The sequence below is a fragment of the Rhinoderma darwinii genome, chromosome 2 (genome assembly GCF_050947455.1).
Source record: "Rhinoderma darwinii isolate aRhiDar2 chromosome 2, aRhiDar2.hap1, whole genome shotgun sequence".
In the NCBI taxonomy this organism is placed as follows: domain Eukaryota; kingdom Metazoa; phylum Chordata; class Amphibia; order Anura; family Rhinodermatidae; genus Rhinoderma; species Rhinoderma darwinii.
Genome location: NC_134688.1, coordinates 103,711,720 through 103,783,808, shown reverse-complemented (window position 1 = coordinate 103,783,808; position 72,089 = coordinate 103,711,720). Strand labels below are relative to the sequence as shown.

Sequence of the window (72,089 nt, the reverse complement as noted above, 5' to 3'; positions counted from 1 at the left end):
TTTTTGCAGGACGAGTTGTAGATTTTCACAGCACCATTGTTTGTACCATATAACGTAGTGGGAAACGAGAAAAAATATATATGGGGTTGAATAGGAAAAAAATGGCCTTCAAAGAAGTACAGAACGAGACTGCAGAAGCACAGGATATAAGGAACGGGTCCCGTTCATTGTGTCCTATGCACTGTAGCTGCCGTATTCCATCTGTGTATGTGTCGTGAATTGACACATACACAGATGAAAGAAAACATGGCAGCCCCCAGTAAAGTAAGAAAGTGATGATAATAAAAAAACATTGTGTGTGAAAAAATAAATAAAGTCAATATAATATTTTATTAAATAAAAACACAGAAAATAATTTTAAAAAAATCATGACACCTTTCCTTTAAGAAAGGTCAGAGCTGCTGCAGAACTTTTGCCTGTTTCATAACTATATATAGTACATCACTCAGAATAATGACCGTTACTAAATAGCGCCATTATTGATAAATCTGCCAGCATTAATATATGAAACTGTCTAATCCAGGGCTACTCAACCTTTATCTATTGAAGCCTCATCAGCCAAAACATGGTGATCCCTGGGCCTAACCATCAGGGGTCAACATCCAAAAAGAAAAGATTGGGGGCGTGGCCAGCAGTCGATGGCGCCGGTCGCATAAACTGAGAGCTCCGCGCCCTGCCACGCAGATCCAGCAGCCTACAGCGGGGAAAGGTGCCTCATATGGGGAAAAAAAGACCCCAAGGGTCTAGACTCACCCCTGCAGCACAGCACCAGGTCGCCGCCGCTCCACCAACGATCGACGGCTACTTTCTTCGGCGGCAAGCCACGCCGCTCCCTCAGCCGCAGCCATCTTGGACAGCCTCGTGTCAGAAGGAAGGGGAGATGTCCGAGCAGGGAGAGGAGACAGTGCCCCACGTACAGGGTAAGCTGAATAGCCGGATGGCTAAAGTTCACCCTCCCAGCTCCCCTAAGCTGTCCTCCACCTCGTCCTGTGAACAGCAGGGAAGGGGGTCCCCTATCCCAGGAGCAATGGAGGCCAGGCCACGAGGAGCATCAGCTCAGTCAGAGGCCCCAGTACACCTGCTTGAACCACCAATGTCACAGCCCTCAGCACAAATGGCCCTACAGATTTGGCCTGCACCTAAACCCCAACGGCCCACGATCCAGCAGCCGGGGAGGAGAGACGATCTGGGGGATACACCATCTTTGACCCCCTATGCCCAGGCCCCTGCATATGCCTCAGATTCTGACCTGGAGGATTCAGCCTCACTTCCTTCAGATGTGCCCCCTATGTGGAGGGAATGTTTCTCACAGTTGCCCACTAAAGAGGACTTTAAGAGTATGATACAAGAAGTGAAGGCAGCTTTTCGTTCAGAATTGGCGGGGGTGTCGCAGCATATACAGCAGATTGCTACGAGGGTGGAGGCTTTAGAAGATGACCACGATGCCACTAGGCGCCATGTTTCTGTGATACAGTCTTCAGTGTCCTCCCAGCTGGCGTCCATTAGAGATATGCAACTGCATCTAGAGGATTTGGATAACAGAGGTCGCCGTCATAATATAAGGATAAGGGGCATACCGGAGCCCTCGGGGTCTGAAGATCTTCCCATCGTGTTAGAGACTATCTTTAACGACCTTTTGGGTGCACCCCCGTCTAATCGGATACCGCTTGACAGAGCGCATAGAGCACTGAAACCAAAATCCATTACATCTCAGCCCAGAGATATCATCTGCTGTGTCCAGGATTTCCGCACTAAGGAGGACATTATGCTTAAAGCCCGTCAGCGTAAAGACCTGGAGTATGCCGGTGTGCCGATTCAGTTATTCCCGGATCTCTCCTGGATTACGTTACAGAAAAGACGTCTGCTTCGTCCACTTCTCGCAGCCCTACGGGACCACAATATTATTTATCGATGGGGGTTTCCGTTCTCCCTTACAGCCCGAAGAGATGGTGTTTCTGCAACCCTGAGGTACCCAGGGGATTTGCCTCATTTCTGTGACTCCCTTGGTATACCAACGCCCAAGATGCAGAATTGGGAGACTCCTTTGCCGCCTTCGTCTCCACCTCCAGTCTGGCAGTCGGTCCGAAATAAGCGGAGGACCTCTCCAAGACGACAGTCTACCCGAAGTTCACCAAGACCTGATTTGAATTGATTGACGCTGCGCAGATACACGGCACCTCCGTAATATATGTGAAGGAGCCTGGTCACCCATACCAGCTGCTCCCTTCGCCAGTTGCACTATCCTAGGCTAAAAATGCATTTAGGATTATATTTCTGATTTTATGTTGTTTCGCTTTAATTCGTTAACGTAAATTGTGGCAGGGCGCGATTGCCCGGGATACACTTGGCTCTTTCACCCCCTTTTTGTTTTTTCTCGGCCTGTACGTATTTATACGTATTTTTGTACTAGGTTCCTCGACTGTTGAGACCCGACCTCCTTTTTTGATAGGGGTAATTTGTTTTGCAGTTCTCCCTCTGTTTTTAGAGAGAGTTGCGAAGGGTAATATTGTATTACCAGTTTTCTTTTGCTTTAATATCACCCGCCCCAGGGTATAGTATTCTCCCTGGTAGTATTTTCTGAGTGTGTTTGAAATTCATTGATCTCATGCATTTCTCTTTGTTCTCACTGCAGATATGTGTATTGTCTCCCTGGTACGTCTTTACCCCAGTGTCTTTCCCTCCCCTCCTACTTTCATCCGAAATAACACTTGAGACGACAGTGAATCCTCCAAGAACCTCCAAGGTAGAAGGACGCCGTAGAACACTGCTTGCTTTGAAACCGACATGGGACTGGCCCCGACATAACTGTGAGCTGTATACATCCGCACTTTCCACATCATTCTTTGCTCTTTCATACATCTTTGACCATGGTTAAATTTGTCACACTTAATGTCAAGGGTCTCAACTCCAATGTGAAGAGACGCTTGCTTCTCAGGGAGTTGAAATCGCTTGGAGCGGAAGTTGCTTTTCTGCAGGAAACACACTTAGATTCATCCGGAACTTTCCAATTTGCCCGAGGGGCGTATCCTGCTGTGTACTCTGCCTCGTCAGGTCGCAAAAGGGAGGGGGTGGCCATTTTGATAGCAGCTTCCTGCCCCATACAAGTTCACACCTCACATCTAGATCCGAAAGGCAGATATGTTATAATAGAGGGGACTTTGCTTGGACAGCCCATTGTTTTATGTAACGTTTACTCTCCTAATACCGCACAGATTCCATTCCTACGTAGACTCCTTTCTAAACTCCAGAAGCTTCCTAGGGGGGCATGGCTGGTGGGAGGAGATTTTAATGTCCCGTTCTCCACGTCCATGGATAGGGTCTCTCTTACACACGCTACTCCGACGCCCACCCTTACAGGACTTTCTACACGTTTTAGGCAACTAATTAGAGAGCACCAGCTCTATGATTTGTGGCGAGTGGATCACCCAGGTGATAGGTCCTATACCTTCTTCTCCCATACGCACAGCACTCATACACGCTTAGATTACTTTTTTGGTAATGTCCCTGCCCTCCGTGCGCTCCAGGGGGCGAATATAGACCCCATCTCTTGGTCAGATCACGCACCAGTTTCTGTGTCCCTACAGATAGGGAAACCAAATACGAGAGTAAGTCATTGGCGCTTAAACGAAACTTTGATTAAGTCCCCTTCTCTTAGGGACAGCCTGGCCGGGCATATGCGGGAATTTTATGCACTTAATGAGGGATCGGTTCCTTCAGTATCCACTCTTTGGGAGGCGCATAAGGCGGTGATGAGAGGGCAATGCATAGTAATGGGATCTAGATTGAAAAGAGACTCTCGGGCCAAGCGGGTGGCTCTCCATCGGACAATTACTAAGTTGGAGAGAGAAATGGGGATTAAACCGGCGGTCCCGACACTACGGAAATTGATAGAGGCTAGAGCACAACTCAAGGACTTAGCTATGAAGGGGGTAGAAAAGTCATTACTATACACAAAAAGGAAATATTACGACAAAGGTAATAAGGCGCACTCGCTTCTGGCCAGACTATTGCGGGATCAGGCGACTGTTCGTACTCCACAGGCGGTTCGGGATAAGGCGGGCATACTCCAGCATCACCCAGACACGATAGCCACACTTTTTCATGACTATTATAAATCCTTATACCACCTGCCAAATACCTTACCACCTGATCCGGCTCGTCGGAGGGAAACGCTGCAAGCATATCTCTCTTCCTGTGCTCTCCCTAAACTGAAAGATGAGGAGCTTTCATCCCTGAATGCCCCGATCTCTGCGGAGGAATTGTTTGATATATTGAAGGACCTCCCTAGTGGTAAGGCCCCTGGACCAGATGGCTTTACATATGGGTATTATAAGACCTTTGCAGAGATCTTGGTTCCACGGATGGCTTCGTTATTTAATGAATTCCTACAGGGTTCTCCCATCCCTCAAACATTCCTGCATTCTCATATCACGCTGATCCCTAAACCGGGTAAAGACCACGCAGAGTGCTCCAATTACAGACCCATAGCCCTTCTGAATTCGGATCTAAAAATTTTCACCCGTCTTCTAGCTAATAGACTCAATGTTTGGCTCCCTTCTTTGATTCACAAAGACCAAGTGGGCTTTGTGCCTCTTAGGCAAGGAGGAGACAACACACGAAGGGCCCTTGACCTCATTGATGCCCTCCAAAAGCAAAAGGAATCGGCGATCCTTCTTAGTCTAGATGCAGAGAAGGCGTTTGACCGCTTGGGATGGCCATTTATGTTCGAAACTCTAAATTCATTTGGGATTTCGGGCCCTTATTTGACAGCACTGCGTGGTCTCTACTCCAAACCAACAGCGGCAATTAAACTCCCACACTCCACCTCCCCTCCGTTTCAAATCTGGAATGGTACACGTCAGGGGTGTCCCCTATCCCCACTTTTATTTGTGCTATGCATAGAACCTTTAGCAGCTCAAATACGGAAATCCAGGGATATAGCGGGGGTCCAGATACAAGATAAAGAGTTTAAGGTTTCCCTGTTTGCAGATGACGTCCTCTTGACTATCACTAAACCTCATACCTCCCTCCCTAACCTTACTACAGTTCTCCGTAGGTATGGGAGGCTGTCAGGATATAAAACTAATACATCTAAAACGGAAGCGCTCCCTCTTAATGTCCCACACCAGGAGCTCCAGCTACTCAAACACAACTACACCTACAACTGGAAGGAAACCTCCCTGACTTATTTAGGAGTTCAACTCACTCCGTCCTATACGTCGGTTTACAAGGCTAATTTCCCCTCTCTGTTTGTAGAGCTACGTCAGCTAATGGCCAGGTGGGATCCTCTTCCCATGTCATTTTTTGGGCGCATAGCAGCGGTCAAAATGACCTTGCTCCCTAAATTACTGTACTACTTTGAGACTTTGCCGGTAGCAGTACCTATGAAGGAATTGCGGGCTATGCAGTCTTCTATCCTCAGGTTCATATGGCACTCCGGCAGACATCGAATTCCGAAATCAGTTTTATTATCGGGTCGATCTGCGGGTGGGCTATCGGTCCCTGATGTGGTGAAGTACTACTGGGCGGCACACCTCCGTCGCATACCCAGCTGGGTGTCTTTAAGGGCGTACAATAAATGGACCGAAATAGAGAAGCTATGGATGGCCCCGGTCCACCCAAACTCCCTGTTATGGGGTGACCCACTAGTAATGCCGACTGCATCTTTATTGGGTCCCATGAGATTTCAAAGGGAGGTGTGGGAAACCTGTAAAAACCGCTTCCATTTGGCATCGGGTTGCCCGCCCTTGACTTCGGTACTCTACACTCCCACTATCCCGGGGGGCACTACCTCCCGAATAGTCCGATTGTGGACGGGAATTGAGGTATTTCACCTGGCTGATATGGTTGATCCCCACACGCAAGAGCTTCACCCGTTTTCATACTTTCAAAAACATCATAATATTCCCTCCGCTGCGTTCTTTCACTATCTTCAGGTTAGACATTACATGCAGCAAACTTTTAGATCCACGCGGGTTACTGCACCTACAAGCTTCGAAAGGTTATGTCGGTATGCTACCACCACTAGGGGGCTTATCTCAGCCATTTATGCATTATTGCTATCCCCGGAGGGTTCCCCTCCGCCTGGGCATAGATACATGTTGAAGTGGGAGGCCTTACTGAATAAATCCATCCCGCTCTCATTGTGGCAGATTATTTGGTCGCAAGCAGCTAAAACCTCCATCTGCACTGCATATAAGGAAAACCAATATAAAATCCTTATGTTTTGGTACCATACCCCTGCCTTTCTGCATAGCTTCAATCCGGGTATTCCGTCGGATTGCTGGCGATGTAGAGGTCAGAGAGGTGATCTGTTCCATATTTTCTGGAGCTGTTCACTGGTACAACAGTATTGGTTGGAAGTTAAGAACTTGGCATTGGCGGTGTTGCAGCAGGATATTCCCTTAGACCCTCTTCATTACCTCCTAAATGTTCCCCCTAGGTCTTTGGGGAAATCACCAGCTCGACTCTTTCGACACTTTCTTACAGCCGCTAAGACGTTGATAGCATGGAAATGGAGACAGACAACCCCTCCCTCCCACATCGACTTAGTAACTAGAATTAGGGAAATACGTACAATGGAGCATATGACGGCCTCTATTGACAATGAACTGGACAGGTTCAAAGAGGTGTGGGACCCGTGGGACAAGTATTGGATACAGGGAACTCAAGATTAGGTGGTAGGTGGAGCTCCGACTATCCCCCCCCTCCTCACCCCCTTAAACCCCTGTGTTTTTTCCCAGATGTTTTGTCTGTCTATTGAAAGTTACTGTCTTACTATGTGAATTGCATGGCCCTTCATGCTGCTCTAAGTTATATGTATATTGTTGAAAAATTTTCAATAAAAACACAGTTGAAACCAAAAAGAAAAGATTTGTCCAAAAAATATTTTATCTTTCCTTTTTCTTCTTAATTTCATTATAACAATAAAACAAGCAAGAGTCAATTATGTTGCTGGGGATTTTAAAGGGGTTGTCTGGTTTTATCAAATTAATGTTATTTTCTGTATGATTAAAAGTTTTACAATTTTCCAATATACTTTCTGTATTCATTCCTCACAGTTTTCAAGATCTCTGCCTGTTTTTATTCAGTAGGAGCATTCATTGTTTACTTCCCGTGGATAAAATTCTGTCCATGGTCATGTGATGGACACACAGGTGCTGGGCTCGTTACAGTATATGTATCAGAGCTGTTGTTTTTAATGAGCCGTGCACCTGTGTGTCCATCACATGACCATGGACAGAATGTTATAACAATTTAACCCTATATATCTGCATAATTCCATTATTTTTATATTTCTGCCATGTATAAAATATAATAAATAGGAACGTTGGCCCTCTGTACAGACCATACTCCATATGAATGGCCTAATGTGCTGAGCAGTGTCTTGTGTATAGGGTTAAGTGTCTGACCAGGTTGTAGGATCTATGGCAGTTTGATTAAAAAGCTGACAAGAAAAGCAGCTGCTGCTGGTATTAATGTGTTCTGAGAGAGCAGATGGTCTGCCTATTTATCAATAACAGCCGCACTTTCATTTGGAGACAAAACGCAAGATAAAGTTTTCCCTATCGCACTCACGTAGGTTAGTATATTACCACATTTGTATGCTGCAGCACCGCCATCTAGTGGCAACCCTGCTAATTGTCCTGTGTATTTTTAGTTAATGTCATTCGAATTTGATGAAATTTTTTTTTTTTTTGTAATGTTGATTCACAACCACGGCAACTAGGAAGTATTAGGTAGCAGGTATAAAATATTATGACAGCGTTATATCACAGTGACTGCACTACAGGTTTTTAACAGATTATTCATGCAAACAGGATTGGATTGTTTCTTAGGCCCACAAAGCAAATTCAGGAAACAGCTGGAATGCTAGAGCAGGTTGCTCAAGAATTGGCTTCAGACTATAATTGTTATGCAGGAAAGTCAGTAGCGACAAGTTGTTAAGCATTAGCTCCCAGCCCTACAGTATCTATAGCCACTCTCTTATGATAGCCCTAGTCTAACAGATGGGTAAGTTAAAGGGGTTTTCCCGTCAGAGACATTTATGACATATCCACAGGATATGTCATAAATGTCAGATAGATGCGGGACCACCACTTGGACCCGCACCTATCTCGAGAACGGGGCCCCCTAAACCCCATTCTACAGCTCTGTGCCCTGGCTGACTCATGTGATTCCCGACCATGAAGAAGAAAATAGCGTAGCTCGCATGCTACACTGTTTCCGTAACTGCCATTCACTACTATGGGAGCTACGGAAACAGTGTAGCTCAGCGAGTTACGCTGTTTTCTTCTTCATGGTCGGAAATCACAAGCTTCAGCCACAACATTGATTGGTAGAACGGGGTTTAGAAGGCCCCATTCTAGAGATAGGTGCTGGTCCAAGAGGTGGTCCCGCATCTATCTGACATTTATGAGATATCCTGTGGATATGCCTTGGATGTCCCCAGGAGAAAATCCCTTTAACACGTAGCGTAAATGTTGCTGATTTCCCACAATGGAATTAATTGCGGAAAATCCGCAGCATAATAGAGTAACAGCAAATTGGATGAGATTTGAAAACCTCATCCACACGCTGCGTAAACGCTAAGTGGAAAAAAAAACTTTTAGAAATGTACCTGTGGTAAGGTTTTTTAATCCGCAGCCTGTCCCTTTGTATTTGCATAAATACTGCATATTTGTTGCAAGTTTGTTGCAAGTTTTCCCCATTTAATTCAATGGGGAGGTAAAACCCGCAACAAATAGCAGAAGTTGCGTTTCCTCTACAAAAAAAACCAACTCAGAAAAAAAAAATCTTATACTTACCCAGAATTCTTTCTTCTTTGTCCAGGCTGGCCTCCTGGGATGATATTTCATCCCATGTGACCGCAGAAGCCAATCATAGGCTACAGCAGTCACATTGGATGAAACATCACCCCAGAAGGCTGCCTGCAGGATGGCGGAGGGACGTGTCACCATGGCTACGTAAGCATTTTTTGGTGCGGTTCTTCGGCCGGAATTCTCTGCGGCGCACAGGGCGAATATGCTGTGTGCTTTTTCCACAGCGTATACGCCCTGTGTGAACATACCCTATGTGTGCGCCATGCAAAACTATCCGTTCCCCAGAGGCGTAACTTGAAACTCCTGGGCCGCAATTCAAAAGTTGTACCAGGGCTCCACCTACCATGTGCCATATATATTATCTTCATTATAGAACATAATTGTAATGAAACAAGCAAAACTGGGGATATTGCACTGCATTTTCAGTCACATGCACTTTGAGAAATTATAATTTACTCATGGTCTATAAAGGGTTGTTCCCATCTCAAACATTTAAAGCATATCCACAGGACAGGGGCGTAGCTAGTGGGGGCAGGCGGGGCATGTGCCCCGGGCACAACAAGGTGGTAGGGAAGGGGGGGCGCCGCAGAGCAGCTGATCGCTGCTGATTGGCATCCTGTATGTCGGACACCTACAGCAGCGATCAGCTTTAGGAAGAGCAAGGAGATCATGCAGCGGTGTTCTGATTCGGGTCTGTGACGGCCAGGGAGTGGACCAGTCCAGTCACCTGACCTGTCATCTGACCTCACGTCAGTAACAGGAGGTCAGATGACTGAACTGGTCCACTCCCGTGCTGCACCCTCCCAGCATGTAGGGGGCGCAACTGGACTCTGCGTCTACTCTGTGCTATGCACACATATGGAGTAAATAACATCCAAGAAGCAGAGGGGAAGCTCCGCCCACAGCCCATCCTCCAAGAAGCCTCTGATCCTGTCAGCAAGGAGACATGGTGAGTGTCCATGTGTATCTGTGTGTATATGTGTGTGTGTAGTGTGTATACAGTATGGCGGGATTCACACGAACGGGTCGTTCCCGAGCCCGAGTGCCGGCCGGTAAAATCGGCCATTCTGCCCGGCCGGTTTGCATAAAGTTTTGCATCCGTGCCGGGCCGGGCAGATCCGGACAGTGACATCAGCGGCAACTCCTGAAGGGGAATCCCCATGTGTTCGGGGATTCCGCTTCAGGAGTTTCCCCTGATGTCACTGCCCAGATATGGACAGAGACATCAAGCGCTCTGTCCAGGAGCGGAATCCCCGAAAACACGGGGATTCCGCTCCTTCAAGGAGCTAAAGTGCGGCTAGCACATAGCAGAGCAGGGAGATACCTCCGCGCTCAGCTATAGTGGCGTCGCTGCAGTAGTAGCAGCCGCAGCAGCTGCTGCTACTAGCGGCGCCATCGAAGGTGTCGCCGGGCCAGGAAAACAAGCAGGGGACGGGAGCCAGCGCAGCGCTCCCTTCCACCTGCTGTACACCCCGGCCCTGCCACACCGTGTACAGCGATGCCATTCGTCAGAATGGCATTAACTCCTCCTCCTCACATGCACTCTGCGCTGTGAGGAAGAGGAGATAGAGCGCATGCGCCGGGAAACCCGGCCATCACTCGGAACACATTCCGGTGATGGCCGTGTAATACCCGGCCCCATAGACTTCTATGGGAGCCGGGCGGCCGGGTACCCGGGCGAAGATAGAGCATGTCCTATTTTTTGACGGCCGGATTTCCTGGCCGACAAAAAATCGGTCGTGTGAATAGCCCCATTAGGGGTCTATTATTCCTAATGCAGCCGGGTGCCGGCCGATTTATAAACGGCCGGCACCCGGCCGGGAAACCCTGCCGTGTGAATGAGGCCTATTTGTCTCTGTGTATACAGTATGTTTCTCTGTCTCTGCATGTGTATGTCTCTTTGTAAAAGTGTGTGTTCAATATTAAAGTAGAACAGATAAAATGCAGACATCTGTGCTGCCTCCTATATACCCTGCTTCCTCCTATATACCCTGCTGCCCCTATATCCACTGTTACCACCTATATACCCTGCTGCCCCTATATACCCTTCTGTCCCCTATATATCCTGCTACCCCTTATATAACCTAACCGCTGGGCCCGCTTCATTGACGATATTTTCATGATCTGGCAGGGAACTTCAGATGAATTATTGTTATTCATTAATACACTGAACCAGAACTCGCTTAACATCAAGGATATACAAAAAAAAATATGGGACATAGAATGTAATTAAAACCACAGAAAAGGCCATACTCACAGATTAGGTGGTGGGTAAAATACCCGTTCCAAACAGGACGCAACCAGGTCAGAGAATGCTGTTGATGGGAAGTGCCCAGGTGTGTTTAAATAATGATAGCCACTCCCACTTACCTTGAGGGGAGTGGTGTGTTGGGCATGGAAGTAAATGTGTAATAATAATAAATAAATAATAAAGTACTGTGTATAGTGCACATGTGAGGTATAGGGGACATGACTAAGTGTAGTGTGTAGAAATCAGGGCTGTGAGTGAAACAAAAAAGTGAGTGTAGTGTGTAAAACATGGAGGCATAGTGTTTGGATAGTGAGGCACAGCATATATCGCCGAATAGCAGCCTATTTATAACGCCCATATTGTAAGAGAGCGGGCTGCCCTGCATGCAGTGCCAAACATCCGCACACCAGGCTATCCCAGCATCATAAGACCCGGGCGCGTCCTGAAAAAAAGTATGTACAATGTAAGTAACCATGAGAAAACATGGGGTATTAGTTGTTGTTTTGGCCAAAAAAACGCAAGCTCGCAATCCACGTCACGGATCCCCACACTTGTGAGTCCCTACCTAGAACTTTTCGTTCCAAAATCTAAGATATACAAAAAAAATGGGACATAGAATGTAATTAAAACCACAGAAAAGGCCATACTCACAGATTAGGTGGTGGGTAAAATACCCGTTCCAAACAGGACGCAACCAGGTCAGAGAATGCTGTTGATGGGAAGTGCCCAGGTGTGTTTAAATAATGATAGCCACTCCCACTTACCTTGAGGGGAGTGGTGTGTTGGGCATGGAAGTAAATGTGTAATAATAATAAATAAATAATAAAGTACTGTGTATAGTGCACATGTGAGGTATAGGGGACATGACTAAGTGTAGTGTGTAGAAATCAGGGCTGTGAGTGAAACAAAAAAGTGAGTGTAGTGTGTAAAACATGGAGGCATAGTGTTTGGATAGTGAGGCACAGCATATATCGCCGAATAGCAGCCTATTTATAACGCCCATATTGTAAGAGAGCGGGCTGCCCTGCATGCAGTGCCAAACATCCGCACACCAGGCTATCCCAGCATCATAAGACCCGGGCGCGTCCTGAAAAAAAGTATGTACAATGTAAGTAACCATGAGAAAACATGGGGTATTAGTTGTTGTTTTGGCCAAAAAAACGCAAGCTCGCAATCCACGTCACGGATCCCCACACTTGCGAGTCCCTACCTAGAACTTTTCGTTCCAAAATCTAAGATATACAAAAAAAAATGGGACATAGAATGTAATTAAAACCACAGAAAAGGCCATACTCACAGATTAGGCGGTGGGTAAAATACCCGTTCCAAACAGGACGCAACCAGGTCAGAGAATGCTGTTGATGGGAAGTGCCCAGGTGTGTTTAAATAATGATAGCCACTCCCACTTACCTTGAGGGGAGTGGTGTGTTGGGCATGGAAGTAAATGTGTAATAATAATAAATAAATAATAAAGTACTGTGTATAGTGCACATGTGAGGTATAGGGGACATGACTAAGTGTAGTGTGTAGAAATCAGGGCTGTGAGTGAAACAAAAAAGTGAGTGTAGTGTGTAAAACATGGAGGCATAGTGTTTGGATAGTGAGGCACAGCATATATCGCCGAATAGCAGCCTATTTATAACGCCCATATTGTAAGAGAGCGGGCTGCCCTGCATGCAGTGCCAAACATCCGCACACCAGGCTATCCCAGCATCATAAGACCCGGGCGCGTCCTGAAAAAAAGTATGTACAATGTAAGTAACCATGAGAAAACATGGGGTATTAGTTGTTGTTTTGGCCAAAAAAACGCAAGCTCGCAATCCACGTCACGGATCCCCACACTTGCGAGTCCCTACCTAGAACTTTTCGTTCCAAAATCTAAGATATACAAAAAAAAAATGGGACATAGAATGTAATTAAAACCACAGAAAAGGCCATACTCACAGATTAGGTGGTGGGTAAAATACCCGTTCCAAACAGGACGCAACCAGGTCAGAGAATGCTGTTGATGGGAAGTGCCCAGGTGTGTTTAAATAATGATAGCCACTCCCACTTACCTTGAGGGGAGTGGTGTGTTGGGCATGGAAGTAAATGTGTAATAATAATAAATAAATAATAAAGTACTGTGTATAGTGCACATGTGAGGTATAGGGGACATGACTAAGTGTAGTGTGTAGAAATCAGGGCTGTGAGTGAAACAAAAAAGTGAGTGTAGTGTGTAAAACATGGAGGCATAGTGTTTGGATAGTGAGGCACAGCATATATCGCCGAATAGCAGCCTATTTATAACGCCCATATTGTAAGAGAGCGGGCTGCCCTGCATGCAGTGCCAAACATCCGCACACCAGGCTATCCCAGCATCATAAGACCCGGGCGCGTCCTGAAAAAAAGTATGTACAATGTAAGTAACCATGAGAAAACATGGGGTATTAGTTGTTGTTTTGGCCAAAAAAAACGCAAGCTCGCAATCCACGTCACGGATCCCCACACTTGCGAGTCCCTACCTAGAACTTTTCGTTCCAAAATCTAAGATATACAAAAAAAAATGGGACATAGAATGTAATTAAAACCACAGAAAAGGCCATACTCACAGATTAGGTGGTGGGTAAAATACCCGTTCCAAACAGGACGCAACCAGGTCAGAGAATGCTGTTGATGGGAAGTGCCCAGGTGTGTTTAAATAATGATAGCCACTCCCACTTACCTTGAGGGGAGTGGTGTGTTGGGCATGGAAGTAAATGTGTAATAATAATAAATAAATAATAAAGTACTGTGTATAGTGCACATGTGAGGTATAGGGGACATGACTAAGTGTAGTGTGTAGAAATCAGGGCTGTGAGTGAAACAAAAAAGTGAGTGTAGTGTGTAAAACATGGAGGCATAGTGTTTGGATAGTGAGGCACAGCATATAACATCAAGCTTACTTGCAAGTGGAGTCATCATAGCATTGACTTCTTGGATATTTTAATTAGAAGGGATTTGAATGTTTTTTTTACAGACCGATCTTCATCGTAAGGAAACGTCAACCAACTCGCTATTGCATGCGACCTCTTCACATTCCCGACACACCATTGATCCAATGAGCTAAAGGATAGGTTTATTCAAAGAGGATATAGTCATCGTAACATATGCAAGGCACATCACCGAGCGCTAAATACCTCTCGAGAACAACTCCTCCAAATTACCCCCAAAAAAGAGAATAAAGTGAAGGTGAGATTTGTAACAACATTTAATTCTCATTGGGCTGAGATGCGTGTCGTACTGTGCAAATTCTGGCCAGTGTTGTTGACTGATCCAACGTTACGAAAAGTGTTACCCAATTATCCTGCTATGGCACCTCGCAGAGCGGCCAATCTGTGTGATGCCATAGTACATAGTTATTTGACACCAACTAAACCTAGTAAAATGTTTCGTACAAAAGGCCCCAAATGGGGGTGTAGATCATGTGGGGATTGTTTGAGCTGTCCCAATATTGAGCGCTCTGAGTCTTTTGTTGACTCAAGCGGCACTAATCAATTTAAAATATGCTGGCCAATTACGTGTAATACAAAGGGCGTCATCTACTATGCGACATGTTCATGCCCTAAAATTTATATTGGCATGACTACTCGCGAGTTGCGGATTTGTGTTAGAGAACACGTCAGAGACATAGAAAACGCCAAAACGGCAATAGACGTGGAACAATTAAAAACAATCCCTAAACATTTCTGACTCCACCACTCATGTAATTCTAGATTATTTAAGGTCAAAGGTATTGATCATATTACCACTGATATGAGAGGTGGTGATTTAAAGAAACTTCTCTTGAAGAGAGAATGTAAATGGATTTGGAGGCTTCAAACTGTATACCCCAAAGGCTTAAACGAAACTACTGGGTTCTCTGGATTTCTCTGATTGTAAGCTTATTTTAGTGGTGTTGAATGTGTATATTTACACATACTTTTATATTGTTTGTATTATTATTTTTTGTTAGGATTTTAACTTCACACATTTCTCTTTACACAGACTAGATCCATACTGTTAAATTTACTGTATCTTCTGGAATCTGATTTTCCTTACCTGAGGATTTTCATATTGTGCCAGTGTGTCTCTTTATGTCCGTCAGTCAAATTCATGCGATATATCGAGGAACTACTTGATGCTATGTGAATCACAGCCTGATATGTTTCTATATGTCCATGTTTTATATCTATATATGTATGCTACTTGCTTTATCAGAATAACTGTATGATTGGTTGTGTTTTGCACCAATATGTATTCATACATATTAATATTTTATGATACTTTAAGGTATTATATTCAGCACTTGTTTCCAAAAAATCTTTATTTTTCATTTCATGTGTTTTTTACTTTTTCACTTGTCTTCACTCTTATTTTTTCATATATATTTTTTTTATACACCTTTGTCAGATTGATTTTTTTGTCAATAGAATTGATTCACTCATAGACCTTATCATCTTTTCATGTAATATTACTTTATTCATATTTTTATTTTCATCATACACTGGCACTTCTTTTTTGATTATTCTGATCATTTAAATTTACATATAAATTTCTATATTCATTGTATGGTCATATTCAGGGTTTTGTTGTTTATATATATATATTCATATATAACTATATACTCTCTATTTGTTCTGTATAGCAAAGTTCTTTGAAGGGTAGATGCATCTTGCAGCCTTAATCCTTGACATTTCTGTGATATACTGATCATCAATTAAAAGTAACACTTGCGCCTTGTTTTGATGGGTTCCACTTACCTGTTTCAGCGTCTGTGCTCTCTGCTCATTGTGCCACTCTGTCATTGTTACGTGGTGACCGGCCCCCGTCTTCGTCACTCGCGACGCACCGATTGCTGGAGTCACGTGATCGAGTCTGCTGACTCGGTGACGCGTTTCCGGTCTCGGCCACTCGGGTGTGTGGTCGCTTCACTCTCCGGGATACAACGACCGGTAAATGCACAGTGAAGTTAATCAATTATGACAGAGTTATTTCAGCTTACGCTTTGACACGCAATTGGTCCGGTTCCATTTAAATAGTACTTGTCTGTTGCTTAGCACCACCCCCAGACGAAGGCATTCGCGCCAAAACGCACGTTGGGGTGGACTCTGACTGTGTTCCCTGCCGTATCTATCATGGGTATGACATGTCCTGTTTGATATGTTGCGTTAAACTCTGCAGATAAATGTTCCTTCTCTTCAGTCTTTATTGACCATATATTTGCTCAAACCTATGTCAATGTTTTGCAGGGCTTATGAACATTGTTATATATACCTATTAGGTTTACACAGCACTTTGCTGCACTTATACAAGGTTATTACATTACCTTTATGCCCTCTTTTGGGCTGCATTTGCACTTTCTTGAAGGTCTGCTATAGGTACAAATTTGTACTCTGTATTCATTTAGTAGTTACACAGTCTTTTGTCCCGTTTTTAACTGTGGTTTATGGATTCCTCATTTTAATTTATTGTTTTTTTGCTCCTCATGTATTTCAATAAAGTATCTTTCTATTTTCATTATCCCTTGTGCTTTGTGAGCATCTATTTCTTTTAGCTTATATACCCTTATATAACATGCTGCCATTTATATACCATGCTGCCCCTATATACCCTGCTGCCCCTTATACATGCTGCCCCAATATACCCTGCTTCCCCTATATACCATGTTGCCCCTATATGCCCTCCTGCCCCTTATATACCCTGCTGCCCCTATATACCCTGCTGTATACTCTGCTGACCCCTATATACCCTCCTGACCCCTATATACCCTGCTGCACCTTATATACTCTGCTGCTCTTATATATATGCCTCTGTGTGTGTTTATATGTGTCTGTGGGTATAGTTATCATCTACTACATTATCTGTACTCAGAGTTATCACTGTGTTATTAGCAGTGTTACATAGGATTGCACTTGAAATCTACTACATTATCCGTACTGGGTATATATGGGTCCGTTTGTGAATGTGTCTTTGTGCTTGTATATATGTGCCTTTTATGTATTTGTATATGTTCCGGTCTGTATTTATCTGCCGTTGTGTGTGTGTGTGTGTGTGTGTGTGTGTGTGTGTGTGTGTGTGTGTGTGTGTGTGTATATGTGTCTGTACGGTCTATATATTTACCTGTATGTATATATTCCAGATGTGTGTATGTATATTTGCCTGTATGTCTAAATATCTGTCTTTATGTATGTACAGTATATACAGTGAAGGAAATAAGTATTTGTTCCCTTGCTGATTTTGTAAGTTTGCCCACTGTCAAAGACATGAACAGTCTAGAATTTTTAGGCTAGGTTAATTTTACCAGTAAGAGATAGATTATATTAAAAAAAAAAAAAAAAAACAGAAAATCACATTGTCAAAATTATATATATATTTATTTGCATTGTACACAGAGAAATAAGTATTTGATCCCTTTGGCAAACAAAACTTAATACTTGGTGGCAAAACCCTTGTTGACAAGCACAGCAGTCAGACGTTTTTTGTAGTTGATGATGAGGTTTGCACACATGTTAGATGGAATTTTGGCCCACTCCTCTTTGCAGATCATCTGTAAATCATTAAGATTTCGAGGCTGTCACTTGGCAACTCGGATCTTCAGCTCCCTCCATAAGTTTTTGATGGGATTAAGGTCTGGAGACTGGCTAGGCCACTCCATGACCTTAATGTGCTTCTTTTTGAGCCACTCCTTTGTTGCCTTGGCTGTATGTTTCGGGTCATTGTCGTGCTGGAAGACCCAGCCACGAGCCATTTTTAATGTCCTGGTGGAGGGAAGGAGGTTGTCACTCAGGATTTGACGGTACATGGCTCCATCCATTCTCCCATTGATGCAGTGAAGTAGTCCTGTGCCCTTAGCAGAGAAATACCCCCAAAACATAATGTTTCCACCTCTATGCTTGACAGTGGGGATGGTGTTCTTTGGGTCATAGGCATTTCTCTTCCTCCAAACACGGCGAGTTAAGTTAATGCCAAAGAGCTCAATTTTAGTCTTATCTGACCACTACACCTTCTCCCAATCACTCCCAGAATCATCCAGATGTTCATTTGAAAACTTCAGACGGGCCTGTACATGTGCCTTCTTGAGCAGGGGGACCTTGCGGGCACTGCAGGATTTTAATCCATTACGGCGTAATGTGTTACCAATGGTTTTCTTGGTGACTGTGGTCCCAGCTGCCTTGAGATCATTAACAAGTTCCCCCCGTGTAGTTTTCGGCTGAGCTCTCACCTTCCTCAGGATCAAGGATACCCCACGAGGTGAGATTTTGCATGGAGCCCCAGATCGATGTCGATTGACAGTCATTTTGTATGTCTTCCATTTTCTTACTATTGCACCAACAGTTGTCTCCTTCTCACCCAGCGTCTTACTTATGGTTTTGTAGCCCATTCCAGCCTTGTGCAGGTCTATGATCTTGTCCCTGACATCCTTAGAAAGCTCTTTGGTCTTGCCCATGTTGTAGAGGTTAGAGTCAGACTGATTAATTGAGTCTGTGGACAGAAGTCTTTTATACAGGTGACCATTTAAGACAGCTGTCTTTAATGCAGGCACCAAGTTGATTTGGAGCGTGTAACTGGTCTGGAGGAGGCTGAACTCTTAATGGTTGGTAGGGGATCAAATACTTATTTCTCTGTGCACAATGCAAATAAATATATATAATTTTGACAATGTGATTTTCTTTTTTTATATAATCTATCTCTCACTGGTAAAATTAACCTAGCCTAAAAATTCTAGACTGTTCATGACTTTGACAGTGGGCAAACTTACAAAATCAGCAAGGGATCAAATACTTATTTCCTTCACTGTATGTTCCAGTATGTGCGTGTCTAAATATGTGGTTCATTTTAGTTTTTTGTCGGGGGCGGCAATAGAGAGTTCCGCACAGGGCGCCATCCAACCTAAGGCCGGCCCTGGCTGTCACCGACCCTAGTCAGAAGGAATTCTGCCGCTGCTTACGCCGCATGACCTCCTCGGCTCCTCCGGTAAGTCACGTCAGGCAGAGCGGAGAGTGGTAGCGGTAGGCTAACGCTCACCGCTCTGTTTACAGTGTGGTGCTAAGTACAAGGGGGGAGTGTGGCGCTATTTTAAAGGGGGGTGGATGTGGTGCTATTTACAAGGGGGGGAGTGTGGCGCTATTTACAAAGGAGCAGCGGGCTGTGTGTGGCACTATCTACAAGGAGGGGAGTGTGCCGCTATTTACAAGGGGTGGAGTGTGCCGCTATCTACAAGGGGGGAAGCGGGCTGTGTGTGGCACTATCTACAAGGGGGGTGTGGCGCTGTTTACAAGGGGGGCTGTGTGTCGCACTATCTACAAGGGGCTGTGTGTGGCGCTATCTACAAGGGGGGATGTGTGTGGCACTATCTACAAGAGAGGGGCTGATTGTGGCGCTATCTACAAGGGGGCTGTGTGTGGCGCTATCTAGAAGGGGGCTGTGGGGCGCTATCTACAAGGGGGCTGTGTGGCGCTATCTACAACAGGGGGCTGTGTGGCGTTAACTACAAAGGGGGATGTGTGTGGTCCTATATACAGAGGGCTGTGTGTGGCCTCTTTAATTTATTTTCTTTTAATTTATTTTTATGTTAACTCCCATATATAACTATATTGCTTGTAAAATGTAAAAATGCTTTTATGCTCAAGTTACAATTAAAAAATTGTAAAAAAAAAATGACCTCATTAATAGGTAGAGAAAGCAAACATGGCGAGGGGGAAGGAGATGTCGGGAAATAGGTTGGGGGGGGGCGCCAATCTGAATCTTTGCCCCGGGTGCAGGAGAACCTAGCTACGCCTCTGCCACAGGTTATGCCATAAATGTCTGATAGATGTGGGTTCCTGTTCTGGGACCCACACCTATATTAAGAACAGAGTTCCCCCGAACCCGTTTCACCCGGTGAAGCAGCTGCTGGTCGTCAAATCCAAAAGCTCCCTGTTTACACAGAGAGATGTGCTGCCGACAACGATAATATTTTTGGCATTTTAAACAATACAATCAGCCGATGAACGAGCGTTTGCCCGATATTTGGCCCGTGTAAAAGGCCCCTTTATGCAGTGCTCCATATTGAGCTAATTCTGAACACCTATGATGCTGTTTGTGCTAAATACTGTAAGTTTTTATCCACAATTCAAGACAATTATTTCTCTTATTAATACCTATACTGATCCAGACCAAAAAAACTTCACAATAAACGTCCACACATGTCAATTCATAGAAAAAAATACATACCTATAAGTATATGGGCAGTATATGCATATGTTTATGTGTAGACACTTCAATATCCAAAAGAAAAATAACTCATAGCACATAAGTATGTACCATACAAAATTTGAATACTTTATTTAGGAATGCCAAAAAAACAGTTGGCCATCAAAACCTAAAATTATACATACAATTTAAAAATTATATCAATAGTGTGGTGGTGGGTAGGGGACCACAGCAAAATAACACAATTTGTAGTAAGGGCACCATAAAGCGTGGTACAGCAAAGTAGACTACAAGGGAAAAATAAATACATATACACATAGTCAATTACTATACATAAGTGCACTTCCACATGAGAAAATGATGACCCAAAATCAGGGCCCTAAACCAAGTACCAACCCGTATGCTGCATACTGTTCCCCCAACAGAAAGCCACCACACTAGAAGCACCGATGCGCGTTTCGCTGTCAGCTTTGTCAAGGGGTCAATTATTTCTCTTAATTGGTTGATAAACCAACCAGAGTTGATAATTTGCCGGATTTGGCCTTGTCCAAAACAATATCAGATGTGGAGATACGGGAGCATTTGGACAACAGTGACCATAATATGGGAAATTTAGACATAATATTCAATAAAACAGAACACAGGGGAGCTACAAAAACCGGGAGCTTGAGGAAAGCAAAATTCAATTAAACTAAGAGAAAAGCTTAGTCTTGTAGACTGGGATCATGTACTGGTAAATAGGGATACTGAAGCTAAATTTGGGAGCATTTAAAGATATATTAAATTTATTGTGTATTAATTTTATACCCTCTGGTAACAAGATGTCTTGGATTAACCCCTTAATGACCGGGCAATTTTTCACGTTAATGACCAAGGATTATTTTTTGTTTTTTCACGGTCGCATTCCAAGAGTCGTAACTGTTTTTGTATTCCGTCTATATAGCCGTATAAGGGCTTGTTTTTTGCGGGACGAGTTGTATTTTGTAATTGTACCATTTTTAGATGCTTATAACATATTGATTAACTTTTACTAACTTTATTTTAGGAGAGAATTGAAAATAAGCAGCTATTCCAGCATTGATTTTCACGTTATAAATTTACGCCGTTTACTATGCAGCGTACATAACATGTTCACTTTATTCTATGGGTCGGCACGATTACGGGGATACCAAATATGTAGAGGTTTTATATGTTTTTCCTACGTTTGCACAATAAAAAGCCTTTTAGAAAAAAATTACTTGTTTTTGCATCGCTGCATTCCAACAGCCGTAACGTTTTTATTTTTCCATCGATGTGGTCGTATGTGGGCTTAATTTTTGCGGGACAATGTGTAGTTTTCATTAGTTCTATTTTGGGGTACATAGGACTTATAGATTAACTTTTATTTATTTTTTATGGGGGGAATGGGAGAAAAGAGAGAATTTTGCCGTTGTTTTCTTTGGACGCCGTTCATCCGGCGGTTTAATTAATGTGTTCATTTTATTGGTCAAGTTGTTACGATCGCGGGGATACCATATATGTGTATGTGTGATTTGTTTTGACAGTTTTACTAAATAAAACCACTTTTTGGGCCAAAAAAGTAGTTTTATTTGACTTTGACTGTAATTTTTTTTTTCACCATCTTTATTTAACTGATTGTCATTTTTTTTTTAAAATCGCTGCAGGACACTTCACTATGCGATGTGCCGATCGCATATATAATGCTTTGGTATACTTAGTATACCGAAGCATTATTGCCTGTCAGTGTAAAACTGACAGGCAACCTATTAGGTCATGCCTCCGGCATCGCCTAACAGGCAGATGCTGAAGGCAGACCTGGGGGTCTTTGTTAGACCCCCGGCTGTCATGGAAACCCGACGGCGACCCGCGATTTGTTTGCGGGGGCGCCGATCGGGTGACAGAGGGAGCTCCCTCCCTCTGTCAAACACATTAAATGCCGCTGTCACTATTGACAGAGGCATTTAATGGGTTAAACTGCCGGAATCGGCGCGCGCTTCGATTCCGGCAGTTGCAGCAGGAGCCAGGCTGTGTATAACAGCCGTGCTCCTGCCGCTGATCGCGTGGGTACAGTGACAGTACCCGCGCCATCACAGGACGGATATATCCGTCCTCCTGCGCGAACTAGCAGCTGCAGAGGACGGATATATCCGTCCTTCGGCGTTAAGGAGTTAAAAGAAACAAATATGGCTGAACCGGGAAGCACTAAATACAAAAACAAAAAAAATAATATTAATCCCCTAAAACTGCTAGAGGACAAAGTGAGGGCTGAGATATTAAACATGTACTTTTTATCTATGTTCATTGATGAGCTGCCAGATATTCCGGGGGGACAGTAAGCAATTTTCTACACCCAATTTTACCTACTTAACACGAGAGGAAGTAGAGCTGCTTCTGAGCAAATTTGATATCACTAAAACCCCCAGCCTAGATGGCATTCATCCTCAGGTATTGAGGGAATTGAACTCAGTAATGGACAGACCATTGTATCTAATCTTCTTAGACTCTCTTGTAACAGGATCAGTGTCACAGGATTGGAGGACGGCTGATGTTGTACCAATATTTAAGAAGGGTAAGAAGTAGAACCGAGTAACTACCATCCAGTAAGTTTGACACACGTGGTATGTAAATTATTTTAAGATATTCGAAGAGATGAACTACAAAAGTATATATCGGGGAATATCTAATAACTGATAACCAGCACGGATTCATGAAAAACAGGTTGTTCCTAGTCAACATGCTCGGTTTCTATGAGGAGGAAAGTGCAAATCTGGATGTTGGTCATGCAGCTAGATTTTATATGTAGATTTTGCAAAAGCATTTGATTCAGTACCGCACAACAGCCTTGTACTGAAGCTACTGATGCAGGGACTGGGAAACAATGTATGCACATGGGTCAAAAATTGGTTAAGGGACAGAAAATAAAGCGTTGTTGTAAATAACACATGCTAAAAATGGCCAATTGGCCCAATTATTTTTTATTACTTTATTAAAGACCTTGTGGCTAGGATTAATAGTGAAGTGTCACATTTTGCTGATGATACAAAGCTCTGTAAGATACTTAAACCTCAGCTTGATTGTAAAATATTACAGAAAAACCTAGTAAAGCTGGCAGCAAGGGCAAAAACATGACTAATGAATTTTAATGTGAATAAATGTAATGTAACCCACCTAGGCCACAGAAATACTAATAATTCATTTACATTAAATGGAAAAAGACTGGGGATAGCAGAACAAGAGAATGACTTGCGTATACTAGTTGCAAGTAAGCTAAGCAGCAGTACTCAATGTCAAGGGGCAGCCGCAAAAGCAAATACATTTTAGGATGTATAATAAGAGAGATTAAAAATTCTGATTCAAAGTAATATTACCCCTCTATAAATCCCTTGTAAGATCACATCTTGAATATGGGATTCAGTTTTAGGCTTCACATTGTAAAAAGGATATAGGAGAACTGGTGAGGGTTCAACGGCGGGCGAATAGATTATTAAATAAGTTGGGAGATCTCTCTTAGGCTGGATTCACACGAGCATGTTCGGTCCGTAAAGGACGGAACGTATTTGGGCCGCAAGTCCCGGACCGAATACACTGCAGGGAGCCGGGCTCCTAGCGTCATAGTTATGTACGACACAAGGTGTCCCTGCCTCTCCGTGGAACTAATGTCCCGTTCTGAAAACATGATTACAGTACGGGACAGTAGTTCCACGGAGAGGCAGGGACTCCTAGCGTCGTACATAAATATGATGCTAGGAGCCCGGTTCCCTGCAGTGTGTTCGGTCCGGGACTTGTGGCCGAAATACGTTCCGTCCTTTACGGACTGAACATGCTCGTGTGAATCCAGCCTTATAATGAGAGGGTTGAAATATTGGGCTTGCCCAGCTTGGAAAAAAGGCGGCTTAGAGGTGAACTAATTTTCATCTATAAATATATGTGTGATCAATACAAAGAACTGGCATATGATTTATTCTTTCCAAGGACTTTACAAAGGACCAGGGGACATTCATTGCGTGTGGAGGACAGGCATTTCATTCATCAATATAGGATTCAGTTTTAGGCTTCACATTGTAAAAAGGATATAGGAGAACTGGAGAGGGTTCAAAGGCGGGCGACTAGATTATTAAATAAGTTGGGAGGTCTCTCTTATAATGAGGGGGTTGAAAAATTGGGCTTGCCCAGCTTGGAAAAAAGGTGGTTTAGAGGTGAACTAATTGTCATCTATAAATATATGTTTGGTCAATACAAAGAACTAGCACATGATTTAGTCTTTCCAAGGACTTTACAAAGGACCAGGGGACATTCATTGCGTGTGGAGGACAGGCGTTTCATACATCAATATAGAAAAGGGTTATTTACCGTTAGTCAAACCATGGAATGCCTTACCCCAAGTATGTCGACATTTTAAAAAAAAAGGTCTAGGTGCTTTATCTAATGATGATTGGCATAGAAGGTTATAATTTATCTAGTAATAAATGACATATAATTGATCAAGAAAGTTTGAACTTGATGGACCTGCCTCTTTTTTCAACCTATGTAACTATGTAACTTTTACATTACAGATTGCACTCAACATACATAATTCCTGATGTTTTTTGTTCTCGGCAACAACCTTCCAAAAATATACTTGAAACAATAATAGACATAGAAGTTAGACCCAGGCACATTTTGTACTTGGTTAATTGATAAAAAAAAAAACACCAGTGATTAGATACAGCACATTAGATGTTAAGATTTCTAAATGTTGCATCATTTGGAGTTGGCAACTCTCCTGGTCTTGACTGTTTTGTGTATTAGTAGAGAAAACAGCTGTCTTTCTAATTAAACTGAGTAATGAGCCATTATGAACAAAGCATGTACAGAAATGAGTGGGGGCTGTAATGTGAGTGGAGATACAGGGGTCAGCATGTGAGAGTGCTGTAGATTTGTATAGATAGTTGGACTGGATTTTATTAACAGCTTAATAAGAAATAAACATTCAAAATTACAGAGATATTGTACAAGCAAATATTCCAAAAACCAATGCTCCCCTATAATCACACTGTGCCCCTATACAAGTATAAACTAAGTGCCCCATAACAGTCCCACCTATGGTGTTTCCATAACAATGTAAATCATAGTGCCTACATAACAGTGATGATCAACAGTAGTGCTAACACAGCCCTGCTGCAGATCAAAGAGAGAAACGTAGCCAACAAAAGACATCCAAATTCTTTTGATAGGGGGGAAAGTATTCTGTCGCTTCGGCAGCACTATCCACTGCTTTTTACGAATCATTAAAAGCGGACTCATATACTATATCTGATACCTACACTACCGTTCAAAAGTTTGGGGTCACCCAGACAATTTTGTGTTTTCCATGAAAACTCACACTTATATTTATCAAATGAGTTGCAAAATGACTAGAAAATATAGTCAAGACATTGGCAAGGTTAGAAATAATGATTTTATTTGAAATAATAATTTTCTCCTTCAAACTTTGCTTTCGTCAAAGAATGCTCCATTTGCAGCAATTACAGCATTGTAGACCTTTGGCATTCTAGCTGTTAATTTGCTGAGGTAATCGGGAGAAATTTCACCCCATGCTTCCAGAAGGCCCTCCCACAAGTTGGATTGGCTTGATGGGCACTTCTTGCCTACCATACGGTCAAGCTTCTCCCACAACTGCTCTATGGGGTTGAGATCTGGTGACTGCGCTGGCCACTCCATTACAGATAGAATACCAGCTGCCTGCTTCTTCCCTAAATAGTTCTTGCATAATATGGAGGTGTGCTTTGGGTCATTGTCCTGTTGTAGGATGAAATTGGCTCCAATCAAGCGCTGTCCACAGGGTATGGCATGGCGTTGCAAAATGGAGTGATAGCCTTCCTTATTCAAAATCCCTTTTACCTTGTACAAATCTCCCACTTTACCAGCACCAAAGCAACCCCAGACCATCACATTACCTCCACCATGCTTTACAGATGGCGTCAGGCACTCTTCCAGCATCATTTCAGTTGTTCTGCGTCTCACAAATGTTCTTCTGTGTGATCCAAACACCTCAAACTTTGATTCGTCTGTCCATAACACTTTTTTCCAATCTTCCTCTGTCCAATGTCTGTGTGCTTTTGCCCATATTAATCTTTTCCTTTTATTAGCCAGTCGCAGATATGGCTTTTTCTTTGCCACTCTGCCCTGAAGGCCAGCATCCCGGCATCGCCTCTTCACTGTAGACGTTGACACTGGCGTTTTGCGGGTACTATTTAATGAAGCTGCCAGTTGAGGACCTGTGAGGCGTCTATTTCTCAAACTAGAGACTCTAATGTACTTGTCTTGTTGCTCAGTTGTGTAGCGGGGCCTCCCACTTCTCTTTCTACTCTGGTTAGAGCCTGTTTGTGCTGTCTTCTGAAGTAAGTAGTACACACCGTTGTAGGAAATCTTCAGTTTCTTGGCAATTTCTCTCATGGAATAGCCTTCATTTCTAAGAACAAGAATAGACTGTCGAGTTTCACATGAAAGCTCTCTTTTTCTAGCCATTTTGAGAGTTTAATTGAACCCACAAATGTAATGCTCCAGATTCTCAACTAGCTCAAAGGAAGGTCAGTTTTATAGCTCCTCTAAACAGCAAAACTGTTTACAGCGGTGCTAACATAATTGCACAAGGGTTTTCAAGTGTTTTCTAATCATCTATTAGCCTTCTAACACAGTTAGCAAATACAATGTACCATTAGAACACTGGAGTGATGGTTGCTGGAAATGGGCCTCTATACACCTATGTAGATATTGCATTAAAAACCAGACGTTTGCAGCTAGAATAGTCATTTACCACATTAACAATGTATAGCGTGTATTTCTGATTAATTTAATGTTATCTTCATTGAAAAAAACTGTGCTTTTCTTGCAAAAATAAGGAAATTTCTAAGTGACCCTAAACTTTTGAACGGTAGTGTATATGGAGGGAGTGTGGCTAATGCTCATATAGAGGCATGTGGGGAAGTATTACTGGCACTCACATAGGGACAGCAAAGACTGATACTTGAATGGAAGCAGTTTGTCTGGCATACATGTGGGGACAGTGGGTCTGCCATTGAATGGGGTACTGTGGGCAGCACTCTTATAGGAGCGCTAAATAGTTAGCTTTTAATGGGGCACGTTGACTGGCACTGTTATACGGCACTGTGGCTGACTCCTATTTTTCTAACAGCGCTATTTTTTTAGCCACTCTCCAGCATGAGGACTCCACAGAACTCATTCCTATACCTTAGTTTACGTGATCCCTGACAGTGTGCCAGTTAAGGGGAATATTAAAGTTGAGTGTAGTCACACCTGAATTATAAGGTTTTGGGTAGAGTTAAAGTGTAACTAAACCTTCAACAAACGTCTGATATGTCATAGTAACATGTCGGAAGTTTTAATCGGTGGGGGGCACTGAGAACCCCAATGATCGCTAGTTCAAAGCATCAGAAGCGCTCGGGTGATCACTGAGCCGCTTGCTTTCTGATCGGCTTTTCTCGGAAAGCCAATGTAGCGGTGTACGGACTCACTGTGCACAGGATTTCTGAGCTTTAATTTCATTAAGTGAATTATCCCTTTACTGTGACATTACTGAACCCGGGGTACATTACCCGACATTCCCCCACTCCCCAGCAATACCCCTGATTATTCCTGTGTATTTGGGTATGACACGACACAGAGAGGAGACTAAAATATTGATAAGCTTTTTATTCACTTAACTTACTGATGAAACTAGCCATGGTAAAGTTAGGCCCAATTCAGAAATGTTAGTATTTTAGCCCATGGTGACTTGTTACGCCCCTGGCGACTATATGTTAGCAGCTTAATAAGAAATAAACATTTAAAAACCAGAGGTGCATTATAAGGCTAGATAAGGGCAGGACAAGGACTTTTGGTGCATAAGGCAAACACTTGAAAAACCACAACCTCCTCATAGACAGACACTTACACATAGTACCACCATAAGTGCATGAGCGAGTGTCCCACAACAGCGCTGATAAACGTAATCAACAGTAGTGCTCACACTGCTCTAAAACAATTAAAAAGTAGTTTAGTAAAGTTTTTACGAGTATAAAAAAAAAATATTAAACGTTAAAAACAAACCTTTTCTCTTTTTTCCACTAAAATAATGTAAACAAAATAAATATAATTTCATTTAGCCGCATCCGTAACTATCCAAACTATTACAATATAATCTTATTTATCCTGCATCGTGAATACCATAACAAAAATAATTTATCTAAAACAACAGAAATGCTATTTTTTGTCATTTCGCCTCCCAATACAAATAGAATAAAAAAGTGATCAAAAAGCTATATGTACTTGAAAATGGTGCCAATAAAAAGTATTATTTGCCCCGCAAGAAAAAAGCCCTCACACAGCTCCATCAACAGAAAGATAAAAAGTTATGTTCTCAGAATATGGCGATACAAAAAAAAGCAATATAAATTTGGTATTGCCTTAATCATATTGAGCCAAAGAAAGTAGTTAACATGTCATTTTTAACGCACATTAAATGCGGTAAAAGCGATACCCAAAAAACAATGGAGAAATTTCTGTTTATTTTGTTTGTGCCCCACAAAATTATTTTTAAAAGTTCTCAGTACATTATATGGTACATTAAATGGTGCCATTAAAAACTCCAACTCCAAAAAAAAGCCCTCATGCAACTATGTCGATGGAAAAATAAAAAAATGAAGGCTCTTACAAGACGGGGAGTAAAAAAAATATAAAAATCAAAAACTGACTGCAGAGGGAAGGGATTAAGAAGTTACTCAGCACAGAATTTTCTACCTCAAAATAACATGATAAAAGGTAGAGATTTACTTTAAAAACTATACACTTCTTTGAATGTTTTTTTGTTTTGTTTATTAAATCAATGCCGTTTTTGAATTCAGCCACTTTTTTAATTGACTGTTATCAAAAAAAATTGAACTTTTTATGTTACAGCTTTTATGTCTCCTGTATACATAGAAGCTATATCATTCTCTCTCAGCTGATTCCACCAGTTCAGCTCAACTGACGACTTGGCTGAGAGCAGGTCCTGCGTGTCACTGGTACACAGGATCCAGATAATATCGATCACATCTAAGTTTATAACTCTGATTGTGATCGATATTATCTGGATCCTGTGTGTCAGAGACATGCAGAACCCGCACTCAGCTGTGCTGTCAGTTCAGCTGAACTGATGGAATCGGCTGAGAGAGAAAGATACAGCTTCTTTGTATACAGGATACAAAGAAGAAGTATCATGACAAGTTAAAAAAAGAAAATAATAACAGTCAATTAAAAAGATTTAAAAAAAATACATTGATTTAATGAAGGTTTCCACACTATGGGCATCTTTTATCGAAACTGTCAAATGAAAAAACTGGCCTTGTTGCTCATAGCAGCCAATCAAGAGCAGCTATAATTTTTCAGAACAGTCTGAATGAAAACTGAGCTCTGATTGGTTGATATGGGCTACAAGGCCAGTTTATTAGTCAGTTTTGTTACATTAGGTTGTATATGTTTATGGTGTTCATTGCTTCAAATATACTAAAGCTATTTGTCTACTGGCGTGTCACATGGTAAATAATTTTTTAGCTTTTTACTGTAGCAAAAGTATTATTCTGTGCCTTCAATGCAAATTCTCCAATAGACAATATGAAGAGACTTTAATACTCTTTCGTCGCAGTCCTTCCAGTTATTTGTATCAGGCAGTAAATAAAATCATCTTTGTTTCTCTGAATCTCTACAGGTATTTATTTGAGTAACTGTGGACAACATCACTCAGATTTTCCAATGGAAAAAATGCATGTCATGTCCAGGGCACAACCTTTTACAACTTTAGTTGACATCAAGGGACTAGACGGCAGCCAGAAGATGACGCAGATCAGTTCTTTTCTAATGAGTCCACACATAGTGTAGCATTAAAAACCTCAGCTGTCAATATCAGCTAAAAGTATGTGAAGATTACCGTTCCTCTTTTCTCCTCCCATATGAAGTGTCCAGTTTACTCATTGGGGAGGCTGGAATCTCTGCTTGGTAACTAATGGAGATTTGCAAAAGTGCTCAGTCTATAGTCATCAGTTACTGGAATTTAGAACTTTTAGACACAAGTGGTTTTATTGAGATCTTGATGTTCGCTGTTACCGGCAATAGACTTGGAGCAGCTGGTAAAGTCACAAGGGCACATGCTTATTTTGGACATAGCTTAAGAACTGATCGGTTTTCGGCATTTGAAGAATGTTCTATAAATACCTGTGTGCCTTATTTATAAAAATGTGCATTCAACACCGGTGTCTTTATCTTTAGCCACAGAACAGGGGGTTTATAGGAAAAAAGGAACTCATTTATAAGGTGCAATATGCAAAAAACGCAGTACAATTCATATAAAGGAGACAAGTGAAATAGTGGGCGAAGAAAAATAATATTTATTTTATTAGGAGATACATACACTAAAAATGACAACATTCACATTGCCGCTGAAAAGTTTGCTTATGTTTTATGTGGTATATAACATCGTATAGGGATATGAGGACTTATTTTATTTAGCAAAGGACACTAACCAATATCAATAACTGACTGGTAAAATAGATGTTTTATAGATCCAGGCTGGGTGTCACTTTTTGCTGCGTTTTAGATGCATGTGTGAACCGAGCCTAGAAGCAACTCTCCTAGGGTAGAATACCTCTACAAAACAGCATCCGATGGAGCATGTCAGAATAAATATGATATTGGAGGCATACAGAAGTACAGTAGGGTGGCATAGACTTCTATAGCTGCTGAATTTTGGCTCTGTAAAACTCAGAGGTTGTCCAGAGCCGTAAAACAATCGTGTGCATGAGTCCTAAACTTAAAATGTTGAGCATATAAACTTCTCATTCATTTTAATTTGAAAAAAAATTAATTATAATAAATGTTATATAGTATTAAATTGGATTACAATATGAAATGTAAGAGTTGCTGACATATTTTCATATGTAATATATATACTTTTATGTCGTTAACATTACTTGGGTAACTAAAATCTTTTGGGTACCACGACTCAAAAAATAATCCACCTACTTTGTACACAGAGTATTCACCCAAGTTATCTAATCCGCCTCTACAGAAATCTGAGCCTTATTTTACGCATTCTCCCCATTATTCCCTGCCCTCTGGCCTTTCCTTTACCCCTACATTCCATACCATGTCTGTTTAGAACCCAAGAAACATATATATCAGTTGTACAATCAGAATATTTTGTTTGTGGCTACCATTAGTGTCTTTACTGTTCGTACAGTGACCCATAAAAATTGGACAAGAATTAAACAAAAACTTGTGAATACAGGTACCATTATGTCATGTTTTTCTCTCCGCTATAGATTTACCTTAGCAAACAGAATGAACTTAATTATTATGTTTTGAAGCTGTGTAATTTCTTGTTCAATGTCTTTCTGTCAGTGAGGACATACAACAAGTCTATGCAGCCTGGATAGGCAGGGTATTGTATAGCAGATAGAACTTCCTACAACCACTTTAGTACCTGTAGAAAAAATCAGGGAGTTGCAGGAAGAGAAACACAAAGTTTTCTTAACAATAAACAATATTTTTTATCACTCACACAGATTTTTGGTATCAAAACTCAAATTTTCACTAGACCAATAATACTGTGTATATTGTTCTTCTGTAAAACAAATTCCTCATGGTTATTTTGCAGACCTGACTGTTATGTAAACTAGTGACGGGTAATTTCTGGCAGATGTAGCAGAGCTAGTACAGTATTTCTTTTGTTGTACTCAAGCAACTTGACATTCAGGAACAGCTGGAGTACTATATAATCCAAGATGTTTCCTCTCCCTAGTGTAAACATTTAATATCTGCAAAGTATTGATTTGAATGAACCTACATTGTAAAGAGCAACACATTTATACAATTCAACAATAATCATATTAATAAATAATAGAAAACATACAACTCTCAACTGCATGGGAATTTTAGCTGCAGGTTAGCAAATTCAGGTGTCCAATTTGTGATATGAATGCTTTCTGGGTATTTTTGGGACGTATGTAAAAATACATTTACAGTTCTTCATATTTATTGTTTTTGCATTTTTATAGTCTGTCTCCTGTACTAAATATTTTTGAACATATGTAGACATTTTATACAGTCTAATTTTTTTTAATTATATTTAAAAAATGTAGCTTTTTCCTGTAAAATGTTTAAATACACATTTATAGATTATATTTTGCAGCAAGTAAAACAAAAAAAGATAAATAACCTTGTCTCGTTCTTTACTAGTTGCGCTTCCACACCATTAGGTCTAGTTTGCAGGTCATTTGGTGGTGCTTAATTTGGCTTAAAAATTATACTAGATAATGATGGGTTTTTAGCAGATGTAGACCGAGAGTGATCAAGGCTCCTGGGCATTATAAGTCATGGGCCCCTTACCAACTATTATGGTCATGATACAATTGGGTTAATAAAATGTGATTCAGGAGAACAGATCACTTGTACTTTTTTCTTTTCAGGCCCTGCACTTTTAGGAGTGCTCCAATTAACCTTTTTTTTCCTTTCAGATAAAGGGGCTTTGGGCACTTCCTCAATGCCCAAATGGCTAGTCTGCCCCTCTGTCAGAACACTAGAACCATGGTTTGCATCAATCAGGTAAAATTACTATTAAAAAAAAACTGACAAGTAAGAAATACACTTTTGTCGTCGCCTTAGTTGTATAATTTTAGTTAAAACTCCAAACCTAAAGCAATCAGGATTTTAAAAAAACAAAACTTTAAAATTATTACAGGGAGAAAATCCAAAGTATTTTAAGGTGTTTCAAAGTGTATAGTGTAAAAAAAAAAAACAAACACAAAAAAACAACACAACAACAACGTGTTGTATAAAGTGTTTTTTTCAGTAATTGACCATGTAAAGAGGAACTGTGATCTGTTTGTAAATGATCCTTCCTGTCATGGAGTATAAAGCCAAAATATAATGTGTTGATAGGGTTATTACTACTTCATTTACTTGTTAGAACACTTATAAATCCCATGCAATATTTGCCATGTTGACCAATGGACTAGTAACAAGTTTATCAGTTATTTGACATTGTTTTTACAATGGTTGACTTATAAAACATGTATGCTTCTCAGCACCCCAAAACCCAGTAAACGACATAAGTTTGGCTTAGTTGAGATCTAGGTGATACCATCCCTAGTCCAGGCAGAGCTAAAAAATCAAGTTGTCAAGAACTTTCAACATCCAGATAGTAATGGCTATGAGCTCTGTTTTCCAGTAAGGAAAAATTCTCTCAAATGCTCAGAGGTGGATGTGATCACTATGTCAATAATTATGTTATGTTCCATGTCTTTCAATTTGTCAGCTCTATGTTCTCTCTTCAACATATCTCTTGCAGAAAATCTACAGGGAAGAGTCCCACCTTTCGTCCAGTCAAGACTTTGATGTAACCATTTAATTCTTCTCCTTTCTGTACCACAATCTAGACCAAGGACACAGCAGATGATCAGTTACTGAACAAGGTTAAACCAAGCAATAAAACCAAATATTACTCGAAAATAGAGGGGTCGTCCTGGACTAGAAATAAAATGTAGCGTTTTTCTTTCTATCTGAAACAGAGCCACCCATGTGCTATGTCTGGTATTGCACCCCATCCCAAATGAATAGTATTGAGAAGCAATACCGGACATAGCCCATAAACAAAACTAACATTGCTTCTAAAAAAAAAAAAATTAGCAGACCCTTTTTTCTAATCCTGGACATCCCCTATAATAATAAAAAATGAAAACACCAATGGTTGTATTATATAGATACCTAGAATTGGGATACACTATAGATATTATAAATATTTATACATTTTGCAGTACCTTTTGCAATAAGAATCTTTTGTACAATAACAAGGAGCATACACAGCAGATTCTCTCCTGACCATTGAATGTGGATGTAGGGTCCTATAATCAGCCTTTGACAGCACCCTAAAGCTGGCCATACACATAAAATCAAAGTCAGCAAAAACGGCCTATTCAACCATTTCAGCCGATCATCGTTTTAACATTTTCTGCTGGCACCCAAATGCTGTCTGCTGATAAAGGTGATCTTTCCTATTGGATTTTTTCAGCCAGTTGCCAACTGAAACTAAGTTGGTATTGAATGATAGGGCCATTCACCACTTTTCGCAAAGGTATTTCATTTTTTTAAATTTTCTTTTCTAACTATGACTTTAATTTGCCAATTGTTTGTAGAAACAAACCGACGCACGATTGATCGGCCACATTGTGGCCAATTCTAATATTAAGTGTATGGCCAGTTTAACCCAAAAGTGTGAACCACCATAATTCGTATACTTTGGAAACATGGCACTAGATTCTTACCTGGTCTTTTTTTACCGTGATTTGTCCAATCTCTCTATTTCCCACAAAAGATCGAGTTACTTTGTACACTCTCTCACCAGCTCGTACACGAATAAGGAAGTTAGCAGGAAGGTAGCCAGCCTTCTCGCCTATTTTACCCTTAAGTAAGAAAAATAAATAAAAGTTTTGTTTTAATTCATCCATACTGTATGAAAATAATTCCAAAGGAAAACTCATGGTAAAATTAATAAGCTCTGTTATGCCTACTGCAGGGCCTGAGAGGGAGGTTCATGACACAGGGCAGGGCAGCCTTAGGGTTTTGCGACCTGTGCAGTTGCACAGGATGCATTACTTCTCACCACTATAGGGGATGCCACTAGTCCTGATGTTTGCACTTCCAGATCCTATACTTTATGCCTGACCCTATTTAAAGGCAGCTGCACAATATGCAATTACTATCGCTAGTTTACTGATTGGGTAATGTTATGTAGGAAACTCTGGAGTAGTTACATGTACACTGTATGATTGTATTTTTTGGGTACTATATGGTACACTATAAGGGGGAGGGCCATCAATAAATGATACTGCACAGGGCATCATCCAGCCTAAGGCCCTGACACAGGGATTCAAAGAACACTAAGAAGAGAAGTCATGCGCTGCACATTTGGCATATGTGCTGTAAAAACTTACTGAGAAATACACTTAACATATGCCATACAATTACATACGTCGCTCCATTGATTACTATTGTAAAAAAAAAAACATGCTATACACTATGTGTTTTTTGTGGTTTGCTTCTGTATTGAACTGAGCTATTCCAACTCATACTGCCAGATGTTTATCAAAAGGACATTCTTTTGGAATATGTTGAGTCCGTTGGAGTCTATTGACACATTCGGCATATAGCGCATACCAGAAGCATACGCTGAACGTACACTGCAGTGTGAATAAGTTGATGCTATTAAAAAAAATCAAGTTAAACAAAATGGAAAAGTACATTTTCAACTGAATCCCTTAGTTTGTACAATGTTAACAGCAATATTGTACACCAGAACTATTGGCATCTTCTAGTTCCGAGGAATCTTAATCTCTAAATTGCTTTGGAGATGCTTGCTTCACTACAATATGTTTCATTCGGTCATAAGAGACCATCATTTCTGCTTATTCCGGTGATGCTCAACTCATTAACTTACTTATAAAGCCAGATGGTTTACCTTTGGGGCATGTTATCACTGATCCACTTTCAAGTATCCTACAGATTTTCCTGGAACTCCTGTGTTTGGGTCAATAATATTCATTGATAACATTTACAGTACATTAAGTTGGTTTTCCCCACAAATTACATTTATCACCTATCTACAATATAGGTGATAAATGTATGGTCGTTTAGAGCCCCACTACTGGGACCCCAACCATCACTAGAACGAGGGTCTTGAGTCCCCCTTTCCTCCTACTTGAACAACCGTGGTAAGGAGGAGTTTGAATGGAGCAGCGGTCGAGCATGCATGCTTCCACTCTTTTCAAAGTCTACAGGACTGACGGAAACAATCAAGCGCTCGGACAGAAGATAACATTTTCAAGCACAATATGACCAGCTGTAAATTGTTGTATAAAGTAAATATAAGACTACATATTATTGGGTGGAAGATTTTCTAACTTGTTTACATAAGTTGGTACAAGTAGTCATATTAAGGCTGTGAATCATGAAAAATTTATTCTACATGTAAACTACTACATCATCATTAAACAAATATATATTTATAATCATGAGGTTCTCTGTGGGCACTCTAAATTTTCTAGATTACAAGTAATGTCAGAAAGTGGAACTTCACCCCAATCAAATTTTTTCAAATCTATCAGGTCACTTTATGTGGAAATAACTTTTGAATGCTTTCACTAATCCAAGCGATTCTGAGATCGTTTTTTCGGGACACATTGTACTTTAGGTCAGTGCTAAATTTAGGTGTTTGTTTGTGAAAAATATCAAAATTTGTCGAAAAAGTTGAATTTTTTACAATTTTAATTTCTCTGCTTGTAAAACAGGTAAACATACCACACAAAATAGTTAATAATGATTATTTTCCATACGTCTACTTTATGTTGCCATAATTTTTTAAACATTAATTTATTTTTTGAGGACGTTAGAAGGCTTATAAGTTTAGCAGCAATTTTTTAAATCTTTAAGAAAATTTCCAAAACCTATTTTTTTTCAATTCATTTCTAAAATGGTTTTGAGGGGCCCATATATTTAAAACACCAAAAAATCTAACTATTTTGAAAACTTCACCCCTCAAAGTATTCAAACAGCATTTAGGATTTCTCTGAACCCTTTAGGCATTTAACAGTAATAACAGCAAATGCGGAGAGATTGACGTCTTGCAATGTCGGCGTAGAAAAGGTGTAGCAAGACGCCAATCTCTTCTCCTCATGTAATCTCCACACAGAAACCATAACCGCCAGGATAAAATTTATTTTGGACTTTCAGGCACTATGGGTGATGTTACAGTGTGAATAACTTTGATGTATTTGTTAAGGGTTCCTTAATGGGTAAAGGATTTAATGGACAAATTAAATTTTGTAATTGCCTTAAAATTAGCCTAATTTAAGTTTGACTCTCAAATCTGAAACACCAGAATTCTTTCTGCTCTATTTATGCAATTGGCCAAAAACTAAACATGTTGAACATGTATTATGCATTTGTGACCACATTAGGATGGTCATCAGTTTAAGTGTATAACTTATCTTATATTAATAAATGGATTGTCGTAAACGTACCCTCCACCACTCTTCATTGGAGTCATCTATGACTGTGATCCTGTCTCCAGCTCTGAAATAAAATACAGCATATCACATATTTTTCATGTGAGAAGATATTGATGCCATTACATATATACCAAAATATTATTAGTTCTAGTAAGTCGATCACTTTAAATGTCCTAATAGAAATACATCAGTTATGCAAGAAAACCAACTGTGGAAAAAATCCTTTCTTTTACTCAGGATTCACAAAAAATGAACAGAACCACTGAGGCTAATACTTACTGGAAATCGAGGTCATCCTTCTCCAGTGCTTTGAAACGATAAAGAGCAACAAAATAGTGAGACTGCATGAAGCCTCCCCGTACTCCAGGTTGTATCTTCTTATTCTGATATGACGAAAAATATAACATATGGTGCAAATTAGTGTCAATAACAGCTGAATCAAGGCAGATGTATCATGTACTGAGAATGAGACCATGACAAAATAGTTAAGGAAGTTGCCAGTCCTGGAATTTATTCAGACCTAGACTAGAAATTGGGAAAACCTGACATTTGCCAGACAGGATGTTGAACCTGAAACTTTTTGAAAACTTTAATGGCCTAAAAAATGGTTGTTAAAACAGGCTGATGAGTTCTTGTTGTCTTCTCAATTATCATTTCAATTAATATTGCACCAAAACTATGAAACTGACAAGTAAGCTAAACTAAATTAACAATTTATTTAATTTACTGTGGACAATAAACCATTCAGTGGATGACAGTGGGTAACATATTAGACCTGAGCTGCTTTTAGTCCCAACCCATACCTGAAAAAATGTCAGTAATGATTACGATCATTTTTATGTTCCTCCAGAAATAGACATAATGCACTTAGGCTATGTTCACACTTGCGCTGTGGCTTCTGTTTATAACAGAAGACACAATGCTCTACCAGATCTGTTATATGACGGATTCAATCAGTGCCCGACAAACCCCATTGACTTACAGTAAAATGGGGTCAGTCGCCACTGTGTCTATAGTTTTGACGAGAAAAATAGAGTAATCGAATCACACAGTGTCCCATAGCAAGGACCCCCTGTGATTAGCTGTAATGATTAAAGCCGTGATTACCTATACTTAGTGCCAGGGAAACCTGGCAGTAAGTATAGGTAAATTTCCCTGCAGCTCCAACACAGGGGAAATTAGGCATTACATAGTGCTCATTCAAATCATTTGATTGTCTGTGTAATGCAGGACAGGACAGGTCCTCCAGAGTGAGGGAGTCTCTTTGTAATTGCTCTCACTCTCGCCAAGAGATAAGGGACCTGGAGAGAAACCTGCCTCTATTAAGAATTAGAATTCCCTAATAGGGTATATGAAAATGTTTTTTCTTAGCTAGACAACCCCTTCAAGTAAGGATGACCTTTTGTATTATTTACGCACATGTACGTAAATCTGGACAATCTACACACGTTATAAACAAAATCTTCCTACTGGAAGAGAAAAGTGTCAAAAACATTCATGAATGAGTCATGTTTGGCGCAACTTTGAAGTCCACAAAAGTAATGCAGGGTCTTCATAAATATGCCATATTTTTCAATGTATTTAAGCCAGAGATTAATCAATTTGGTCCAATATTTTTGTGAACATAGGATAAAAGCATTTTATCAATTGATTAAAGGGGTTATCCGGGTACCAAAAATTGCATTGCAGCAATATATTTATGTGAAACAAAGTAACTTACTAATGTGCTTTAAGTTAAAATTCTGTAGTAAATGGTGCAGTTCAAACCCCTTGAATTGTTCCCGGAAGTCCTGAAGCTTTTCTAATAATAATGACGCTCCGACACGGCCCCACGTGACTGAGGGCTTGCTTCATGTGCTGTTCGTAAACATGACCGCAAGGGGCTGTCACATTGCCTATTGCTTGAGTCCCAAGCAGAGCATCAGCTAGTTCTTTGCTCGGGACTCCAGCCCTGCTCCCGCTTCCATATTTGGTCAATTCAGGGGTTTCCTATCACTGGTGTTCCTGAGCAGAGCATCAGCTGATGCTCTGCCTGGGGACTCCAGTACTTCTGCCCACGTAACTGTCACTGTATATATATGGACAATGACGTCGGCAGCAGTACTAGAGTCCCCGAGCCAAGGATCAGCTGATGCTCTGTCTGGGAACTCCAGCGATATGAAACCCCTGAAGTCACTGACCATAAATGGACAGTGACATCGGGAGCAGGGCTGAAGTCTCCGGACAGAGCATCAGCTGATGCTCTGCTCGGGAACTCCAGCAATAGCAGACAACCTGAATTAACCAAATATGGATGTCAAGAGCAGTGCTGGAGTCCCGAGTAAAGCGCTAGCTGATGCTCTGCTCGGGACTCAAGCAATAGGCAATATGACAGCCCCTTGCAGTCATGTTCACGAACAGCACATGAAGCAAGAGCTCAGTCACGTGGGGCCGTGTCGGAGCGTCATCATTATTAGAAAAGCTTCAGGACTTCCGGGAACAATTCACGGGGTTTGAACCGCACCATTTAGTACAGAATTTTTAATAAAGGTATTAGTAGGTTACTTCGTTTCACATAAATATATTATTGCAATGCAATTTTTGGTCCCCGGATAACCCCTTTAAAGTCTTCTTTCTAATGATCACTTGCATAAAACTATTAAGTAAAACAATAATCACGGCAACAAAAACAGCATAAAACTGGCACCTTTCCATTGTCCATAGTTAACATTTCAATCAGCAGGTTCTTTTGTATTACATTTATCAAACTTTGGTTATTTACCTAGAGGAAGGTGACACGCTTTAAAAAACAGCAATTACCTTTGCATCCTGTGCATTTTTATCTCCTTTCTTGTCCCCATCAGGAGAATCTAGGATTAAACAAGACAACAGTGGTGGGAATGACACTACTGTAGCACATTTCATTCCGAGACCTTAAAGCTCTTTTCAGAAACAATTAAAACATTGGATTTGCAATTATGATTACTCATTTATAATTGGTGCTCATTATCTCCCTGGAGAGCATAAAAGGCTGAATTGACCTTCGGCGGAATCATAAGTCTGACCTTCACGTCAGAGAGGATATTACTGAGAGAAACCATTACTGGTTAAACTATTCTTTTGACATATAACTCTTTACAGGCTCTAAGGTGAACAGTAGATAATAACACTCATTCTAAAAATATTCCGGACACAAGTAGAGACCAATGGGGTATGGTAAATCCACAATCTCTGAAGCCTATTAGACGTCTACCATTAAAGTCCATGAATGAAGATACTCACCTTCTTCTTGCTTTCCTTCCTCTTGTTTTGGGGGCTCTGGTTCCTCATCAATCATAGCAGCAGGCTGAGGGGAAACGACACAGTCATGTATACACGGAAAGATAAAACAAGGACGATTTGAATCAGAATATTTTTCTTTTATTCCTACACTTCATAGTATTTAACAGCAGAAATGATCATATCAGTGCCTGGCTCATTTTTCAGTCAAACACTGTACTCATTTCCACAGGAATGAAAGTCAGAAAAAGGAGCTTGGAAAAGTTTGAACTTCATTTCCCGGGAGTAATTGAAAAAAAAAGAAAGTTAAAACAAATTCTCCACAGAATGATAAAACAGCTGAAATGGATCAGAGTGGGCTTTGGGGAAGACATAATGGCAAGCTGTATTATACACTGATGTAAAACCAAAATGCATGACTTAAGGTATGTTTGATGACTTTCGCTGTCTACGACCTTACACCCCCCAAACCCCAATAAGAGACCACACATGAATTTTGGTGTAAAGGCCACAGCAGCCATTTATTAAACACACACCTTTTCCTGATAAAAGAGCATAACCATAAAACACATCATAACTCCATGATAACATCCTGCTCTATTTCCCAACTCCAGATAAAGGATCCTTGAAGGCACTTCAATCATTAAACTCCATCGTTTCCTTATTAGGTCTGGACCTCTTACCCTACAGCCGTTCTGCACCTGACCCGAGGGCACCAACCATGTCCAAGACCTCTCTCTCCCTTCCTGGGGACCCTGCCCATCAGGAATATATATGAGCTGGGTAACCACTCCCCAGCCCTCCAATACTATCCAGGGTTAAACGCCCCGAGTTCTCTTGCAACAATCTCCATTGTTGCTTCTCCTTCTTACCATTACGTGCCTCCAAAGACCCCTCCTCCTACCGCCACGACAATCATGTGTGACCCCTTACACATGATTGTCCCTCCACAACTGCAGGGCTTTTTCCATGCCCTCCTTGATGTCCAGGGTCCACATATCAAGACCCACCTCGTTTAAATGAACACCATCCGGCCTGAGGAAACCGACCTCTCTGCCCTCCAACTCCTTATGCCGCACCACAACACCGCCATTGCGAGCCACAAACCTGCCAACCACCTTGTTCACCTTTGCTCGCGCTTTATTCAAACTATGGATGGAACGTGCCTGCCGCCACACCTTGCGAGCCACAATATCTGACCAGACGATCACCACTCCTGGAAAAGACGACCATAACCGCAAAGGATCGATCTTGACATCTCTCACCAAATCCCTGGACGACCGAATGCCCAAATCATTGCCGCCAAGGTGCACCACTAAAATATCCGGCGCCCTGTCCAAACCTGCATAAAAATGAACCTCTGGTAGCAACCTACACCACAGCATGCCCCGCAGACCCAACCATTTGACCTGAACCTCTGCGTGATCCAGGCCCAACTGCCGTCCGGCCGGACGAACATCTGCACGCACACCTCCCCAGTGCACGTAGGAGTGCCCAACAATCCAAATCAAGCAGAGACCTGCACCTAAAACAACACAAAATCAGCAATATAACAACTCCATATCCACCTCCAGCACATCTTATCACCACCACCTCAAAGCAAGTGAGGCCGCACATACAACCTATATCGGTCTGACTCCCACCTACCGATCTTCTTAACCATCGCCGGGGATAAACCCCACCGCGCTGCTTCCGTAGCTGCGCCAATTCTAAAAGAGTGAGAGCTAAAACCTGCTCCCCCTCTGCCAGACAACAGGATACATTTTTTGAACACCTGTGAAAACTGGAATTTTGACAAGGACAACCCATCTGCATGAACCAACAAGGACTCCGGCCCCTCAGGCCTCACTGCAACAAACTCCCGAAAACAGTGGACCGGGCACACCTGCGACCCTGGTAACTCATACAAACGCACCACAAAACCTCTTCCCTCCTGATCTGTCTTAGATCTACGAAGCAAACAAGAAAGGCAGGAGCCATCCAAATCCACATCCGCGAACAATAAGCCCCCTGCCACACTCTTACTGGCCGACACCAACTCCGATATCCGGAACGCCCCAAAGAACGCCAAAGAAAAGGCCAGTGTAAATAGCCGCTCTTCAAACCCCGAGACACAAACACCCCTCAACAAATTACAAATCGCTACCAACAGCTCAAATGACACCGGCTTCCTGCGGTCCCTAACTGCGGAACCCCTCCTGAAACCCTTCATTGCCTGCCTGACCAGAAAGGACTTAGTCACGTCCTCCTCACCTTTCTTCTTAAACCAAAAAGCCAAGGCCGACAAACTCCGAGCGACCGTTGCTGCAGACGCCCCTTCACTGTACGCCTTTCCTATAAAATACAGCAAACACGCCGGCCGATCTGCAATACCTGCCTGCGCATTTTCTAACAAAGCCTCCCATACCTGCCATACCGCACTGTACCTCTGCCACGTAACCGCACTAACAGACCTTTCCACGAGCGACATCGCCATTGCTACACCACCTTCCACAGATGCTCTGGACAAGGCAGGCCATGAGACTCCGCCCCCGGCGCCAGCAGACGAAACCTGTCCCACTGTTGACGAGAAAGGGAATCAGCCACAGAATTCAGCACCCCAGGAATATGCACTGCGATAAAATGCGCATTCAACATCAGACCTCTCAAAACTAAATGTCGCAATAGTCGCACGACTGGCGGAGAATTAGCTGTCTGCGCATTAACAGCCTGAACGACACCCAGATTGTCACATACGAAACGCACTCTCCGGTCCCGCAGACAATCCCCCCACAACTCCGCAGCCACCACAATCGGGAACAGTTCCAGCAGAGCTAAGTTACGGACAAAACCACATTCATGCCATGCCTTTGGCCAAACTCCTGCACACCACTGCCCCTGGAAATAAGCCCCAAATCCGCAAGCACCTGATGCATCAGTATACAGCTCCAAGTCCACACTAGACACCGGCTGATACATGAGCACCGACCGCCCATTATAGCTCTGCAAAAACTCCCCCCACACCAACAAATCAGCTTTCAACTCTGCCGACAACCTAATAAAATGATGAGGGGAATGCACCCCTGCGGTAGCACTTGCCAATCGCCTGCAAAACACCCGCCCCATGGGCATAATCCTACAAGCAAAATTCAAATGCCCCAACAAGGATTGCAAGTCCCGCAACTGGATCTTCTTCCTGCGCAGCGCACTCGCCACCAACTCTCTCATCTCCAGCAACTTATCATCAGGCAAGCGACACTCCATGTTATCTGAATCAATCATGATTCCCAAAAACTTAATGACCGTCGTGGGTCCCTCAGTTTTTTCAGGCGCCAGAGGTACCCCAAAATCCTTTGCCACTCTCTCCATAGTGTGTAGCAATCCTGCACACACATAGTTACCCGGCGGCCCGATAAACAGGAAATCATCCAGATAATGCAGCGCAGATGGCACCTGCGCCTCCCGACGGACCACCCACTCCAAAAACGTGCTAAACATCTCAAAATAAGCGCATGAAATGGAGCAGCCCATCGGGAGGCAACAATCTACAAAATATTCCTCCTGCCAATAACATCCCAGCAAACAAAAACTATCCGGATGCACCGGCAATAAACGAAAAGCGGCCTCAATGTCAGTTTTCGCTAACAGAGAGCCCTTCCCGTATTTCCGAACCCAAACAACCGCCGCATCAAAGGAAGTGTAACTGACCGCGCACAAGGCCGGATCAATGCCATCATTCACCGACTCGCCTTCCGGATAAGACAAGTGATGAATAAGGCGGAATTTATTCACCTCCTTTTTTGGAACCAAACCTAACGGGGAAACTCGCAAACTCTGAACAGGCGGGGAGGAAAACGGCCCCGCCATGCGGCCACCTCCTTCAGCAGCTTATCCGTAACCAGATCAGGCCGCGCCAAAGCAGACGACAAATTACGGACTACCCCATCACGTCCAACCGACGTACAAGGAATCCGAAAACCTTCTGAAAATCCTAACCATAACAACTCCGCCACTTTCCTATTTGGATAGCCCCCTAAAAACGGGAGCATCCTTTCCACCCTCACCGGCGTCGCCCCTCTTCTGCTCAGCATCTCCCTGCCTGCCCTTATGCTTCTTGAAGCATCTGGACAAACCATGGGCGCCTCCGCAACCGGAGCACTCGTGCTTGTACCTGCAGTCTGGGCCGAACTTGCAATGCCCCTCATTATACTGCCAGCAACACCACTTTCCTGAGGATCCTGACCGACCCGCTGCTGACCCCTGACCGCCGGCCGCATCCCGAAAGGGCTGCTGCCCCTGTTTTGGCGCAGACATCAGACGCATCCACAAACTGATATCTTTGTGGTCCCATCGCAACGACGGGCGCACCGACTTCCGCTGACGAAACTGTTCGTCATACCGCAACCACGCATTACCACCGTATACACGATACGCCTCCCCTACCGAATCCATATAACAGAATAGCGCCGAACAGTTCTCCGGCGCCTTCTCACCCACCACACTAGCCAAGATAGCGAAGGCCTGCAGCCAATTCGCAAAAGTCCGAGGAATCAAGCGATACCGCCGCCGCTCCTCCTCCTCCTTCTTACTTTCATCCGGTTTCCACCGGTCCAAATTAAACTTCTCTAACGGCAGCAAAGAAAAAAATCTCAACATATTCATCTTTCCAGATCTTTTCCCTAATCTCCACCTTCAAATGTGCCCCCAGCGGGCCCTCAAAACACACATAAACCTCACCTTTAGCCGCGTCAGCCAAACGCACATCCTCCACCACTTTCTTAGCCGCACTCGCCGCCGCGTCAACCGCTTTTTCCACCGCCACTACGGCACCCACAACCGGCGCCACTTCACTAACACCCGCAATCACTGCCGCAGCTGCACCATAAATCGCCTCATTAGCAACCGCACTCCCCGCCGCACTAGCAGACGCCTCACTAGCAGCGCCCCATACCCTCGCTGGCGACTGCTCTACGCCTGGCACAATTCTCATAAAATATTCCTGCATCCCTCTAAACATCAAATGCATTTGAGACATTGACAACATCCCCCCCACATCCCCCCCACACATCCCCGGCACCACATCCGTGGTAGACTCACCCGGCCGTCCCTGAGGTGACCTCCCAGCGGACGCGTCCTCCACTCCTGATGAGCCCGGCGTCGGTCGTGACGATCCTAGGGAGTGGTGCTCCTGCACCCCACGCTCCCCGTAACTCCGCGCACTTCTGGTCGGTGAAGCTCTAGGCCCAGCGGAACGCGGCCCGTCCACGGTCCTGCCACCCGCTGGTGGCGCGACATATTTGTCCACGATCCTGTCACCCGCTGGTGGCGCGACATATTCAGACTGACAGCCCTGCCGATCCAGTCCTTCTGCAGGGCTGTCAAAAATAAATCTTCTGCTCGTCACTTGTCTCGCAGACCGCTGCCCCCCCTTGTCCGGATGGGGCCCGGCGTCGCTCACCGAAGCTGCCCGGGTCCTTCCGGTCGCTGCCGCCGCCACACGCCTCCCTGCTCCAGCAGGAGGCGATCTCGCTCCCCATCTGGAGGCCGCCCGCCTCTTCCTCCGGATCGGGTCTGATGTCCGGACGTCCTTCTGAAGTGCTCCTCCGGCACCAGGAACATCGGCGCCGGAGAAAGCCGTCACTTCCGGTCCAGCGTGCACTTCCGGTTCAGAGTGCACTTCCAGTTCAGAGTGCACTTCCGGTTCAGCGTGCACTTCCGGTCCCGCCTCCACTTCCGGTCTTGTCGTTGCAGACAGGAGGGAGGAAGATGGCCGCCGCGGCCCCCCCCCTCCTGTCACCTCCGGTCTTGCCCGCCTGATGGGATTCCTCCCAGACCTCCGCGGCCCGTCGCCAGGGTGCAGCTCCGGACCAGCAGGAGGAGGAGGGTCCCTGGAGGGGCTCCCTCGGCGCCGACCAGACCGAGGTGTTTCTGCTGATGAAGGCCTCTCCTGAGGCCTGGAACGCCTGCTGCTGCGTCCCTCACTCTCCTCTCCAGCCGCTGGAACTGGAGGAAGAGCCCCGGCAAACACCGCATCCAGCCATCCCACGCCGTGCTGCATCCCGGATCCTGGCCATCGTGGTCTCCATCGCCGCGTCCATCAGGTAAGTGAAAAATATGATATATATATATATATTTTTTAAATGTAATAACAGGACAAATTTTTCTCCTGTTGTCCAGCGGGAAAGAGGGCTGCCTCTTCCCCGCATGGACTTATATACTTTACTCTCCACCCACCACATAAAGATACATTTTGCCCCATGCCCCTTTTCCTTAGCCCTCCAATCCCTATAACATAGTCTAAAACTTAGTAGCCAAAACATAGCAGCCTAAAAATCCCAAACACCTAGTCATGCGCTTCCTTCATTACGGCTGCGCCTACATTACGCTGGGCTTACTATATGTCTAGACACAAGCATAGCTAGGAGGGGAAGGGAGGGCATATGCTCCAGATATTGCGTGCATGGGAGGCCGTCAACAAGCCACCTTGGCCAGGGTATTTATAAAGAGGGCAGTGTACTAAAACTTTGCCCCAGGTGAAGGAAAGTCTAGCTACGACTCTAAGGCCAGTTCCACATGAACATATGTGCACAATAAGGGCTTATTTACAGATCATATAGCATGATGAATGTCATCAGTTTTGTTTTTATAATAAGCTCTGCTCACATCTGCATCGGAGGCTCCTTTAGGGACCTCCATCGCAGATCCGCCAAGATTACCGGAATCAATAGTGCAGCATGCTGCGCTATTGTTTTCGGTAGAACCATGGACACCCTGACGGGAAGCCAGCAAAACCCATTAAAGTCAATGGGTTTCATCGACCGCTGGTAGTGTCCGTGGTGCAACGGAGCCGTTGCTTTCGGTATTCCCTTGTTCTGCTCCTCTAAAAGAGCAGAGCAACAGAATGACCATACGCAGGTGTGAACTCAACCTTATACATTTGTAATACTGATTTGTGACTGGGCTACATTTTAGGGAGGAATAGAAAAAAAGGGTGCAATACAGATGACATATTTCTGCAATAGGGATGACAACACTCTCCATAGACTTCAATGGACATTTTACAACCATAACTTGGATAAAAGTAGGGCACGCTGCATATATGCGCATATTTTATGCAATAATACGAAAAGCTCCATAGAATAAAATTCACTCTGAAATGTAAAACAAATAAATACAATAATACGGGTGGAAAATTATCTTGGGTGACAGCATCTTAATCTCAGATACACCTGTAGATTTGGCCCTTTTAAAACTGAAATAATAGTCCGCCATTTACCACAATCAGCATGAGGGGTACAAGAAAATCAATTGGACTCTTTGTGTGTTCATTTATGTCATTGATAATGTCCGTTGAACGGACAGCATAACCAGATTTTTTTATGTTATGTTATACTATACTATATACATCACTTTAAATGTATGCTATGTTTATACAGTATATATACATACAGTATGTATATATATATATATATATATATATATATATATATATATATATATATATATATATAAATATATATTTATGTAAACAATTAATAAAATACAACACAGTCCGTATAATATTAGAGAAGTACATATGTACCTTTGTTTGGCCTGGGTTATTTTAACGTTAAGAGCCATTAAAGGTGAATTACAAAAATAACCATGACCATGATTTTATACATTGCAAAGTATATGGCCAGATTACTCACATTTTTTTTGTCGTCTTGCCCTTTTTTTCTTTCTTTATTTGCCATGATGACTCCTGTCCTCAGGGTATCAAACACAGGATCTGTGCGATTGGCAGCAGCTGTGATAGAGATGGTAATATAAGAATACTGTATGTTCTGAGTGACTCCTCAGCCTCCCAATGCCAACAGTTCCTATGAATTTGCATCTCTCTTGGTGGGAAAGAGAAATAACATTTATAGTTAGGCTAGTTAAGTGGTAACTGTACTAAAGCGGCATCATTCTCCGATATAGTGATGCCCAAATGTGGCCCTCATGTGCATGATATTCAGCCCGGGGGAAGACAAGTTCATAAAGTGCAGCTCTCCTCTGACTACCCCTATGTTTCTCCTCTGCCATGGTCATGTCTGTGGCATCTCGCAACCTTTGTAGAGACAAAACACGAGTGTTTATATTTTATGCAGAATATACAGACCACAAATACAGGTGTGTAAGTTGTGTGTACATATCCCAGTCATAGCTAATGTGATGAGGGGCCCTTTAATGGAGTCAAGGTGGGAATTTAAGGCCCCTATAATGTGCCATATTGACCACCACTGCCCTAAAAAAAGTAAGTTTACCCTTAGTTTATCTGTGAAGCCATATTATATACACTATATGGCCAAAAGTATGTGGACACCTGACCATCAAAACAGACTTTACAGTAGGCGCTATACATTCTGGTAAGTAGCGTTCTTTTGGCATCCGTCAAATCCGGATTCATCTATCAGACTGCCATATAGTGATTCATCCCTTTTCTACTCCTCCAGAGTCCAGTGGCAGCATGCTTTACACTACTCTGGTCGACGATTGGCATCGCGCATGGTGATCTCAGGCTTGTGTGCAGCTGCCGACCATGGAAACGATTTCATGAAGTTCCCAACTCCCATTTTTTGTGCGGATGTCACTTCCAGAAGCAGTTTGTGACTTTGTAGTAAGTGATGCAAAAGAGGAGAGGCAATTTTTTTCCGCGCCACATGCTTCAGCACTCGGCAGCCATGTTCTGTTTTTACGTGGTCTACCATTTCGTGGTTGAGCTATTGTTACACCTAGACACTTACTCTTCACATTAATAGTGTCAGGGATCATTAGCATGTATATTGCTTGCAAAAACATTATTACCTTACATAAGCTAAATATCAGTATATTTCACAAAGAATCTATGCAACAAGATGGCACCTGCATCTGAGACAACGCTCATAGAAGACACCGCCCTGGAATGCAAGAGGAGTGTGCAGATGAACGTCACAGCTGAATAGAACCAATAGGGCTTAAGCACGTCCCACATTTCTACAGAGAAGATTTGTAACTTTTTGTGTAATAAAGTTCAGTTGTACTTCCTACTTCACTGAGGGAGGATCTTTACCAACACTTCTCTGTCTGGTGTATTGCTTCCACGCATTCCCTCAGTTTCCAATTTACAGAGGTGGTTATTCGGTGTGGAATAACAGGGAAAGAAACCCTGACAATAGCACTTACAATTGAGCAGGGCAGATCTAGCAGATCAGAAATTTCGCAAACTGACCTGTTGCCTCATATGACAGTGCCACTTTTAACCCATTAACAACCAGGCCTGTCTGGGCCTTAAAAGGGTTTGCCCATCAGGGACATTTATGGCATCTTCACATGATATACCATAAATGTCAGATAGATGCGGGTCCCACCTCTGGGATCCGCATCTATCTCTAGAACGGGCCCCCTGAAACCCCATTCTACCTTTCTCTGCTCCCGCTGCCGACCCAGGCCTCTTCGTAATTTCCAACCTTGTAATCAGAAAGCAGCGTAGCTCCCTGAGCTATACTGTTTCCGTAACTCACATAGAAGTGAATGGCAGTTACAGAAACAGCGTAGCTCGCTCTATAATTTTTTGGTTGTTTAGTCTACAACGCAGTATGCAATATAGTGCACTTATCAAAACATATACCATAGTGAGCCTCATTTTTGATAAGAGAGTGATCTGTTTTTTTAACAGATCCCAACAAATGCTGACGAATCCCTTTGACTTAAAATGGGCCACATTAGGCTTCCGTCAAGGTTCCAGTATTTTTGGAGGCAAGAATAATGCTTTAGACTGCTCTCGGTATAAAAAGTACCAGAATCCATGATGTGATGCAAAAAATGGTACGGAGCCTCGGGCAAGAACAAATACTACAGAGTCTATGGACCAGTTGGACCCCTGAAGAGGCAAATTTGGTTCTTTATCTTGTTGCTCAGCTGTAAGTGCTTGTATAGGCATCAATAAGAAAAAAACATGCAGCATGGGCTACTTGGCTCTTACAATGGTGACACTCATGAGTTATGACTCTCATAATACAATGGGGATATTGGTAAAGGGATTTTACACATAATAGTTTTTAGTGCAATAGCACATGCGTCTAAAACAGTCTCTGACTCTATTGTTGCTATTGTATTGTGGGATGTAGCAGTTCATTTTGTAAAATCAAATATTAATCTTTGGGTTTCTTATACAAATGTTATTCACCCTTTGCTATAAAATAAACTATCCAAAAATCTATTCCAATATAATTCCTCACAAGCATAAAGCTATTCCTACCAACCAACAACAATAGCTCAATTCACTTACAACAAGCCACAGGGGTTTTCTCACCCAAACAACAAACGCAAATGTTTTAATTAATAAAACAATTAAATGAAAGTGCAGGAATAACTCGTTTCTTCTAACACTCATGAACAATTAGAAAAAATCTTCAACAAAGGCACTTTGCAGTCCTTCCAATTATGGATAACCCCTTCTATGTGCAAAGGCAAACTGATAGCATTCATTTAAAGGCAATTTGTAGGATTTAATCATTTGAACATAATTTGCTTAGAACGTGAATCTTTTTTTTATGAATATAAAAACAATATGTAATAGAGGAGGAAAAATGCTTCAGAAGAAGACTTTTTCATTGGTATCATTTTTGGGTACATACGACTCTTTATTCTATTTTTTGTCAGGTGGTATAAACAAAAAATAACGATTCTGGCGTTGTGTTTTAGCATAGTAGTTTTTTTACGGTGTTCAGTGTGTGGGATAAATAATATATCCATTTTTTTTTTTTTTTCAAAGGGACAAAAAATGTTTTTTGTTTGTTTTACTTGGATTTTATTTTTCTATAATCTTCATTTAATTTCATTTTTACTTTTCTTTTAATTCCCACTAGTGTACTTGACCATGGGATCATTTGATCACTTACCTAATGCACCGCAATATTTCTGTATAGCAGTGTTTTATGCTTGCGCGTGAAAAACTGAGAGAGCCTATTAGGCCATGCCTCCGTTAGACCTGGGGGCACTGATGGGGTTTAATGACCATGGCATCTAAGAGGTTAAACTGCCTAGACTAGCGTTCTCTCAGATCCTGGCTGTTGGACTGACGTAGACTGTCAGCCAGCATCCGCAATTGATTGCTGGGGCACAGCTCCTGTGCCCAAACCATCACTATGACTTACGGTGCCTTGAAAAAGTCACATTTTAAGTAGTGGAATGAAAAAAAAATACCTTGTTAATAAAAAAATAACTAAAAAAAATGTGAGTTCATTTGTATTTACCCCCTTTCCTATAAAACCTCTAAATAAATAACCAATTAAAGGGGTTGTCCGGTTTCATCTAATTAATGTTGTTTCTTATATAATTGGCAATTATACAATATTCCAATATACTTTCTGTATTAAATCCCCACGGTTTTCAAGATCTCTGCTTGTTGTTATTTAGTAGGAACATTCATTGTTTACTTCTAGGGGATAAAATTCTGTCCATGGTCATGTGATGGACACACAGGTGGTTGGATCGTAAGATGACACAGCTCTGATACACATACTGTAACTGGAACGAACCGTGCACCTGTGTGTTCATCACATGACCATGGACAGAAATTAAAAAAATTGCTTTGGGTTAGGGTCAGCATCTGCTCACATCTGCGTCAGAGGATTTGTTAAGAGCCTCCTCGTGGTAATGTGAAGTTGTGTGCAAATTGCGGAAAAATTGATCCATATTACATTGAAAGTTGTAAGCGACCATGAGACTAGCATAAAAAAAAATGTTGTTCTTAAAAAATAATAAAGAAAACAAAAAAATCACAAAACTTCTGACTCAGCATATTTGTAATATATGTGACTTACTTTCCCAACATGAAACTGATGGTGAAAAAAGTAATCAATTAAAGTTTTGCTATTGTATCAATATTGAGACTGGTTAACACATCTTTAAGGAAAACAGGAACTAACAATTTATTGAATCTATCAGTTAACAGGCAGGAAATGACAGGAAGTTCATCTGTTCAACTGACCACTTTGTATGTGATTAATTAAAGGCTATGTACACCTCTGACATAGTGTTATTGTTTTTTATATAAAATGGTGCATCAGTGTGATTGGTGCAACTTCCTAAATACATTTTATTAAAAAGAATTGTTACTTTTTGAGATACAGCTGCTTTGTATTCTGTATACAGAGCAGCTGTATCGTTCGCTAAGACCTGAATCCATCAAGTCCGCGGGACTGACGGGTTCAGTGACAGTGGGACCTTCGTGTATCTGATACACAGGATCCACCTGTACTCGATCACATTTAAGTTATGAACTTAGGCCCTATTCACACGACAAGGTTTCCCGGCCGTGTTACAATAGACCCCCAAAAGGGGCTATTCACACGACCGATTTTTTGACGGACTGGGAAACCCAGCCATCAAAAATTGGGACATGCCCTATTTTCGGCCGTTCTCCCGGCTCCCATAGAAGTCTATGGGGCCGAGTAATACACGGCCATCACTGGAATGTGTCCCGAGTGACGACCATGTTTTCCGTTGCTCGCTCTCTCTCCGTCTCCTCCTCCTCACAGTGCAAAGTGCATGTGAGGAGGAGGAGGAGGAGGGTATTTTTTTGCTCCCGGGTAGGAGCGAAATCCCCAATCCCCAGCCACAGCTTCGGCAACGCTGTGGCCAGGGATTGGGGATTCCGCTTCAGGAGAAGTCCCTGACTTCACTGTCCATATATGGACACAGTGACGTCAGGCACTTCTGAAGAGGAATCCCCGACCCTGTGGCCGGTGTTTCCGCTCCAGGAGAAGTCCCTGACTTCACTGTCCATATATGGACATTGAAGTCAGTGACTTCTCCTGGAATGAGGGGGAGGTGGGGGTTTAATGTAAAATGTTCCTGTGTAGAACTACCTACAGGGGGCTGTGTGGCATAACCTACAGGGGGCTGTGTGGCACTACCTATAGGGGGCTGTGTGGCACTACCTACAGGGGGCTGTGTGGCATTACCTACAGGGGGCTGTGTGGCATTACCCACAGGAGGCTGTGTGGCACTACCGACAGGGGGCTATGTAGCACTACCTACTGGGGGCTGTGTGGCACTACCTACAGGGGGCTGTGTGGTACTACTTCCAGGGGGGCTGTGTGGCACTACCTACAAGGGGGGCTGTGAGGCACTACCTACAGGGGGCTGTGGCAGTATCTAAAGAGGTCAAATGAAATTCATCCGATTTTAAAACGGACAGGGAAAAAAACGGATGCAAAACGGGTCAAAACCGGCCACAGGGTCAGGGATTCCGCTTCAGAAGTGCCTGATATCACTGTGTCCATATATGTGTCCATATATGACTTCTCCTGGTGCGGAAACACCGGCCACATGGTCGGGGATTCCGCTTCAGAAGTGCCTGACGTCACTGTGTCCATATATGGACACAGTGAAGTCAGGGACTTCTCCTGGAGTGGAAAAACCGGCCACAGGGTCAGGGATTCTGCTTCAGAAGTGCCTGACGTCACTGTGTCAGTGAAGTCAGGGACTTCTCCTGGAATGGGGGGGGGTGGGGTGCTATGTAAAAGGTTCCTGTGTAGAACTACCTACAGGGGGCTGTGTGGCATAACCTACAAGGGGCTGTGTGGCATAAGCTACAGGGGACTGTGTGGCACAACCTACAGGGGGCTGTGTGGCACTACCTACAGGGGGCTGTGTGGCACTACCGACAGGGGGCTGTGTGGCACTACCGACAGGGGGCTGTGTGGCACTACCGACAGGGGGCTGTGTGGCACTACCTACAGGGGGCTGTGTGGCACTACCTACAGGGGGCTGTGTGGCACTACCTACAGGGGGCTGTGTGGCACTACCTACAAGGGGGGCTGTGTGGCACTACCTACAGGGGGGCTGTGGCAGTATCTAAAGAGGGCAAATTAAATTCATCCGATTTTAAAACGGAAAGGGAAAAAAACGGATGCAAAACGGGTCAAAATCCGCTTCAGAAGTGCCTGACGTCACTGTGTCCATATATGGACACAGTGAAGTCAGGGACTTCTCCTGGAGCGGAAACACCGGCCACAGGGTCGGGGATTCCGCTTCAGAAGTGCCTGACGTCACTGTGTCCATATAGGGCATGTCCAATCTTTTGATGGCTGGGTTTCCCTGGCAGTCAAAAAAATCGGTTGTGTGAATAGCCCCATTAGGGGTCTATTGTTCCTACTGCGGCCGTGTGACGGCCGTTTTATGAACGGCCGTCACACGGCCGGGATACACTGTCGTGTGAATAAGGTCTTAGTCCAGCGGACCTGACGAATACAGGATTCGGTGCAAGATACAGCTGCTCTGTATACAGAATACAAAGCAGCTGGATCTCAAAAAGTAATTTTTAATAAAAAGTACTTAGGGAATTGCACCAATAACACTTTTTAAATTAAAAAAATATATATTTAAAAATAAAGGTGTCAAAGGTGTGCATAACCTTTAACCCTATTTTGACCATATTGTGTTATGTAGACATGTGCTATTGTATACTGACTCTTTCTGTTTCCTGGTGTACATGTCACACATACGACATATGATTTATATAAACTGCTGTAATTATTGGTGATGTCAGCTCTGAATAGGAATTCAGAGCTCGGTGTACACACAATAAACCTTCTTTAACCTAAAGACGTCGGCATCCATGTGAATTCCTACTGGAGATTGAGAAGTTGCAAAACTGCCATAAAACAATTTGAAGTTACGATGCATCGCGATTAGCATGTAGTTTTCATATTTTGATCCAACATTACCGCCATGGCAGTAACTATAGTACTTCTCTCTAAAACTGGCCTCAGACAAGTCACAGAAAATCACAGTCACAATATGACTTCCATTCTTTCCATGGGTAAAATAAAACCGGTTGGATGGCCCCAGCTTTGAACTGATTGGAAAATGATCAGTTTTTTTCAATCCCTTTTTTTGTCATTCAAGATTTAAAAAAAAAAAACTCTAAAAATAAACATATATTAAAATAATAGCGCTGAGGCATCAGTTTTGGTCTGCTAGGTATGAATAGGATTCAAGGACCTATCTGTCATGATCGTCTTTTTCTTTTTAACAAAAAACATTTTGGGGGGGGGGATAAATTGTGAACACACCATGCCTCCATGAAAGCGGTTTCTAAATATAATCCTCTCCCATACTAGCGTACCAGCAGAATTCAGCTAGGTATTATCCCCATTATCAGAAATATTAGTTGTGGTGTGATAGTGCCACCTTGTGGTCAAAGGTTAAGGAGCAGCTATTGATTTTCGCTATCATTTGGTTTTATCATTCATTTATATTTTTTTTAATGATGTATTTTGTAAATCATCAGCATTTCTGGGTTGCTGTAATGATGTAGATGTTACATAATATTTTACTGTGAATTTTGAAAGCCTGATCAGGTTACATAGTTACATAGTTCATACAGCTGAATAAAGACACATGTCCATCAAGTTCAACCAAGGGACGGGAAAAGGGAAGGGAAAAATTTCTACACATAGGAGTTAATACTTCATTGTTCTAGGAAATTATCTAAGCCTTTTTTAAAGCCATCTACTGTCCCTGCTGTGACGGCTCCTGCGGTGACTATTCCATAGATTCACAGTTCTCACAGTAAAGAAGGCTTGTCGCCTCTGCAGGTTGAACCTTTTTTTTCCAGACGGAGGGAGTGCCCCCTTGTTTTTTGAGGGGGTTTTACATGGAACAGGATTTCACCATATTTTTTGTATGTGCCATTCATATATTTATATAAGTTAATCATGTCCCCACTTAGTCGTCTTTTTTCAAGGCTAAATAGGTTTAGTTCTTTTAATCTTTCCTCATAACTTAGATTCTCCATGCCCCTAATTAGCTTCATTGCTCTTCTTTGTATTTTTTCCAACTCCAGGGCATCCTTTCTATGAACTGGAGCCCAGAACTGAACTGCATATTCTAGATGAGGCCTCACTAATGCTTTGTAAAGTGGTAATATTACATCCCTGTCCCGCGAGTCCATGCCTCTTTTAATACACGACAATATCCTTTTGGCCTTTGAAGCAGCTGATTGACACTGCATGCTGTTATTTAGTTTATGATTTACAAGTACACCCAGATCCTTCTCAACAAGTGACTCCCCCAGTGTAGCTCCCCATAGGACATGTGATGCATGCAGATTGTTGGTACCCAGGTGCATAACTTTACATTTATCTACATTAAACTTCATCTGCCAAGTGGACGCCCAAACACTTAGTTTGTTTAAATCCGCTTCAAATTCACGAACATCTTCCATAGACTGAACTATATTACATAGCTTGGTGTCATCTGCAAAAATAGAAATAGTGCTATTAATCCCATCCTCTATATCATTAATAAATAAGTTGAATAATAGTGGTCCCAGCACTGAACCCTGGGGTACACCACTTATAATCAGGGACCATGCAGAGTAGGAATCATTGACCACAACTCTCTGGATACGGTCCTTGAGCCAATTCTCAATCCAATTACAAACGATACTTTCTAAACTTATAGTCCTTAATTTACCCATTAGGCGTCTATGGGGGACAGTGTCAAATGCCTTTGCAAAGTCCAAAAACACTATATCCACAGCGACCCCTCTGTCTAGGCTTCTGCTCACCTCTTCATAAAAACAAACTGGCCCATAAAATTTTCCTGCAACAGGTTGAGGAAATGTCTCCCCTTTGCAGTTGAAGCCGAACCATGACACCAATTAATATCCCGGAAATTAAAATCTCCCATTATCACTATAGTACCCGCCTGTGCAGCCCGCTCCATCTGTTTATATAGCTGACCTTCCATCTCCTCAGTTATATTGGGGGGTCTATAGATTACACCAAAAGTAATTTTTTCAGTGTTTACCTCCCTTTCTAGTTCCACCCACAAGGTTTCAACCTCCTCACAGTATTCACCCACTATTGTCTCTTTCACACTCGCCTTCATATCACTTCTCACATACAGACATACACCACTGCCTTTCCTATTTGTCCTGTCTTTCCGAAACAGTGTAAAACCCTGTAGATTTACAGCCCAGTCATGTGAAGAGTCATTTAGTTGCCCCCAAATTTGGTAACTCTTACCGCTCATGCACAAGACCGTTGTTTTCTTCAGTGTCCTATCCGTTGAGTTTTTTTTGCGGATAGCATACTGAACCATACAGTTAGATCACCATTTGGGTATGTTCACAGGTGTCCAAACTGTTCCCTACATCTAAATGGGGTTTGTAAAAAAAAAAGTAATGTACATGCTACAGAAACCGCAGCACCATTTGTGTGTTTGAAACAGATTTTTCAACAAATCTGCAGTGTGCAAAACATAGCCTTACATAGACATTTACTGACACACAGAATCCATGCTTTACTATAATTATACATTGTTACTAGTGCAGCAATGTAAGGCCCCATTCACATCGCGTTTCTGCTATCAGCCGAGCGTATGCGTTTTTTTTATAAAAACGTGGTCCATTGAAAACCTATACAAATGTGTACCATTTTCTGTTTACGTCTGTGTTTTTCTATAGCGTGTACGTTTAGCGTATACTGTATATATGTCGGTATACGTTTCTGTCCGTTTTTACCTAAAAAAGTATAATTTTTTTTTTTTAGTAAACACAGGAAAAAAACGAAACAAAAAAAACTGATAGATTTATCGTATGTAAACGGATACAAACGTATAGCATTACGTTTGCATGCGTCGTCCATTAAGATCAATGCTAAAAAAATATCACGTCGCGTATACCTTTTTTTGAAGTACAGAATACCATAGCAGACTACGGTTTTCAGTACTTTCAAAAAACAGTATCCCAACATAAACCATGACAAACATACCAAACTGATGTTATTTTGGTCTACGTTTGACCCATTATAGTCTGTGTATACGCCGAGCTATACGTTTCAATACTGTTTTAGTGTTTAAAAATGTATACGCTCGGCGGACAGCACAAATGCGATGTGAATGGGGACTAACACACACACACACACACACACACACAGGTAATGATTGAATATACAGTAATTTCTTATGTTTAAAAGAGGGCTCCATGAGTCAGAAAAAATTGAAAAACATGGAATGAAACATATACCAGAGGCGTGGCTAGGTTCTCCTGCACCCGGGGCAAAGATTCAGATTGGCGCCCCCCCCCCCCCCCCCAACTTATTTCCCGACATCTCCTTCCCACTCGCAATGTTTGCTTTCTCTACCAATCAATGAGGTGTAATTTTTGTTCACAATTTTTTTTTATGTAACTCGGGTATAAAAGCATTTCTACATTTTACAAGCGATATAGTTATATAATGTAATTAACATAAAAATAAATAGAAAATAAATGAAAGAGGCCACATACAGCCCCCTGTAGTTAGCACCACACAAATCCCCCCCTTGTAGATAGAGCACACACAGCCCCCCTTGTAGATAGTGTCACACACAGCCCGCTTCCCCCCTTGTAGATAGCGGCATACTCCCCCCCCTTGCAGATAGTGCCACACACAGCCCGCTGCCCCTTTGTAAATAGTGCCACATTCCCCCCCCTTTTAAATAGCGCCACACTCCCCCCCCCCCTTGTACTTAGCGCCACACTGTAAACAGAGCGGTGAGCGGTAGCCTACCGCTACCACTCTCCGCTCTGCCTTGTGTGACTTACCGGAGGAGCCGAGGAGGTCATGCGGCACAGGCAGTGGCAGAGTTCCTTCTGACTAGGGTTGGTGACAGCCAGGGCCGGCCTCAGCTTGGATGGCGCCCTGTGCGGGACTCTCTATTGCCGCCCCCTACACAAAACAAAAATGAACTACATATATAGGCATGCTGGAACATATATACTGTACATACATAAAGACAGATATTTAGACATACAGGCAAATATACATACACACATTCTGGAAACAGGTAAATATATAGACGTACAGACACATACACACACACACACACACTGGCAGATAAACACACAGATAGGGATATATACAAATACATAAAAGGCACATATATATACACAAGCACAATGACACATTCACAAACAGACCCATATATACAGAAAATGTAGTAGATTTCATGTGCAGCCCTATGTAACAGCACAGATAACACACAGTGATAACTGAGTACAGATAATGTAGTAGTTGTTACCTGCAGTCCTATGTAACACCACATATAACACAGTGATAACTCTCTGAGTACAGATAATGTAGTAGTTGTTACCTGCAGTCCTATGTAACACCACAGATAACACACAGTGATAACTGAGTACAGATAATGTAGCTGTTGTTACCTGCAGTCCTATGTAACACCACAGATAACACAGTGATAACTCTCTGAGTACAGATAATGTAGTAGTGTTATCTGCAGTCCTATGTAACACCACAGATAACACAGTGATAACTCTCTGAGTACAGATAATGTAGTAGATGTAAGAGACAAACACACACACACACTGTAACATATACACATACAAACACAGAGACACATACTGTATACACACTACACACACATATACACACAGACAATCACCATGTCTCCTTGCTGACAGGATCACAGGTCAGGACAGGCTGTGGGCGGAGCTTCCTCCTCTGCTTCTCGGCTGGTATTTACTCCGTGTGTGTCTAACAGCTGAGCACAGAGTAGAGGCAGAGCCCAGTGGCGCCCCGTACATGCTGGGAGGGTGCAGCACGGGAGTGGACCAGTCCAGTCCCCTGACCTGAGTCATCTGACCTCACGTCACTGACGTGAGGTCAGGTGACAGGTAAGGTGACTGGACTGGTCCACTCCCTGGCCGTCATAGACCCCAGTCAGAACACTGCTGCTTGATTTTCTGGCTCTTCCTAAGGCTTTATTCACACGGACATGTCCGTTTTGCGCGCGCAAAAAACGCTGCATTTTGAGCGCGCAAAAGGTCCGTGTGTCATCAGCATATGATGCGTGGCTGCGTGATTTTCGCGCAGCCGGCATCATTATGACACTCTGTTTTTATGTTTGCAGACAGAAAAGCACGTGGTGCTTTTCTGTTTTCATTCATGTATTTTAATTCTGTTGCGCGAAACAGTGCTTCCGTGTGCCGAGCGCGATTTGCACGCACCCATTGACTTTAAGGCTGGGTTCACACGTGGCGGAATTTCACTTGAATTCCGCAGCGGAGCCGTTTCTGCATTGACTTCCACTTCTATTTAGAAGTGTTCGTTTAGACGATGCGTAAAATTCCGCTGCGGAGCATAGGCTGCGGAGCGGAATTTGGTGTCCGCAGCATGCTCTGTCTGTTGCGGACCAGTGGCGGACTGGTTGCGGACTCATGGCGGAATTTCTCCATTGACTTCAATGGAGATTCTAAATTCCGCAATGAAGTCCGCAGCTGTCATGTACATGTTATGTGTGCTGCGGATGCGTCTTGCTTTTTTAACATGACATTTCTTCATTCTGGCTGGACTTATGTATTTCTAGGTCTACAGCCAGACTGAGGAAGTCAATGGGGCTCCCGGAATTACGGGAGCGTTGCTAGGAGACGTCAGTAAATAGTCACTGTCCAGGGTGCTGAAAGAGTTAAGCGATCGGCAGTCACTGTTTCTGCACCCTGGACAGTGACTACCGATCCCAATATACAGCAACCTGTAAAAAAAATAGAAGTTCATACTTACCGAGAACTCCCTGCTTCTGTCTCCAGTCCGGCTTCCCAGGATGACGTTTCAGTGTAAGTGACGGCTGCAGCCAATCACAGGCTAATAACAGGCTGCAGCGGTCACATGGACTGCCGCGTCATCCAGGGAGGTCGGGCTGGATGCCGAAAGAGGGACGCGTCACCAAGACAACGGCCGGTAAGTATGAAATTCGTTTATTTTCACTAGGGAAAGTGCTGTCCCTTCTCTATCCTGCACTGAATAGAGAGAAGGGAAGCACTTTTCCCGCAGTCCGCAGCAGCTAGTCCGCATCAATTTACTGCACATTTTGGGCAGATCCGCCGCAGAGTCTGCAACGCAGATTCTGTGCGGCATTGATGCGGACAGCTGCGGAGGAAATCCGCCACGTCTGGCCGTGCCCTAATGGGTGCGAGCAGCGCGAAATACGGCCAAATATAGGACATGTCGTGCGTTTCACGCAGTGGACATACGCTGCGTGAAATTCACTGACAGTGTGAACCGCCCCATTCAGTAACATAGGTCCACGCGCATATATATATATATATATATACAATCCACAGTCAAGCAGCACAGGCAGCTAGTGGGTGCAGGACCTAGGGAACAGACCCACGTCATGTGTAATGTGTATATAGAAAGCAAAAAATAGGCAGCTTCAGTAAGGTATATACTTTGCATTTTTTATAGATACAGTAGATAGATAGATAGATAGATAGATAGATAGATAGATAGATAGATAGATAGATAGATAGATAGATAGATAGATAGATAGATAGATAGATAGATAGATAGATAGATAGATAGATAGATAGATACTAAGATTGATAGATTATTAATATAATTGATATATTTATTTTTTTTTATTCAGCTAAGACTATGTTCAAATTTGTGTTCGGGATTTTCGTTGCTCTGTTCCGCCAGAGGGTCAGAGCAACGAAAATACCGGACAGACCGGTTCCATTGCACCACGAACACCACCAGCGCCCGGCGGAACCTATTCCCTTTAATGGGTTCCGTCGGGTTTTCGTCTTAGTAGCCACGGTTCTACCATAAAGAATAATGCTACATGCTGCGCTATTGTTTCCAATAATTTTCGGCCAGATCTGCGAAGGGGGCACCTAACGAAGCCTCCAACGCAGATGCGGATGAGTCCTAATGGTACACAGTTACTATTCTTTAATAAACAGTGTAATATAAAACTTACAGAATGGCAGCAGTTCCTTTACACACGCATATTGCTGATTGCTGTATAGAGGGGAACTGTACGCACGGCGAAAACCAGGGGGCTGAAAAAAAAAAAGAATATAGATTTCTGTTTTATTTCTATAAGTGTATAGTGTGCAATAGATTCTCCGTAAAACAGCCAAGTGCAATAACATTTTGTAATTTTACCGTAAAAGCAGCTTTCCAGTTTTATGTAAATTGAAGACTGGGTAAACCTTTGTAGCATTTTTATTATTAATGAATGTGTTTAGTGTTTTGAAACAATTTTCTAATAGACATTTAAAAAAAAAAGTTATTTCGTTTTAGCGCAGCAGCTTCTATGTCCACTATAGATAGAATCTGCATCACGATACTGTAAATGCTTATTCACACAAACGTTGAATACGTACGTGTTTCGGCCGTTAAAACAACGGCTGTCTCAAGCACGCATGTATTTCAATGGGGCCGTCCACACGGCCGTTGTTTCAACGGACCATGTGAAGGGTCCATTGAAGAATAGAACTTGTCCTATTTTCTTCCGTTTTCACGGTTCCCTTCATAGACTCAAGTCAATGGGGAACTGTGAAAACGGGTCCCACACGGGTGAAACTCGGATTTGAAAAACGGCCGTTTATCATGTCCGTGTTTCCCCACGTTTGTGTGAATAGCCCTAAGACGAATCCCTCAGTGAGCTGGTCTGATGGCTCAACTGACAGCGGCTCCTGTGTGCCTCTGGCACACAATATAACCCTAATACCGATCAAATTTAAGATGAAGAACTTAGAAAATGAGAACAGGTTTTCAGGGTCTTGATGTAAACACTGAATGTTTTAATTTCAAAGAATTAAAAAAAGACATGGTACGCACATCCAATCTTTACAGTGATCTACTGAAGATAAGTAAAATTAAAAAATGATCATGAGGTTCCTAGTACATATTTTAATCAAGCGGTATAAGCTTACATGCCACAAATGTTTCCATTCACTGATAGTAAGCAAAGGGGCAGATATATTAAGACTGCCGTTTCATACGCCAGTATTAATATATAGATCACTTGAGTAAAATGCCCCTAATTTATTAAGAGGCGCACTCCTCTTAATAAATTAGGCGCATCTCTAGATGTCCCTGCATGTGAAAAGGAAATCTACGCAAGTTATGAGCTGGAGTAGGTTTCCGCTATAATTTAGGCCAGTTTCCGGCATAAATTATACCAAATTTGTTGGCCCGTGAGTGGCCATGCCCCCTCGTGCTAAGCCCCACCTACTTTTTTTTTTAAAGCGAAGGAGGAGACGTAAATTGCTAAATGTTTGCACAAAAACTGTGTTTTTGCACAAATCCCTAATTTCTATGCCAGAAACTGGATTAGAGTGCTTTATAACTTCCCCGAATGTATATTAGAACATTGCAGATCGTTTCATTATACAATAGTTAAAGAGGCTCTGTCACCAGATTTTGCAACCCCTATCTGCTATTGCAGCAGATCGGCGCTGCAATGTAGATTACAGTAACGTTTTTATTTTTAAAAAACGAGCATTTTTGGCCAAGTTATGGCCATTTTTGTATTTATGCAAATGAGGCTTGCAAAAGTACAAGTGGGCGTGTTTAAAAGTAAAAGTACAACTGGGCGTGTATTATGTACCCTTTCCAGTTAGTAAATGTCAGGACCGAATACTCAGAATACATGTTACATTATTATCAAGTGAATAATATAATACAAGTACAAGACAGTGTCCAAAATTTCTAGAACTTACTATTTTCCCAAAACATTTCTGGAACTCCACGTAGGACTGACAGTGGTGGTGAATGTTAGTCTTGCAATTTTTGCATCTCAGTCCAAATTTGTTGTTTACTGCAAGCAAAATAAAAGCAAAAGTAAAATAAAAGATTATCTGTAGTGAATCTTATAAAGGAAATGCTGTCACTTTATGATTGTTGGGGGTCCAACCTCTGGGACCTCCCCACCGATCCTCAGACTATAGGGGCCGCAGGCACTGATTTAGCTCTGCAACCCTTCACTCTTTTACCAAGTGAATGGTGCCGGCTGCAGTAATAACTTTATGTCTAAAATAGCGCACTTCACAAATACTGTATAAGATTTTTTATAGTCACTTTTTGAAAATTCAGTGATAAAAAAAACCATGCTAAAACATAATTACTCGTGGCTACAGCGCATCTGCCAGGCCAATGAGTAATGAAGGTTGCTCTAACATTTCACGGCCTCAGCCCTTTTATTGACATGAACCACTGGCAACAATAGGTGGCAAAACAAAGAAAATACTCACAATGCAGTTGTTGCTATGTTGAAGTAATAGCAAATTAGTATCTGGAGACAATGACATATTCATATGGACCATGGCCACCAAGGAATGCTACCTCTTAAAAGGGAAATCTATAATATTGTACAATATGCTTAGGATTCTCTATTTTATGCAGATCACAGGTCAAAGATGGTGGCAGCACCAGATGCCAGGGCCCACTAGAATTACATTCTCTGTTTCTCAAGCCAAGGGAGGGCAAGACCGGGGGCCTACTGTAACTCTGTTTCCCAAGGGCCCACATACACCTGGAAGTGGTCCGGATCATGGTATACATCATTAGGCACCATATATCATTGGACTTTAATGACTGGCCCTCTAAATAAGCTGGAATTATGCACACAACTGAGCACCATTTGTACAATATACGCTCCAATATCATACTGTAATAGGATCTATAAGAACACATAATTATCTTGTAAGTCGGCTCTGTACCTTTTAGTGCTCCTGTGCCATATTCTAATGAGCATAAGTCATATCTTCGTTTGAAAAGAGTCATATCTTCATTCCTCAAGTCTTTCAGAGTTAAGCCCATCTCCTTACTTTTGATTGACATCTCCTAGTCTCCCCCTAGCACACACTAAATCTCGCGCTTGCGCATCAATGTCCTGTTCTGGTGCAATGCGCACAATGGTAAAACATGCGCAGTAACTAGATTTGAGGCCCGGACAAAGCAGGGAAGGGTGTCGGACCATACATGACAGGCACATGCGCGCTACCTCAGACGAGATTTCGTCATTCAGAGCAGGCCAGTTTTTGGCAGTGGGCGGGCATAAGAAGAGGAACAAACAAGACTGCCAGATTATTCCCATAAAAGACGCAAAATGTTTGCAGACTATTATTTACGGTTGAAGGAGGAGTTTTGAAGCGGGGATAACGGCAATAAACCCTTGACAGCAGCGGCCAGTAAAGTTCAATAGGTGAAATGCTGGTGACAAGTTCCCTTTAAGGATAAAGGAATGTTCAGGGAATAAATAATTGGCATACTCTGTTCTTAGATCAGCAGCATGTATATAAATTATTTGAGGCCACACCCTAAATTCGGATTAAAATTTGGTTGCTACATTCTACAAAGGACACTTGGAGATAGAACAAGGTTGGAAAAAGTATCTATCTTACAATAAAACATTGAAAATTTAGACCTGTTCATTTTAGAAAGATGTCTTTGAGATTATCTTATTATATATATATAGTGCTTTGGGGTTTTCCCAGTCTTATTTCAATACAACCTTGAATGAAAATGGATTTTATGAAGAGGTGAGCAGAAGCCTAGACAGAGGGGCCGCTGTGGATCTAGTGTTTTTGGACTTTGCAAAGGCATTTGACACTGTCCCTCATAGACGCCTAATGGGTAAATTAAGGACTATAGGTTTAGAAAGTATAGTTTGTAATTGGATTGAGAATTGGCTCAAGGACCGTATCCAGAGAGTTGTGGTCAATGATTCCTACTCTGAAGGGTCCCCGGTTATAAGTGGTGTACCCCAGGGTTCAGTGCTGGGACCACTATCATTCAACTTATTTATTAATGATATAGAGGATGGGATTAATAGCACTATTTCTATTTTTGCAGATGACACCAAGCTATGTAGTAATGTTCAGTCTATGGAAGCAAGCTGATTTGAATACACAATTAGTGTTTGGGCGTCCACTTGGCAGATGAAGTTTAATGTAGATAAATGTAAAGTTATGCATCTGGGAACCAACAATCTGCATGCATCATATGTCCTAGGGGGAGCTACACTGGGGAGTCACTGGTTGAGAAGGATCTGGGTGTACTTGTAAATCATAAACTCAATAACAGCATGCAATGTCAATCAGCTGCTTCAAGGGCCAGCAAGATATTGTCGTGTATTAAAAAATGCATGGACTCGCGGGACAGGGATGTAATAATGCCACTTTACAAAGCATTAGTGAGGCCTCATCTAGAATATGCAGTTCAGTTCTGGGCTCCAGTTCATAGAAAGGATGCCCTGGAGTTAGAAAAATACAAAGAAGAGCAATGAAGCGAATAATGGGCATGGAGAATCTAAGTTATGAGGAAAGATTAAAAGAATTAAACCTATTTAGCCTTGAAAAAAGACGACTAAGGGGGGACATGATTAATTTATATAAATATATTAATGGCCCATACAAAAAATATGGTGAAATCCTGTTCCATCTAAAACCCCCTCAAAAAACAAGGGGGCACTCCCTCCGTCTGGAGAAAAAAAGGTTCAACCTGCAGAGGCGACAAGGCTTCTTTACAGTGAGAACTGTGAATCTATGGAATAGCCTACCGCAGGAGCTGGTCACAGCAGGGACAGGAGATGGCTTTAAAAAAGGCTTAGATAATTTCCCAGAACAAAAAAATATTAGCTCCTATGTGTTGAAATTTTTTCCTTCCCTTTTCCCATCCCTTGGTTGAACTTGATGGACATGTGACTTTTTTTCAACCGTACTATGTAAGTCCCCTAGAGGTACTAGAAAAAAATATCTATAAATCAGTAAAATAACATTTTTAATAATGTACACCAAAATAAAATAACAAACTCCAGAATTGCTGTTCTTTGGTCACCTTACCTTCCAAATAAATTGGAATAAAGAGTGATAAAGAAGTTGAATAAACCTAAAAATAGAACCAGTAAAAACTACAGTCCGCCCCGAAAAAAAAACTAGCCCTTTCATCACTCCATTAACAGATGAATAAAAGTCAGAATATGGCGACAAAACATTTTTTTAAACAAATATTTTTTTCTATGTTAAAGTAGTACATCATAAAAAAAAAAACAATATAAATTCAGTACCGTCGTAATGCTACTGACCAGCAGAATAAAGTTAACATGTCATTTTTTCCGCACTGTCAATGGAAGGTAATAACCCAGTACATTATATTGTACATGAAATAGTGCCATTAAAAGCTACAACTCGTCCCGCAAAAAAACAAGCCCTTATACGGCTATGTCGAAGGAATAATAAGAATAATGGCTTTTGGATGCGGAAAAAATAAAAAATGGCTGCGGCAGCAAGGTTAAAGAGAACCTTTCACCTCCCCATACATGTGCAGCATATATCAGGCAGTGCTTCACAAACCTTGTCTTATGTGAATTTTTTTTCTATCCTCCTCCGTTATTTACACATCAGTGCCATTATATTTGGCGCCCAATATTTAAATAACCCCCTGAACTGTCAATGGGGCGTGTAAATGGCAAAGGGGTGTGTTACTATCCCTGTGACACCGTCCAATCAGCTACGGACAGTGTCACAGCTGCTTGTGCGGTCTGATCTCTCACATGAGATCACAGTCTTTCCTTCACTGTCTGACAAGAGACGGAGAGGAGAGCGTTCTCCGCCGCAGCTGTGGAACAGAAGAGGAGAAGAAGAATATGAATTCTTCTTCTGTTCCGTGGCGGCGGGAGTATCGTCGGCAGCGTCGTAGGAGTTGTGTACCCGTGCGTGCTCTCAGTCTCCTCTTATCTCGCGAGATCACATAGTCTTGTCTGCCGAGAGCTGAAGAGTGAGTGAGAGCGTGCCATTACACGCTCCATTGAAATTTTAGGGGGTTATTTAAATATTGGGTGCCAAATATAACGGCACCGATATCTAAATAACAGAGGAGGGTAGCGAAAAAACTTAAATTGCCCCAGGGTTTGTGCAGCCCTACCCATTACATGCTGCACTCAGCTGCACATGTATGGGCAGGTGAAAGGTTCTCTTTAAAGACTCTTCTGCTCATACAGTAAATCCAGCATATCAAATAATAGAAATATGTTGGAGAATTTCTGTATATGCAATTCCCTTAGGCTGTGTTCCCACAGTGCAGATTTTGCATGCGTTTTTTAAACCAAAACCAGGAACGGAACTCAAACAGAAGAAATATATGAAGAAAGGCTTTATAGGTCTCCTCTCCTGGATCCAATTCTGTTTTTGGCTTAAATAACGCATGCAAAATCTGCAACAAATCTGCACTGTGGGAACCCAGCCTAATGCTAAACTGAAGTTTCACTAAATAAGGTGCTAGGTCTGTGATAATAAGGCCTTATTTACACGAGCGTGTGCGTTTTGCGCACGCAAAAAACACGGCGTTTTGCGTGCGCAAAAGGCACTTAACAGCTCAGTGTGTCATCAGTGTATGATGCGCGGCTGCGAGATTTTATCGCAGCCGCCATCATTATGACACTCCGTGTGGATGTTTGTAAACAGAAAAGCACGTGGTGCTTTTCTGTTTGCATTCAGAGTTTGACAGCTGTTGCGCGAATCACGAAGTTCACATGGAAGTGCTTCCGTGCGGCATGCGTGGTTTTCACGCACCCATTGACTTCAATGGGTGCGTGATGCGCGAACAGCGCAAAAAGATAGGACATGTCGTGAGTTTTTTTCAGCGGACTCACGCTGAGCAAAACTCACAGACTGTCTGCATGCCCCCATAGACTAATATAGGTGCGTACGACATGCGTGAAAAGCACGCGCGTCGCACGCACGTATATCACGCTCGTGTAAACGAGGCCTAAAAAGTATGTTTGGGAGGGTTGCATGCTGACAATCCCTAAAATAAGTCTAAGTAGGTCTTTCTCCAAGACCTTGGTCAACCTGCCAATTTCAAATTCTTGGTTAGGGGATCATTGTTTTATTTATTTTTTTAAATAATTGTTACATAACGTTTTGACTTTTTGGTAGTGTGTTGCCTAGTAGGGAGACATTCATTGGACTAGTTCTATATAACAGAAGTATTGCATAAAATTTTGAATGACAACGCCCTGTATCCCACTTAAAGGGGTTATACATTTTGTACAATTCTTTTTTTGTTATAACCGTTCCCCCAAAGCTTAGCTAATCATAGGGTATTTTGCTGCAGGAATCACCAGCGATCAGGGTTGTCAATCGTCCGTAAATTTACAGACAGTCCGCAAACAAGGGGTATTTTCTTCTGCCATCCGTAGTGTACGGATGAAAAAAAACACTGTTTGATTGTTTTTCTTCTCCCGAAAGTTTGCACTGCTCATGTGCTAAAATTGACACGCGTTGCAACCACTACAATGGAAGCAGCGGTCGCGTCACCAGGGGAGAGATCCGGCCAATTTGCCCGGATTCTCCCAAACCAGTTAAAATTATAGCCAGTTCGGAGAAGTAGGGTAAAGCGGGACCCAGAACTGGTCCCCTGCAGTCAATTGTATCCGTGTCCTAAGGACGAGGATACGATTAATTAGTCTAGCGTGCCTGGGCACTATCAGTCCAGTGCCTTGCCATTCAGTGCTTTAGCAATGATGCAGTCACCATGATGACGTCATTTCGCCGACTGCGTCATTCCGCTGAATGAGGACTGGTCTCTGACCAGGTCTGCATTGCTGCGGGATGGCAAGGGAATGGGGACAGGGGAGCATGTAATGTTTTTTTCTTTTTTCTTTTCAGTGGGTAGTATTGGGCGTACTATCTACAGGGGACTCTGGGGGCACTATCTACAGGGGACTCTGGGGGCACTATCTACAGGGGACTCTGTGTGGGGCACTTACAGGGAAATCTTTGTGGGGCACTATCTACAGGGGACTCTATGGGGAGCACTATTTATAGCGGGCCCCATCTACAAGGCACTATATGTTGGCACTATCTACAAGGGACTCTCTGTGGGGCACTACCTACAGGGGGCGCTATCTCTTTGGTCTTCCTGTGATTTTTAGATAAGTAGTCCAGAAATTACTGAAGTGGAGGTTGGCAACCCTGCTAGTGATCTGCTGTAAACTGTGAGGGAGCCATTGCACAGTTCTCATTGAAATAATCAGGCTGTATATCTGATGCACAGACATACCGGGTCTTCTAGAAACATTCTTTATATCCACTCTGGCTAATAAATGAGGGGGCTCATAAATGGGGAACTCCCTCTATTAAATCAGAATTTCTAAATAGAGTATTTTGAAAATGAATTTTCAAATCCAAGCAATCCCTTTAAAGAGAACCTTTCACTCGTGAGATCACACAGTCTTGTCATCCTTGTCTGCCGAGAGCACGCATGCGCGCACAGCTCCGACGCTGCTTACGATACTCCCACTGCCACGAAACAGAAGAAGAATTCACATTCTTCTCCTCTTCTGTTCCGTGGCGGCGGCAGAGCTGTGCGTGCGTACGCTCTCCTCTCTTCATCTCTTGTCAGACAGTGAAGGAAAGACTGTGTGATCTCGCGAGAGAGGCTAGAATTTTTTATCAAAGTGAGACAGGGTTTGTGCAGCCCTGCCTATTACATGGTGCACTCATCTGCACATGTATGGACAGGTGAAAGGTTCTCTTTAAAGAAGATTTATGGAAAATATTTGTGCTGAGTTTCTGTTTTTTTTTACTGTTTCTCCAGCTGTGGGTAGCTGTAAATATGACATTTGTGAAACTGAAAAAAGTTTTAAGTATAACTTACAAACAATCATTCTAGCGCAAACGTCACAGAACTTAGGCTTCTTTAGGTAGTGATCCTTGAATTTATGAGGCTTGTCATTGACAGGCCGAGGTGGCTCTGGAGGGGGTTCGTCTTTCTTGTCATCATCGTCTTCCTCTTCTTCTGACTCATAGATATAATAAATAATAGGACCTGAGTTTGGGATCTCACCATTTGGCTGATTGTCTAGAGTTGGGGTTTGGGGTTCACTTTCTTCCTTATTCTTCTTTTTGAACATTTCCTTTACCTTTTGAACCTGAAAGGGAAATTTAGATAACATTTACAGTGGAGAAATTCATTAAAGGTGCATGGAATCAAAATCCAATGCTAATATATAACAATGCAAAGTCAATGTTACACCGACAAAATACTTTTTGGCAATTGTGACACTTTAAATTGTTCTAATTATATTTCACACTTGGAAAAATGTTATAGTGGTAGGGGACCTAATAAAATGGTATCTCCACTGAAATCCCAAAATGGTTTCAGATAATGCTAGAATAATGCTGTAATAACAAAATATTACTCAGGTAAATTCTAATCTTTGTATAGAATCCAAGCAAATCATATAGAAGTTGATTGCTATATGTACTTTTACTGTTAATGGAAAAGACCTTACTATAAAGAGAAACATTAGATATATATCACACATATGTAGATTATGTATAAGATGTTTAGATAGATTATATACTGTGTGTATTAATATTAAAACCACTCACAGGTGAAGTGGATAGCATTGATTTTCTCTGGACAATGACACCTGTCAAGGGGTGGGATATATTAAAGAGGTTCTGTCACCAGTTTCATACTTCCCTATCTCCTACCTAATCTAATAGGCGCTGTGGTGTAGATAGCTACTGTGTTGTTTTCTTTTTTTTTTTTAAACGTTTATCAATGACAAAGTTATGAGCATTTTAACATTTATGCTAATTCTTTGTAAAAAGCCCAATTGGCCGTTTTTTTTACTTTCACCAAGTGTGTGTTGTAAAGAAAAGTGTATGATGCTAACCAATCAGCGTCATAC

The 72,089-nt window shown here is 42.4% G+C and overlaps 1 protein-coding gene across 1 annotated transcript; it reads right to left on the bottom strand.

Moving 5' to 3' along the window:
* Nucleotides 1–33,607: 33,607 nt before the first annotated feature.
* Nucleotides 33,608–71,303, bottom strand: STAC3 (SH3 and cysteine rich domain 3). Its single transcript, XM_075851077.1, has 10 exons — nucleotides 71,048–71,303; nucleotides 64,108–64,205; nucleotides 62,358–62,439; nucleotides 48,269–48,366; nucleotides 40,602–40,665; nucleotides 40,140–40,189; nucleotides 37,620–37,723; nucleotides 37,353–37,404; nucleotides 34,599–34,736; nucleotides 33,608–33,709 (listed from the first exon to the last, which is right to left on the bottom strand). The coding sequence occupies exons 1-10, from the start codon at nucleotides 71,301–71,303 to the stop codon at nucleotides 33,608–33,610; spliced, it is 1,044 nt and encodes a 347-aa protein (XP_075707192.1).
* Between the last annotated feature and the right edge of the window lie 786 nt (nucleotides 71,304–72,089).

Excerpts from the sequence above, each read along its gene's own strand:
- STAC3 (XM_075851077.1), bottom strand. The coding sequence starts at position 71,303 with ATGTTCAAAAAGAAGAATAAGGAAGAAAGTGAACCCCAAACCCCAACT. Across the intron at positions 62,440-64,107 it reads AGAAATGTTTTGGGAAAATA|CCCCCTGGTTTTCGCCGTGC; the intron begins GTAAGTTCTAGA and ends TTTTTTTTTCAG. Across the intron at positions 48,367-62,357 it reads AAAGGAACTGCTGCCATTCT|CTGCTGCCAATCGCACAGAT; the intron begins GTAAGTTTTATA and ends TCTCTATCACAG.